The sequence below is a fragment of the Cyanistes caeruleus genome, chromosome 1 (assembly GCF_971803275.1).
Source record: "Cyanistes caeruleus chromosome 1, bCyaCae1.hap1.1, whole genome shotgun sequence".
In the NCBI taxonomy this organism is placed as follows: Eukaryota; Metazoa; Chordata; class Aves; order Passeriformes; family Paridae; genus Cyanistes; species Cyanistes caeruleus.
This window is the reverse complement of record NC_141701.1, coordinates 119,698,781-119,769,635: the sequence shown is the minus strand read 5'-3', so window position 1 is coordinate 119,769,635 and position 70,855 is coordinate 119,698,781. Positions and strand designations below refer to the sequence as shown.

Sequence of the window (70,855 nt, the reverse complement as noted above, 5' to 3'; positions counted from 1 at the left end):
TGCTCTTATTTTAGGGTTCTTAAACAGAAATCCAAAATCATCTTGTATCTGCGTTTTTCTGATATGGACAGATGTGAAAGGGCTTTTTTTTAAAATTACTGATGGAGGAAGTTTTTCTCTGCTTGCTTCTACATTAACATTTTTTGAATAATTGATTCCCTTCTGGGTAACAGAAGCAGAGCATTTTCCTCTACCTGCTGATCACTTCTGAAGCAAGATGGAAGATCTGATGGACCAAAACTCCTTTTAGGTCGGTATGACAAGGCATGATCCCTTAAATTATTTAATTCCTAGTAACAAATAACAGCCCCTCGGGCACAACATTTACTGGAATAAACCATTGTTTCATTTTGCCTTATGAAGGAAGTGCAGAAACCACCTAAGAAGAAAAACCTAAGACATTGATGGAAGATTTTGAAAGATATGCATAATTTAAGGATTACAGTAATTGACATGCCTCCTATTCTTAGATTTTTTTCAAGTCAGGGGTGTGTTTAGTAGATTTGGCTCTTAAATGATAATACGTGTGAATTAGCTATTCATTCCAGTATCTAGATCTTTGCAAATCATAACATATCTATGGAAAGCAATCTTCCTTCATTATCTAATTGCTGAGCTCCAGGGGTTGGGTTTTTGGTTTGGTTTTTTTTTTTTCTTCTGAGATTACACTGGCAGATTTTAAATTGTGGTTTCAGTCTGCCTACCCAACAGCAAAATTACAGTTGAAATTTCAGAATAGAATTTGAAAATATTTTCTTCTTGGCTTGTATTCTAGTTCTGCATTCCTAGATATGAAAATATCCCTCCATAAGAGCATGGAAAGCAAGATCTTGCCCCAAGAAGAAGATAATTTAATCCAAATATAGAGGATAGGAACAAAAAGATCAAGTGAAGAGATGATGGCAGATAGTGCCAGGGGGCACATGGAGTGAAGTCTAAGCTGAAGGAAGACATCTGAAGTGAGTTTTGAAAGCAAAGAAGGAATTATCTTAAGGAAGGAGTGGCTGATCCAAGTGTAAAATATTGCTTGGGAGTATGCAGGACTCAAGGAGAGGAGGAAAGGTCAAGAGAGCAGTAGGCAAGCATTAGGTGAGGGCTGTGCCTCATGCCTGTTAACAGAGGTTTGCTTGTGTAATTTACACCAATAAAAAGCATGTAATGGAAAAAAATCTTTTTTTCTTCACGAATGCATCTGTTCAGCAAGCGATGAACAAGCGGTTTTTTACATATGCACATATGCACACTCATATGTACAGAACCTTTCTGTCAGAGAATGAAGATGGCAAAGACAACATGCAAACCTACTACAGAGTTAAAGATACTTCCTGCACAGACCTGGCCAGAATTATGCCAGAGGGCAGTAGAGAAAAGCAGAGACAGCGAGGAGACTGACCTGAAAGAATTTGTGCATTTCTTCCATGCAGAAATGTAGGCAAAGAATAAGGCTGCCTTGAAAAGACACAGAATTTATTTGAATCCAGTAAATATTTATTAAAAAAAGGGACTCATGGATGTGTGGAAGTGGTCCTTAGAGGGGCAAGAGAGAAAAGGAAGTAAGGTATAAAGCCTGTGATCCAAACCCTCATATATATCAAGTTCAAACTGCCATGAGATGAATATGAGCTCTGATGATTTAATTTATGCTGAAAAAAAATTCTGAAAAGTGCACAGTTCTGGGTTAAAAAAAAAAAAAAACCCTGAAAAAAATATATTTATACCTTGAAAGAAGGCCATTAGCTCTTCCATTTGAAGAATGTATGATGGCTTCAGTCCACTGGTGTTTACAAGGCAAGAGTGCTAACTTTCATACTGAGTCTGGTGCTTTGCTTAGTTTTTTGGTATGCCCTAATTACTCATCCCTGTCCTTACAAAATTCATGTTTTTCAGGTCTCCTCCTCCATCATCTTCTTTACAGGAAAAATAATGTAAATTACTTCATTGGCTTCTGCTGATAATTAGAATAGTGCTATTTATTTGAACAAAAAACCCTCACCACTTACTAATAATACTGGCTAATACTGCAGCCAATGATTTTGTTGGATAATGGATAGCATAGATTTGTATTGCACTTTTATCTACGAGTACTCATTAACAACTGCAGCAGTCAGAACAGCTCAGGAATTAGGAGCATTGTAGAATTAGAAATCAGACCTAATGTTTTGGACTAGACACTGTAGTGACCTAAATTCAAGAAAGCTAATCCCTGTCTCAAGTAGTTTGTACTATAGATTATACCACGACAGAGATTGTGAAATGGGAGATTATGACTCACCTTCATGAAGCCACTTCTCTTCACAAATTACTCTTTTTGAAACACTGTCATCAAATAAGAGCTTTACCTATTTATACAGCTCCCAAAACTATGTTAAACATTTGAGGGCAGAAACAGGCAGGATGCAGAAGAAAGGTATTTTTGAGTCTGACAGAATCAAGATTTTGCACATGAAATGTTAATTTTTCTTTTGTGTGTGTGTGTCTGTTTCTTATGGGGGGTTTTGTGCAGTTCTTAAGGCACAGAACACTGTGCCTTATCTCCTTGCAATGAAGATTGGCAGGCACTGCTTGATACTGTGTTAAAGGCACAGAGCATGTTTATTCAAACATATTAACAGCTTCTTCTAGAATGTTTTATTTGAGAGACATTAACTCCACAGCATTCTTTTTAATGCAAGAAAAAAGCTAAGAAATTACATTCATAGATCTTCTCCTGTAAACCTGTCTACCAAAGCCTTTTTTTACCAGCAGACAATTAAGGCATTACCTTGACATGAATTTATTTACCTATTTATAAATAAAAATGGAGCTAAAGATATATTTCATTTTGAAATTGTATCACATGGTTCAATTAATTTGGCTCAACTGCTCTGTGATTCTATTTGTTCCTATTAATGTAGAAGCATGTCAGAGCTTACAGAAAGTTAATCACTGATGCTAAGACATAGATATTACACAGTGCAGTGCATCATTTCCCTGTTGTGCTGAATGTGAATTATTGTGCTAGGGGAAACTTGAATAATGCCCCAGATCCCTCATACCTTCAAGAACAGGTGTACATCAGTTTGAATTAACTATAATGCATGAAATCATTTGTATGTGTTATCTTTTGTATGATTTTGACACATTCACCCTTTACAAACCCCAAAGACAGAAAAGCCAGATGGACAGGGGTGCTGGATGGGACTTTCCAGACTGTGGAGGCAAGTGTGGATTTTTCCCCAAGACTCTGTGGCCTCTCCTAGTAACTCCCTGTAGAAGTGCCCGTACTCATGGCAAGTTCTTAAGGATGAGATTTTCCAGCTCCCTTCTAACGTCACATGTCTTCACCTTGGTGTCTTTATTTAAGCCTCAATATCCAGATTCTAGAGATGGCTTAGGAAAACTGTGGACAGCAGAGGCTAAAACTCTGTTCCAAAAAGCCATGCAGCTGCTGCTGAACTGTGGGGATGGCTGACTTGCCTACACCCACCCCTGGAAGTGCCTGTGATCCTACTTCCAGAGGTGCCTGGGCAGTACAAGCTGGAGCTCCAGTGCTGCATCAGCTTGCAGGCTCACAGACAGCCCAGATCTCCCAAGCCTGACCTACCTAGTCCATGTACACAGATACATAACAAGACTGAGCTAGAGCTGTAGCTCCCATCCCTCTTTTGCATGCAGCCTAAATAACCTGGAGATTTTGTTCTTGGCCCACAGGGATTCAAATTTCCATATTTTATGATATCAGGCTTCTGGGCTGAGAGGTTTTTTTACCTTTTCTCTGAGTGAAGCTGCCACCAGGCACCACAGAGAAGACAGTTATCATGGATTTTCCATGACAATTTTTTGAACTAAAGTATGAACATGACCAGAACCTACAGCCCAAACACAAAAATCCTCCCTTCCTGTTGAGCACCCTTCCACCAGGTGACAGCACCTCCGTTCCCCACATACTTGTAGTTTCTCTCTGCTCTTGTGGTAGTCATGAAGTTCTCTGAATGAGAAAAGAGATGAAACCTCTTTCTTTTTCTCTTGGGAAAAAGTCCCAAAATTCATGGCTGTTCAGAATGCATGTTTTAACCAAGCAGACTGTTAAACAAAAGATAAACAGCTTCACTGTGCTTTCATGAGAAGAGAAGAGAAGAGAAGAGAAGAGAAGAGAAGAGAAGAGAAGAGAAGAGAAGAGAAGAGAAGAGAAGAGAAGAGAAGAGAAGAGAAGAGAAGAGAAGAGAAGAGAAGAGAAGAGAAGAGAAGAGAAGAGAAGAGAAGAGAAGAGAAGAGAAGAGAAGAGAAGAGAAGAGAAGAGAAGAGAAGAGAAGAGAAGATAAAAAGCAAAAGGGAAAGAAAGCCACAATTCTTACGGTTTCCCTAAAAAGCATTAATTATAAGGATATACTCTATGGAGAAGATATCAGACTCAGAGTGCTGAGTGGGTGGCAGTGCATGACATAGCTCTGAAATAGGCACTTAGATGTGACATCCCTGTGTTCAGCAGGAGTCCTTGGAGAAGGGGAAAATAGGCAACTAACCCCTAGTGGAGCTTACTCCTAAGATTATGGAAAGAAAAGGAAAGAAAGGAAAGAAAGGAAGGAAAGAAAAAAGAGGGTTTCATCCCTGGGGCATGGGGACAAGAGCAGCTCTGGGGTTTAGAGCCTGCTTGAGAAGAAAGGAGACTCCTCAGCATTTTGGGACAGGGGTTTGCGTTTTGGATTTCCTCCCATGTGCAGAGAAGATTCTGTATAAACACTCTGCATTTTCCAGTGGGGACTTTTGCCAGATTCCTGTGCTAAAGGCTGGCAAAATCTAGGACTGCAATTCCCAGCAGTCTCTGAGTTACTTTTTCCCCTCTGGCAGCTGGAGGAAAATGAGAGGTTAAAGCACTCTGCTCATGTAGCTGCCACCACCGACCCTTACCAGCATATCTAGATGCAAAACAGGAATTTCCTCCCCCTGATGCAACTTCCCCCATGCCTGCCCCCCAAACCCACCGTTTTTTCTCTGACTCCATCATTAAAAAGAAGTTATTACTGAAATTAAGAGCATTTGTCCACAGAAGTTCCCTCCATTCCGTCATGGTTTAACCCCAGTCCCATAATAACTACTACGGAGAAAATTAACTCAATCCCAGCCAAACCCACTACATTTCCCTAAAGGGCAGGACCAGCCCAGAACAGGAGCAATTGGAAGGATTTTTTTTTCAAATCTTGTCTGCAGGGAGAAACGAGATCTGACATCCCCAGAGTAGCATCTTTTGATATGTAAGTACTGAATGTACTGAAACAATATGCAGGTGACATGAGGGAATCATGAAGACTTTTGTTGGTTAATCACTTGGAGATCTCTGGCAGTGAAAAGCAGCAACTCAATCATGCCCTATTTATTCTTGACAGCTGTTAGGAGTTGCAAAGCCACAGAAAATGTTAAAGTCATAGAAGAGGTAGTGAAGGCACAGAGACCTAATATGATTTCCTTCGAGGTTGCTTATGAAGCCAGCACTGTCCCATTTGATAGACGGCAGCAGATGTTTAGTGTATCATGTTGGTACACACAGATGTGCTTCTGCTTATCAGGTACACTTAAAATCTAGAAAAGGACCTGGCACTCTCCACAGGGTCTTAGTATGAAATATTTGCAAGTCCTTCATTGCTAATTTGAAGACATGTATTCAAAATGTATGAGAATATAGTTATGATGATATGGCTGAAAAGAACAAAATCATGGCAACTATTTAAAGCTGAATTAAAGCAGAGGCTTAGCAAATATCTTTATTTGCCTAACAGAAAATTTGCTTTTTTTACCTATGGGAAAGTGTCATGTCTTTGCTAAATACTGGATCTCATCAATATATTCTCCAATAATAACAACTTCAATCACTCACTAAAAGACAAGAGGTGACTTGTTTCCCAGTAAAAATACAACATTGGTTAATAGCTTAAGGGCCCACATTGCTAAAAATTAATTCTTTTACAAAATACATGTCAAGGTATCACAGCCCACAGTGGTCAGCACAGAAGCATCCTCTTGGTTTGAACTTGCTTCGAATTCTGCCACATTTCAGAACTCCCCACACTGCTGTGCCACTGATGAACCCTGCCATGGTCCTGGGGTCCCCCAGCTGTCCTCAGCTGGGTGCCTGTGCCAGGAGCTGGGGCTGCCCAGAGCTTTCCTGCTCCAGAGCCAGGGTGGTGAGACAGGTCCTACCTGCTCTGGTCTGCTGCCCTGGGATGTTCCCATGCTGCTGGGCCTCAGGGAGCACCCAGTCCCCATAGTGCCCTGGAAATTACTGCATGTCACCCGTGAAATTGTATTGTTCTGCTTGGTTTTATAAAAAATAATTACAGCTGGCAAAATAAATAAGCTTGCAGTGATTTCCAGTGCATTATCCTGACCTTACTTGTGTGTGTGTCTGTGCCTGTGCCTGTGCCTGTGCCTGTGCCTGTGTCTGTGTCTGTCTGTGTCTGTCTGTGCCTGTCTGTGCCTGTGTCTGTGTTTGCTTGCTGAATTTTCTGAATTACAGTGATTAAAAAAAATTTGCAGTAATTTTTGGCTACTTGTGCCAATTAGTCTGTTTCTAGAAAATCCATTATAATGAAAAAAAGGGTGCATATAGGGAATCTGGTTTTATCCTAACAAAGTGCACAGAATTGAAGGAATTGAAGCAATGGTTGCCTCAGGATGCTCAGGCTCAGCAGTGCTGATGTGGCTGGTGCCAGGAGAGGCTGGGGAGCTGGGGATTTGCTTCTTCTCTCCTTGTCCCAGAACCTGCTATGCCCAGGGATCTCCTAACCACCCCATTAGTAAGTTAAATGTTCTGCTGTGTCAGAAATCTAATAGGAAACAGAGCATCTTTATGCCACTGCATAAGGCACCAATAAAGGTGTGGGAACAGGCAGGAAGGTGGATTAGAAGAATGGACTAGCTTTTCTGGAGGTTTTGACTGAGATGGATCTGTAATGTTCTTGTAACAAGGAATGTTTGTTTTGTTTTGTTACTGTTTCTCATAAGATAGATCACATGATAAAGGACACAATTAATAAAATGACCAGATAAAAAGGTTACCCCAAGCAGCATATAAGGATATTGAGGAGACCTCCATGTGAGGATATTGTGGAAATCTAAAGTACAAACAATTTCAAAAGGGAATTGGATGAAATGAAATAGGGCCAGGGACAGCTGAGAAAGATGATGTTCCAAAGGCAGTCTCTGGTGAAGGAAGACCCTGTACATGTGTTGCCAGAAGCTGGAAGAGCTCAGCACAGGAAGAATCCTACCCTGATCCTCTCTTTTCCATCAGTGCTGGGAACAAGTAGATGTAATGAGTGATCTTTATATGCTGAAGCAATCCAAACACTAAATATCAATTCCACACAAATAACAAGTCCACTTGCTATTAAAAATAGCAATTCCTCTCTACAGGCTCTGGAGTGAAACTTCCTTGCAGAAGCTTCTGTAGGAAGCTTCATGTAAAGGCAAGCACTTTGACACCCTGGTGACAACTATAAGCAGAGCCTCTGAAACCCATCAACCTTGGGAGTAATGCTGAAGATTTTCTGACCCTCCTCTGTGATATATGTTTCCTTTGCCACCAAAGACTATTTCTTTTCCTTTTGTGTGTGAATTTTCCTAGGAATTGTAAGTTGTTTCTTAGACAGATGGAATGCTTGAGTCAGTCCTTTCATTTTCTTTAACAGGAAAATGGGATTTTGCTGGGTTTTTCAGGAAGAGGGAGGAAGAATTTTGATAGCTCCTCCACAAGATCTTCTGTATTGCTGATTTAAGGGTTCAGAATCACACAGTAAAAGACCAGCAAAACTACCCATTCTAAGCCAACAAGTGCATTTCTGGCTCTAGTTGTAAGGACAGTTGTTTAGAATTTTTTTATTTCATTACAGAAATCTGCATAATACCATATAAAAATGCAGTTTATAAACAGAAATGTTTGGGTGAGTGTCTTTACTCCTCATTTGTCCAGGGCATATGGACTAGTGTGATGATAAAGGCAGTACATGTGCATTCAGGATCTCTGGTTAGGCTAAATGTTTGCCTGATTCAGCATAGCATGTTTTAATAATATAATTCAATTTTTCCTCATTTTTAATGTTATTTCAGCCTGTTAACATAATTTGGTGAGCTATTATAGTTGTTACAGCTGCTAGTTTTGCCCTTAATACTGATTTCACTTATGACCTCAGTCAGAACTAGATTTAAAGTTTGAGATGATGTAAGTGAATAAGGGTTATTAGATTTATTCATACTGCAACTTAAATAAGAAACTGCCTGGCTTAGAATAAACGGTAAATGAAAAATTCATGTGATTTATAGACCTGTCCACTTTAAAGATTTATACACAGAGTGGGATGATTAAGTAAGAGACAGACCTGATTACATGAAATATGTAATTTTTGTAATGCAATATTGGAAGCAAGCTGCTAAACAGCAGCAGCATAACAATGATTGCCCCAACAGCTTTTATTACAATATTACTGTACAGCTGGTATGCAGTCATGTAAACACCAGCAGCAGGCTTATGACCATTTCTTTTCCTTGACAATTGGTAGATGTTGTTATGTTCCCATGAAAAGCATCTTCCCCTCTCAGAGACTGCAGTACCATCTCCTGGAAGCAGGACTGGAGTTGCCTCCAGGCTTTTTCTATCCCTCCCATCTAAGAGCAGAATTCTCCTGTGTGTCTCTGCTTTCCTACAAATGTGTGTGCAAGCACTCCCAAGGCTGCATGCCAAGATCACGATTAAACTCTTGATTAAACTCTTCTGTATCTAAAATAGGTAGAGATTCCTGGGGCTTGGCAGAAGCAATTGTGCCTCTCCATCAGAACCTGAGAAGGTCCAGATGCATCATCACAGAAACAACAGGACTGGAAAAAATCCTCTCATTTTTTTTACTACTTAACGGAAAGAAAAAGCTCTTCCTTTGCTCTCCATCAGGCTTGAAAAGCAAAAAACTAAATATATTTCCTTTCAAGGATTTTAAGGGTGAAAGAAGGTGTTGTAATTGTTAACTCTTTCTACCACAATATAATGCAAGCTGTGGAGCTCCATTCAGCAATTCCAGCTGTCTTCCCCTTTAGATGAGAACTTGGTGATGCCCTCAGTCTCACCACTGCTGCAGTAAAAGGCCTTCATGAATAACACCAGTCAGGTCTCAGCATTGCTACAACGTGTTGTGCCTCATAAGGCACTATCCTTGCACACAAGAATAAAAGAGTGATACAATCTGTTGTTATTTTTGTGTGTTTGCAACTCTTCTCCATGTGGAGAATTGAAGACTACATGGGAAAAAAGGATACATAGTGTACAGAGATATTAGGCTATGCCGTTCTATATGAATTAGGACACTTTTTAGGAGAAAGCTTACTAAGTGTGTTTCAAACCAGGGGGTCTTCTATAACATAATTTACAGAGAGTGAATTGACCCAGAAAAATTTTAATCTAAATCCCAATCTGATTTGTATAAAGTAATTTAATTTCCTCCCTAGTAGTTCTATGGATTTTATCAATTATACCAATTAAATTGTCAAGCAGATTTATTGACCAGTCATCTACAGGACACTTTCTCTGATGTACTAGTCTGGTGTCATCAACTGGTCATGAATGTCTAGCCTTAGTATTTTGGTGTCATTATGTGCAGCTCAAAAGAGAAGGTTCTATTAAATGAGTGTTGTGAACCAAATATTGAAATGAGGATGGAAAGCTCCTTCTGTTGAACTGAAGACACAAAATTACAGGTAATGGTAGATGCAATCCATTTAGATGCTTAGCCATCCTACATGGAAGCCACGTTTGATTTCTGACCTCTGAGTTGCACCCCAGTTAGAGATCTCATTGCTAAGAGCTATTGTCTAAATGTAATAATTCTTGCAAAAAATTCATATCAAGTAAATTTTAACTGTAAAAACTGAGGCATAAAATTAAAGCTTGGTTTTGAACTTGACAACTCACGCTTTTCAATATGTTGTATTTTCTCTATGGCCTGATTCCTAGACAAGGGACAAAACTTTGCTCCTATCCATCCTGAAAAATTTTGTTATTAAAATAAATTTTACTTTGTCAGAACAGACTACTAGAATCAGACATCTTACTTCCATTGAGTGAGTCACAGTGAAACTTCTTTGCGACCTGTTCCTAACTTTCTTGTACAAGTTTGCCAAATGAGAATACTACTACAAAAAGAGTCAAGAAGTTACAGATCTTTGTAGGCAAGGAAAAACCAGAATTTGTTGTTGATAACCAAGGGAAGTTGCTGCGGAGCATATTCAAAAGCCTAAAAACAAAAGTAAATGCAAGAAATGACCCTGACACCCTCTGGAGTGCTTTGGTGCCTATTTGTTCTTGGCACACAGACTCTGCTCCCATTAGGGGTTCAGAGAATATACACCATAGTCTGCAGCAGGTTTGGTCTCCTACAATATTCTTCTAGAACTGAGGGGGTTTTAGGAAACTAGACACCCATCATGAGTAAGAGAAGGCAGATTTGCCCTCTGTAAATTAAAATAAGTCCTGTGGTGTTGGTTGCAGGGAGTCACAAATCTGGTGGTAGGTATTAGATTCTATTAAAAGTAAATTTAAGCTTTCGCTTTTCAGTGTTGGCATAGGAAGTCCAAATTTTGGTTCATGTCACCGCTTGAACTCTAGTCTTAAAATATTTGGAGAAGTTTGCAAAAATCAATAGATAGTGTGAGATGGCACACAGAGCTGATATGTGAAAGATGCATGTTTTTTGGAAAGAAAATAACTTGCTGAAGCACTGAAGAGCTACTAGGACTATTCTAGAAACACTTGGCTACATGCCCAATCTCATTCTTTTTTGTTAAGCCTGACTGTGAATGTATACTTTAGCCAACAGCTCTGGATCACTCTAGTAAATGATGTCATGAAAGATATTTCATTATGAATATAAAAGAAAAAAAACATCTATGTCCGTGCCAAGCTCAGCCTTGAGGAGTAACTTTCAGGGCAGCATGCCAGGGAAGGCTCTTCACACACGTTAGGGAGGTATGCTAGATATCCTCGCCATGAAAATGTGAGATTGGCCTCTTAAAGAATAAAGTGCTTGACTGTCAGTCAGATGCATTATTAGATTATGTGTTGTCACTCAGCAAAATATGCTGTGTTGCTGGAAAGGTGTTATGAGCTCTTTGGTTTCTTCTGGTTGACACTTCTGACTCTCACTTCTGTATCAGGACCTGCACAGCCTTGCTGATCCCAGCCTCAGTCAGGAAGCACCTGGCTTTCATATCCTCTAAAAACATCAGACCCTTTGCTCAACCCTATCAGTGATCAGCAGACCCTCCTTGCTCAATCCATCACTGATAATCAGTAAATGTGACAAAGTTCAAGCTGCTGTATCCCTGCTTAGGCTACAGAATCTTAGGGAACTACTTTCTGCTACAGCAATTTAAGAGTTTGGGTTTGATTTCTGGTCTCTAGTGCTTAACCTATCTGTAATTACCCAGGATTGTGATTTAAGGAGACAGTATCTTATTCCTTCTTATTATCTTAAACAATACATTAAAATGTTTAATTTAAAATGTACATAATGGTGTCATCTGAGCAACTCAAGAAGCAGGTGTGGCACAGGAGAAAGAATCATTATTAAATGAACTCATTCATCAGGCAGGTCAGCATTTGACACCACGGGGGGAGGAAAACAAAGTCAGGAGCAAGGTCCTTGTAAGACCCTACTCCAGAAAAAGACTGATGGATCTCATTTGGTCCTGAACAAAGGGATGGGAAGGATATGAGTTATTCCCATCTCCTCTGCCAGCTCCTTTTGGCCACTAACACTGGTGACGCTGCTTTGTGAGCTGTGCAGCCAGCAGCACCTCAGTGGGTTACCCAGCAGGTGGCTGTACTCCCTGCACCAACTCACAAACCTATGAGGGACAGCTTCTTTTTTCATTGCCTTCTGTGAAGAGCTGTGCCATTAGTGAATTTAAAAACATGCCCTAGCAGGTGACCAAATAGAAACTCTGTGTTTGAAATAATTGCAAGTTTTCATTAACATTTCCTTTCTTTAAAGTATTTAAATAAGGTAAAGGACTTTTAGAGTGCTTGAGAAAGTGGTGGTTCTAATTTGATTAGGGGATTTAAGGTCGATTTTATACTTAGGGTAAGTATTAACTCTATTTACTCTATTAATTCCATTTATTCTATTAATTCTGTGAGTTCAATACACACCAAGACAGAAGAGACTGGTTCAGCCAACATGGAATTTGCACATAAATGCAGGTAGAAGTTTCCACACTAGCACAACTCGTCATGAGCAGAGCTCATCACTAGCAGAACCTGTGTTCTTTGTTGGTTCTTAAAATATTATTGTTATTGCTACTGTTATCATCCCTGTTGGCATTTTAGTAACAACAACCATATTAAAGGATTTAAAATAAATCTAATATGCAGGACCCCAGCAGATAAAAGAGATTTCAGCTTTTTATTTAGGCATTCATAACTGGTGCCTTCCAAACACACTCCTCACTTGGCGAATTGGTGCAAGAGATATTTTACAAAAGATTTTCAATCTGGCAATAATGAACTGTTTTGTATTAGTCATCCCAACTGTAAAGGATGCCATGGGAGAACACAAGCAGGTGCCTGAAAGAGACCTATACTGATGCTGAAAATGTGATTAAAAAACAAAACAACAAAAAAACCAAGCAAAAAAACCCCACAAAAATACACAGGGTGGGGGGAAAAAAAAAAAAAAAACAACAGAAAAAAGAGGTGCTACTAAAATAGTGTCCAGGTAAACACAATGTTAGCAATGCCTCTTTGCAATCAGCTTCCAAGAGAAAAGGCATTATGAGAAGCAACCAGCTTCAACATGCATTACCTTGGTCTAACCAAGGTAAAGATGTAGCCTTTACAAAGGCAGAAGCTGTTGTAGTAACATAGATAATTTGACACTTTCTACTTTTTTCACCCTTTCTCTGAAAGTATCTCCAAGCCAAATAGGCTTTATACTGTAGTGCACTGCTGACACAAAGCAGTCCACTAGGACAGAATCACAGAATCATACATATTTAAGATATCAAAAAGGAAAAGACAGCAGAAAGATTTAGGAATATTTAAATGTTTTGAAGATAGAGTTACAAAATATTTAAGCACCAACAGGCACTGAAGTGAGCTTCAAAAATGCTCAGGCAATTATCAATAGTATAAAGGCAGCTTGACTAAGAAAACTCAGAGCTGAAATATTTTCTTTTAGGCATAACAAAATATTTTCTGACAGGTATGTATCCCTAAGTCTTCCTAAATCCAAAGAATAAATATTTTGACCTGCTGTAGGCCTCAGCTAAAGAAAACCTTCCATGCTCCTGTTGAAATCTCCATTCTAACATAAACTCCTACAATTCCTATGCCTTTTAAGACTGAGGCAAACTGCAGAGCTATTTCTCTGAACTCTTTTTGTTCCAGCAAATCCTCATGAGTCAAAACAGGTTTGGCATTTAGCCATGAACTTCACTGCTGGCTGGATGCTATCTTTCCAAATGCTGTGGCTGCAAAATGCAATCCAATTTCCCCTTTCACCTTGCACTATCTTTCCTTTCTATCCTAAGTTACCACAGTCTCGGTGGCAAATTGTTCCTGGCATACAACTGCATCAATTAGGAAAAAGAAACAAAATAAAAAACATCTTGAAAGCACCAAGTGTTCTTCTCTACTGTTTTTCTCTACTTTGGTAGTTAGTGGCCAAAAGTAGAACAGTGCTCCAGGCTCTCAAGAGATAAGGCACTGACTTCCTCCAAAAAGTCAGGACCTCTTATCACACCATATATCCTTGGATTCCACAGATGCCACTACTATGGAAGTGACAGCTTCAGCTGAAAATGAAATGGAAATGTAGTTCTTTCTACTGACAAGTGCTAACCAAGCTTAGTACGTGATGAATTCTGTCCTCTTCCCAAACAAAGCCAACATATTCCACATACATGAAATTATTTTATTTTTTGCATTTCAGTGTATTTTGTTCTGTTTGAGATTGTTTAAAGGATTTCCTTCTTTGATTTTTAAAAATTCCATCATATTTTCCTTAGCTTTCAGCTAATGTCCCTACTGGGGTTTCTGTTGTTGTCTTTTGGCTTTCAGTGTTTGGTTCTTTTTTTAATATGGATCAATCACTTCTTACTTATCACTCTCTCCAGGAAGAAGTCAAGTGTTCCTCAGGTTACAACTGTTGTTTCTACAAGCTTTGTACTCCAAATGTGTTTCTGTATGTGAGTGCTGTCTTGTCCTCTGGCACATGCCGTTGTGACCATGTTGGTAGGAGGAATTCCGGCTGAGCTGCGGCCTCAGCTGGTCCCCAACTACTGTCGGAAGAAGAAATAACGAATTAAGGCACAGACTCACAAAAAGCCCATCTATACAGAGCTGCCACCAACTCTTGAGGTACTGAAATCAATTGACGTAACAAAAAGATGCCACAGAGGAACAAAAAGTGGATTTTCCAGAGCTAAGGCTCCTGGAATGGGACAAACAGCCTTCCTTGTGGAGGATGAAGAGGGAGCTGGATCATATCCAGGCACACCTTAAAAAAGGCAATGTTGGATGCTGGATGTCTGCTACATTTTGAACTATATGTCAAGGAGGGAAAATTATATCTCCCATGGTTTTGAAAGGAATTGACATTTATTTTATGTTCTCCAGATGGTATAGAGATAAAACACTAAGTAGGTGGATGGTATGGGTCAACAGAAAAAACTGGGACCCATCCCTGCCTGTGGGAGACTGCTGTGCATAGGCAGAGTGCCAGCATGGGGGGCAGCTTGGGTAAGTATTTGGAGAAGGAGAGTTGGCAGCTTGAATCTAAAGGATGGGCTGTGAAAAGAAAGTGGGTTTCAGCTTCATAACACTTCCTGTCACACTCTTAACTATCTAAATTTGTGAATGAATGGCTCAATGTCCAGGGGACAAAGCTTTTTACTTTTTACTCTTTCAGTATCTAGAACTTAAGGTCTTTCTGTGTTGAGGCATATCTGACCTCCCACCTCTGAGGATAGATAGATAGATAGATAGATAGATAGATAGATAGATAGATAGATAGATAGATAGAATTACATCTGTATCTGCTTATATCCCTTGCAAGCAGATATAATGAGAGACAAGACATGAAAATGTGTGCATTACAGACCTGCTAAGTAGGACTTCATGAGCCCCTCTCCCATGATCTGCGTCCAGCTCTATAAGCCATGGCCTCAGCAGCACTAATACAGCTATTTCAGAGCCCTTCCAAAGGATTTCTAGTAAGAGCATAGCAAGATACGTGATCCAACCTGGTATTTATACAGTGATTTCACTGGCATTGTATCTGTGCATCTGACATAAAGGAGAACTGGTGAGCGTGTGAAAGTGATAAAAATGTGATGTGTAGAAAATGGGTTCCAGGTCCGTGCTCAGCTTGTACCTTTTGGCTCAGAAAATGCCAGACCTGGCCACTGCAGATTCGTTCACTTTTCTTTCCTTACTGCCCATACAAACACCTGTAATTAATTATTTTTTTGCAGAGCACAGAGCAAAAATTTGACCAAAATTAACAAAATTGTTTTTTTCTTAATTTGTTTTATAGCTAACACTGTTAGGACTGATAACTGAACCACCTATGCATAAATTGTAAGAGAATGTTTAAACCCAGTACCAGTTGTAGAATGTCCTGTGACCCAAAAAGTATGAAAGTGAAACTAGAACAGGGACATCTGTTAGGGAAGTAATAAAACTGTTGCTACTTGGTCACAGTCAGTGTGGCAAATAATGTCATGGCGAGAAATTAGATAGATAATAAAGAAGGAAAATTATTCGTCTAAAGCTAGGGAACAAATTCTTGACATTCGTATGTTTGTGATTGACAGTAGCTGCCTGATCTAAGGGTCCAAACTTAATACTTACATTAGCTGCAATAAGGATTTCTATTCTATCACTTGCCTTCTGCTGTAAATGCTCAGATGATAAAAAGCCTGTCCCTTTTTTCAACACTGGCATGAAGCACAAAGGCATGAGGGGGACCAATGCACCAGTCTAGCACAGCAGAATCAACATCAAGTAGTTGAACAACATACTTACTGAAGCTGATGTTAATGCTTCCCTGAGAGAAGACTATCTAAATAGGTTACCTTGATTAAAAGCATGTTTCACAAGAAGTAGGTTTATAAATTTTAAAAACCCAGAATTCTGTATGAAATGTCACATGCCACCAACTTTGCTGTCGTGTCATTAAAGGAAATAAATTGTTATCAGAATTTAGCATAAGGAAAAAAACCCCAACAGTTATTTACTAGATTCATTGAATGTTAGACTGAGTACTTGAAACTACTGAAGGATTTCTCTGGAATGAATAACTACAGATGCACTTAGGAGGCTGTAAACAGCTGGGATGCAACCACCTGCAGCTCCATACATGAACTCCTTGTTCTCTAGGAATTCATACCAGGAGTCTTGTAAAACCATTGTGGCACTTACCTGGGCTATGTGTCCAACTTTCCTGTATGCAGAGACAAGTGTAGGGGGCCAAATGCCATAGGGATCAGCTTCCATTTCCATTTGAGTAACCTGGGAGAAGCACTGAGAAGTTACTGCATTGCAAACTGAGGTAAATAAGGAGATGGCAGCTTTCATTTCTACATGCCCTGGAAGCCAGGAGGGCCAACCATGTCCTGGCTGGCACATCAGGCACAGCATTGCCAGCTAGGCAAGGGAGGTGTAGGAAATAAAATCCTAAAGTTATGAATTTAAACAAGTTACGTAATCTAGTTGCAATAATTGTCATAAGCAATTACTTACCTGTTGCCAGTGGAATCCAGTTGAAATAATTGTTATGGGTAACTACTTACCTGTGCCAATGTATTTGAATTCCCATTTAGTGTTGTTAAGCAAAGATCTTTTCATGTCCTTGTTTAATGTTCATTCTTCTTCATTATGTCACTGTATCCTTTTTTCCATGGGTACCACTTACCACTTCTGCTGCTCCCAAAAGCCTTTGTGCCCAGGCTCATATACAAATTAAGAGATATTAGGCAACATTGGAAACAAAAGACCCGAAAGACAATGGGCCACTGTAAAACCAAGGACTGAAAATAATATTCCTGGGCTGGCAAAGCCAAGGAAACACCAGGTCATAGACCAGAGCAAGTCACCATGCTCGCAACAGCACTCAATCGACCTGACATCCCTAGACTGAGAGCCAGCAAGCAACTTCCTAGGGCCTCCCATGAGGAAGGAGGCCCCAGCTCTGCCCTAGTGACAAAGCTGCACTTATCCTTCTCCTTTGCAGTGTTCAGTGGGAGCAGCAGTGGTGTGTGTGACCCCTCAGGCCCCCACCCCAGAGCTGTCTTTCAATAAAGGCCTTTTACAAAGGAGGTGATCTTCTGGCCCATTCATAACAGGAGGCAATTGTCCCACTCTGCTTGGTACCTGGGGCAGCCTCACCTCAAGTGCTGGGGGCAGTTTTGGGTGCAACAATCTAAAAACCCATTAAGCTGTCAGAGAGTGTCCAAAGTAGGGCCACCAGGATGGCGAAGGAAAGCCTTATGAGGAGGTCACTTGGTCTGTTCAGCCTGGAGAAGAGGAGACTGAGGGGAGACCTCATTATGGTCTTCAACATTCCTCACAAGGGAAAGCAGAGGAACAGACTTTGATCTCTTCACTCTCGTGAGAAGTGACAGGATTCAAGGAAATTACATGAAGCTGAGTCAGGGGAGGTTTAGGTTGGGTACCAGATAAAAGTTTTTCATCCAGAGGGTGATGGGACACGGGAACAGGGTCCCCAGGGAAATGGTCACAGCACCAAGCCCATCTGAGTTCAAGTAGCTTTTGGACATTGCTCTCAGGTACAGGGTGTGACTCTTGGGGTGCAGGGCCAGGAGCTGGACTCGGTGATCCTGATGGGTCTCTTCCAACTCAGCATTTTCTATGATTCTATGATTTTTTACAGGTTCAGATTGAGCTTTTAGTCAGACAATTGGATACCAATTTTGTCTTTTCCCACAGCAATGAGCTGTCAGAGCGGAAAAAACTGGTAAAAATTGTCACATCTCTTGTGCTGAAGTTGACTAAGAGGTTTGGGGAGGTCTCTTATTCCAAAGTTTCATTCTAAAAGGAGTATTCATGCTATGACATTATCTATGTAATGTCTTTGCACTGATTTCTTAGTAAACATGCACAGAAAGAATACTGATTTTGTAGATCGGGAGGAAGGGCTGACTGTTGATGCAGACAGTGTCTGATGTGCAAAATAGTCACAGCACTGTTTGTGAGAGGGCATACAAGGGCTCTCTGACACCAATGCCTTCTCTGCAGGATAGCGCTATCTGAGCACACTCTTGTTGATCACTATTTCAGGGCAGGATTTTAAAGTTCTGAATAATGGGAGCCAGAGACCTGAACAGAATCCCTAAATCTGTCACCATGGAATCTCTTCTGAGTGAAGGTTATCTCCAGTTTAAGGCATCTGAGCCAACCCGAGGTTTCAGTCCCTCTCTAGTGGCCTGTGTGTGTTGTCGAGGGTCTTTAATTAGGGATGACGATTGAAAACTCAATTGAGACGAAAACCGAACAGCCAAAAGCAGCTGTAACAGTTCAGAACTTCTGTTAAGCATTTTGAACATAACTTTTTCAGGACTAAACGACTGAACAGGCCTGTTTCATGCACATCCTTGCAGTGGCCTACAGTTGCCACAAAGAGGCTCCTGGCTCCCTTGGGGAGTGGGAGGTGCCAAATTCCTTCTCCTCTTGCAAGAAATTCTACAAGCTATACTCACTTGTCATGTATTTTCTTATCATCAGAAGACTTGATCTACAAACATAAAAATTATGTGCAGATTTTGACCATGCTGAAAACCTCCCCCCCCCAAAAATAAAATGCTTAACACCAATGCATAATGTGGAATATATGGACTTTGTGGTGGCTGTCTTGGCTTTTATGCAGTGAATCATGGTTGTAAATATATTTACCTTAACACACATATAATTTATTTTTTAAATTTTATTTTTATTAACTTTACTTCCACTTTAAAAGCCAGAGATCTCACTCTGGCATTTACAAAAAAATAATTAAAAAATAAATAAAAAAATAAAGCCACTTACAGTGGAAGATTGTGTTCTATTCCAGTATACTTAGATTTTTTTTTAAAAAGAAAATTGTTACTTCGTTAGAATTCAAGAAACAGGTTTTGCAATAAAACGTTAGGAATATTGCAATACACTCATAGGGTGGTACCACACTGGACCCCACAAAAAAGGGGAAATGTCATCTGTGATAACAGCAAAATTGAGAAACTGCACCCGTTACACACAGAGTTATCACTGGAGAAGTGACACTTCCAGGGTCTGCCCGAACAGCCTAACGCTGTGCAAAAAACAAGCCTGAAACGCTCAGATAAGTAGAAGGGATGCTAAGTGATAAGAAGCCTTTTCAGAGGACAGAGAGAAGACAAATTGAAAATATAGCATATAAATATGCTAGAGCATGTGCGAGAGTAAGTTCCTGTAGTGCTGAGTAGATGTGCCGAGGAAAGTGCAGTTCAATAGGTGGGAAAGAAAAGGCACTGAAGAGACACTTAAGCAGCAGGTTGATTGTAGTTAAACCCTGCATTCTGTAATTTCATTTGGAGATTCTATTGACCGGGGGTTGCAGAGAATCTCTTAGCTTTTTATTTTTAAATTTCCTTCCGCCTCCTGCCTCTTGTGACTCCTCTTTATTTCCAGCTCGCTTCAGCAACCGCATGCTGTTCCTGCCCCCGGCACACAGGTGGGATCCCGGGTCCGGGGTGTCCCCGTCCCGCCCCGGCGCCGCCTCCCGTCCGCGGGAAGGGCCGGGGCGGCGGCGGCGGCGAGAGGAGCGGGGGCGGCTTTGCAGCTGCGGAGCCGCGGAGCTGGGGCTGCGGTCCGCGTCCCCCCGAGCACACGCACGCCGGGTGCCCTGCGCCGGGCTGCCATGGGGCACCGAGCACCGGAGGCCGCGGGCCCGATCCCCCGGCCCCGCCCGCCCCGCCCGGGTGGAGCCGTCCCCCGCCCCGCCGCGGGAGGAGGATGAGCCGGTGGCGGTCCCGGCGGAGGCGGCTGCCCCATGGCGGAGGTAAGGGAGGCGCGGGCGGTCCCGGAGCCACCTAGGCCGAGCGAGGAGGGCGCGCACCGGGGCGGTCTGGGGTGTTCGTGAGGGGCGAGCGGTGGGGACGCGGAGGAGGAGGCTTTTCTGAGCCGGACACCGTCCCGTAAAGAAAAGAAACAAAAGGCCAGGAGGGACGCACAGCCCCGGCGGTGTGCGGGGCTGGCCCGTGCCCTGCCCGTGTCCCGGGCGGCGGGAGCCAAAGCACCGAGCGGCGGGGCCGGGCCGCCGCGGAGCCTCCCCTCAGCGGAGCGGGGTCAGCCCGCAGAGCTGCCCCGGCCCCGGCACACCCCGGGCCCCAGCGCCGCTGCCACCTGCCAGCTAGGGCTGTAAGGCCAGGATGGACAGTTCTGGCTGGCATTTCCTCCGGCATCGCCTCTGTTTTTTTCTTGTGGGCTTCTTAAGAATATCACGCAGCTGCAGAAATGCAGCTTCTCCGGAGCGTTTCACATGGTGCACTCTTCACCTGGGCACAGGTGTGCGCCGTAGTGCGGTAACTACACTTGTCAGGAACATTTCTTACACGTAGAGGGTCTTACTGTGCTAGGGCAAACCTCCGAGCTCCTTTTATCTGCCCTGCATTATCAGCGCGGCAGTTTCAAAACTCCCGCTGATGAAATAACCCCAGCAGCGATCGCCAGGTTCCCTTTTATTCGCGCCTCGTGCAGTCCGTGCTGCGCTTCTGTCGCTTGTGACTCTGATGTTCAGTACATTTTGAAATACCGAGTTGAGCTATCAACATTTTTCAAGTTGGTTTCGAGCAATTGTGAATAGCTGGTTCTTTTTGTGAATTAGCGAACCAGCATCAACTGTTAATTGTATAATTTGTCGAGCATGGTAGATTTTATTTTTCTATTTAAATTTTCTTTTAATTTTTTTTTCTTTTTGCCAATTTCCCCATTTGTTAACTTAGTTATTTTTGTAAAGTAGTTGCAAAATTAATTTCAACACCCTGACTATAAGGGATGACTCTTTTATGTGGAGAGAAGATGATTCCTTTCTTTGCTAAATGTAAGCCTGGGCCTCTCTCTTTAGCACAATGTTTTTAAGTGAAATAATGATTGGAGCAAGATAAGGCATTGTTCGGTTCTTGAAATAAAGTGTAGAGGGTAATCTATCTGGAAACCCTCATGTTTCTTCCACTGGACATCTTTTGAAGCAGGGAAGGTCCAAAACATGAAACACAGATCAAAAAGTAGATCTCTGTTTTTAAGGTGATCTTTGGTAGCTTTGACTGAGTCTACTTATGCTGACAAAATGTTATTGTAATAGTATAATGGATTCCAGAGTGGTTCAGCTGATTTATAACCTTCAATTTGCCTTTTGTAAAAATAGATTTGAGCTATTTTTAGCATTTATTTTCTCAACACTAGATCAGGACAAGAAGTCTATGTAAACAGATTTGTTTTTTTTTCTCTGGTACTGAGTGGCATTGTGAAAAGTTTGCAGCTGGATTTAGCCATCCCTGGATTGATTTTATTCATTGGACTCCAGTCCCTGCTGAGAACATTGCTGGCAACACAGTGCAAGCTGTTGGTCCTTGTCCATTTGAGATCTGGTACTTAAAACTACTCTTGAAGACAGCTGCAGATGAAAATTAATTCAGTGGCCAAGGCATGCTGTTGGAGCCTGCTAAACTGCAGGGGTTTGCCTGTTTTTCTGCTCTGTGCTAAGATGAGGTTCGAGAACAGCCTGAGCACTTTGGTTTTGACAAGGAATAAAGTGAATAGGTGTGTTCCTACACTCAGCTTGCTGCCCACCAGTCTGGGATCAGCCCTAACCTTTGTATTCGCTATATTCCCAGCAAACTATTTCATTCTGATTGCTTTTGTAATCAAACATAGGCTTGCTGATGAAATGTAAACCCCACAATATTTTATTGCCTTAGTAATAAAAATAGCAAAATTGATTTCCTCTGAAATACACCCTTTAATGGAGAAAATAATCATACTATCTCAGTGTCTTGCTACACATTTTCTTAGATGAATGTGTGTAACAAGAACCAGGTTTATACCACTGCAGAGACTACATTAAAAAAGGTTTTGTGTTCCAAGTTCTGCACTGTCCATACTGCCTGTGCTGTATCCCCTACAGCAGGTCAGAGCAGGTATTGGTAGATGCATCCTAAGGCTTAGAGTATTAGTTTAATACCTCTGCACTGCTCTGATCTGGGTCAGCTACAGAATCAAAGCTTATAGGTTTTGTTCTAAGGGATGTTTAAGATTGAGACTAAGCTCCCTGAGAACCATGAGTTTAGAGGAAAATAAATAAAAAAGAAATAAGCATTTGCTTTGGATAACTGTTTGAAAAACATGCATTAGTTCATGCAAGGAAATGGATTGATTTCTGTAGTAGTGAAAGGTGGCGATTCGGGCCCTACCTCTTTGCAGAACACCTGAGACCAAGAGTTCAGGCTCCAGTGGGAATGTTTGTTAAGGAAATAGATAAAAAGCATGAGAGTGAGACAGGTCTTTTCTTTGGGGTGATTATTTCTCATGCTACTTATTTTTTTCCCCAGATCCAACAGTGTTTGTACTGCACCTAGTCTTTCTTCTCTCAGTTTGCTGGAAAAAGAAATTGCAGTCCTGGTTGGTTTTGTTGGTGTTTTTTTTAAGAAAGGGTTTATAGTGGGAACACCACTTGCTCCTTAATATTCAACACCTGTTTGAATGCTGACATCAAAACAGGGTGCCTGACTTTTTTTGTCCTACTCAAACCTACTCACAGAAATAAGTCACATTGAATGGGCCACTTGTGAGTAGGCCACATTGAATTACTCATACAGTTAAAGTTGGGCATATCTGTTTATTTTTCCCCAATGTGCTTGAAAAGTATTGTTAGATTGCTCAAGGAAATAGCTTATTTTAAGGAAAACTAAAACTGAAATATAGAGGCACTGTGTGGCTGTGTGCATTTTGAAGTTTTAAGTTCAGAAAGAGCCTCCCCCCCCAGAAAAAAAGGGGGGAAGCAAGGGGAAAGACGAGTAGCTGACTCTGAGCATAGGTCTTATATTGGTGGGGAAAAGAGAAGCCATTCTACAGGCACATAACTTGAGTTACATTCCATGCCCCACTCTGCCAGCTGCATTTTCCTTAGGCTTCTCAATGTAACACTGCCTCAGCAACACTTCTGGAAGCTCTTACACTAAGCCCTAAGTCCATATGAAAAATGAATGAGACACATTTTCCAAAGCACCTTAAAACCTGTGTGTGGGGAAATGGAAGGCCTCGGTGCTGCAAGATGTGGCATCATCCTGTGTGTGGTAATAGTATTCCCAAATAGAGAAAGTCTCTAGAAGCTTGTCACACAGCAGTGTCTTAGCTGAAGGTCTTGCAAGGGTTCAGGACTGCTCTACTTGATTCACTGATTTTTTTTTCCCTTTCTTTTTTGTATATGAATATTTTATGTGTGCAAGTATGTGTTTATGTATGTATGTAGACATTTGAAGAAAGGGAATTTAAAAACTCAATGGTTGCTTTATCTTTTATGGAATATACATGGGAAAATACTTAATTAGCAAGAATGGACTGTGTAGCTCTTCAGCTTCTTTTCTGTGTTAGTCTTACATTACATTACAATTAAAATGTTTGTTCCAAATCATGTGAACTCCAGGCACTGATGCTGCCCATGCCAGCAGAAGAGGCAGTGCCTGGATGAGAGCAGGAGTTGCTGTGCTGGGTCTTTGTACTCCACGTGAAGTAAGCTCCAGCTCAGGATGGGACAGATAAAAAGGAAGGTTCTGCCCCCATAGAAGTCAAATAGGTTTGTTATATCTGAATGTATTGCATTCTTTCAACAGATCTTTGAGGCCCTTCCCAAGAGCTGAATTCCTGCACTTGATTAAACAACACCTGCTCTAATTAATAATTAACAGCATAACATTGCTGTTGTTTATGAATTATAGAATTTAAGGAAGAAGGTGCACAGTGAATAATATGTATTGTTTGTACTGTTATCTCTATGTTACTTTTTAGAAAGGGCAGTTTGAGGTTATGTAAAACGTCATTCAAGCACACTTTGAATGCCATCAGAGGCAGAGTTTTATTGTATTAAAGCACTGGAAGGGTGGAATCCATCCTAGATTTTTAACACCATTTGAAGTATTTATATTGAGTGACAGTAATTTGAGTTATGGATTTTTTTTTCTTGGTGAGTATCAAAGTTTGGTAAAGTGAAAGTTAAGGAGGAACCAGATAGGCTTTTCTCTGAAAGTTTTTCTCCAAAGGCTTTTCTCTAGACCATTTGAGAACTTCCCACTGAAGCTGTGTGCGTAACTTACAGAACATATTTCAAATTATTATTTTCTTTTTTTTCTTTTTAATTCATTGAGCAGTATTGCTGTGGAGAGACAGACAGCTGGAAACAGATAAATGGATTGGGTCCCTGCTTGTGAATGCCTCTTACCTTTTAGCCAAGAACTTGGCTTAAGGAGGCAGGGGAAGGACTTCAGGGTGTTTCAGAAAGAGGTAGCATAAAAGAAGAACCTCAAACTTAGTCTTGCAAGGGTTTGAAAAAGCCTAGTCAAGGGAGTGTTCAGGAAGGGTGTTAGAGGAAGTTGGAGTTGTGGTGCAGGGCTGACTTCGCCAGCGTTTTCCTGCTCTCTGAAGAGTGGCCGAGGTATTCCCAGTGCAGGGGGTGCATGAAAAGTGCATGTGAAAGTAGATGAGAGGAATATCAGGCATAAAGAAGGAAGAATTAGAGTGTGGTAAATGTGGAAAATAGAAAGGGAATTACAGGTGAGGATCAGAGGGAAGGTGAAGATACTTAAATCCCTGAGGAGCTTCTGAAGTGTCAGGCTGTGACTTTTAACAGTGCTCCCTATTCAGAGCTGAGAGTTGGCAGGCATTTGGTGTTGCAAAGAGGCTAGTAGATTGGAAAAGCTGGGAGCTGGATAAGTTGGATACCTGAGAAAGTATGTTTGCTTGGGAGAACTCAAAAGGAAGACATCTGTAAGTGAATTGTGGACAGTTTTATATGAAATGGTGGTCCCTGAGTGTCTTTATTCAGTACTGACTACATCATGTACCAGTGAGGGTATGCAACCACTCTATGGCACAGGTAGAGATGGCAAAGGTAGAGCAGAAAGGGAGGGAGGTGTCTGACAGAACTCTGATGTCAAGTAGTTCACTGACCACAAAAGAAAGCATCTTAGGGAACCAGAGGCACAGAAAGAGGTTTTGAGTTTGGTTTGGGTTTTTTTACTGTGCTCAGTCTGAAAGAGTGACTGAAATAATTTAATTACCCTCATCACATTTACTCTCAGGGATATTGCATACTTTACTGATACTGAAGTTGGGCAGAAAACAAGCTTTCAAACACAATTTGAAGTATTAGAAAGCAGGCATTCTTTATTCTCAGCGCACTGAACACACGGGAGGATATCTCCTCTAATCAGGTGTACTGTGAAACTTTACAACAAGGTATTTATTCCATCAAGACCATACATATTCATTAAAGTGTACTTCCTAGCTGATACATAAACATCACTTTTCCTAGAACTAGTTTGCATGCATGTGCCTCTTACTGGAAATCCTTTTCTGGTCCTACAGGGTTGTCTGAAGAGGTCTCTGGTGATGATACTGAGTGCCCCCAATGTGACAGATGACCTTACTTTGAGTTTGCCTTTGGGCATGCGCTGTTGCTTCCTGTTACATGGATTTACCACAAAAGCCACTATATTCCTCATTATCTGTTTATGCACTGTTACAGCTACATCCTGTGTGTCTACTTTTGCATTCTTTTATCTACTTTGCTAGTTAGTCTTTAAGCTCTATTTAGCAGCATCGAGGGGAACTGAAAATTTCAATTCTCTATGTTGTCTGTCATTACAATGAAATCAGTTTCTGGTGAAAAACATCTGCACAGGACCAAAAGGTTGGAGTGTGCACCTGTTTGATGTACATGTTAGAAGTGGTTTTAAAAGCTAGTTTTGAAGAGGATATTGAGCTGCTATTTTCAGCATGAAAACTGATGTTTTAATTGAAATCAATGACAACACTGTTGGTGTCTGTGTCTTGAATATGTACCTGTCTCTGCCTCCATCTGGGGAGTAGGTTGGTGTTAATTTTGTGTTGGAACGGAGTGCACGCAGTATGTGTGTTTTGTAATAGCTGACACAGCTGGCCCATGCTGTCTAAAGCCCTGAAATGCATGTGGTTAGAGAGGTGCTATCAGCTCACTGCAGCACACAGGAGGGAGTGTCTGGTTGCAGCCCAGATGGCATTATTAGGATTTAGAGTTAATACGTCGTGTTTGACAGGTGCCACATTTGGAGTCCCAACTATGAACCATTTGATTTACTCAATTGCACTGCTTAGGTAGCATGGTTTATTGTCATTTTTTAAGCCTAGCCATATATAACATGGAAGTTACTTTGATATTTGGTGTTTCCATCCACCATTCTACCCTCTACACATCCTAAACCTTGGCTGCATTTCAGAAAATAAAGTACTCCTCTGTTCTGGTGTTTTCAGGATATTTTAGGGCTTTTTGTGAATATAGAGAAACAGCAATAAATATTGTTCTTTCTTTTTTTCTTAACAAGTAGATATCAGTTTGTAAGATGATTATCACATTTTTAAAGTACACAGGCAAAGAGCAAGATCACTAAAATTAGAGCTGAATGATATCAGATACACATCATTATATTTAATTATTAATTGTATTTAATCCTACCAAGTAGTTAAGTGAAACTACTGGTTACATTACTAGAAGCTGTTTTGCTTAACTTCTCTTGGTATTGTGCAAACTTAAAGGATCATTCCAACACAAACCATTCTATGATTCTATTCTGGAAATGCTACTTAATTATTCAAAGTTTGGTATAGAGTGTGTGGCACATCTTTTCAGCAAATGACAAGTGGAGGGCTAGTTCTACAGAGAAGTGCAGTTAGTAATGGAGAAGGGACAAAAGATTGTAGAAAACCATCTCAAAGGTTAATGACATCAATAGAGCAACTTAAAACTTCACTGAAATAAAAGAGATCATAGTATAGAGTAATTAGAAGATAGCACATGAACAGGATACATGAGTAATCAGCACCAAAAAATAATGTTCTCTTGCAAATAATTGTGGTCATGTACTTTTGCTCCAGCACTGGGATACTTGTAGTGGTAACTCACGAGTCTGACCTCAGTGAAACAGCTTTCCAGGGGCAGGTACCCCCTGCCTCTCCGTGCTGCCTGTGCACCCAGGCAAGCCACCCTGTCTGCTCTCTTCCAGCAAGACCTTTCTGTTACTCCAGAGCTAGTTCAAGTATTTCTGTGTACTTGTAGCCCAGGGTTGTGTAGTTTTAGTCCTGTGTGCCAACAGCACACAGATCAATAGTCAAAAACAGATTGATTGTGCTTTCTGCTGCTCCTTCAGAGGGATCTTCTTCACCCATCCAATATATCACAGTAGATATTTTTGTATTTTGGTGTCATTACAGGTTCTGCTCCCTGTGCATTCTTTTAGGGACAGCAGATAAGACATGGATGAAAGGAAGCAAGGGGAGGGGATATGTGGAGGGATAGTTTGATGTACAGTAGACCCAGTTCTTGCTGAGATCAATACTCTGATTTACTTAATTGGAAACTGAAGGCTCTATTTTTAACATAGAGTAAGAAACTCTGGAAACCTGCCAGAGCAGGCAGCATGCTTCCAATTAAGTGTAGGCCAGGCCACCCACAAAGCCATACTTTCTCTCTCTCCCACATTGATTCTTGGCCCTCCTTAAGTAGCAGATTTTACATAAACTACTATTTTTCGTATTCTAGAGGCTGAAAAACTGAAGCCTGTAGCTGACCTGTGATAAGCTGTACCTTAGGGAAAGGGCAGGTGCATGGTTAGAGCCCATCCCTCCACATACAAGGCTGGTGGATAATTTGGTAAATCATAGTCAGTCTCAGACTGTGCATTTTAATGCAACTGATACTAATAAGTGGCAGAAGCAAGTCGAAAATTTCAGATACTTGGGATTTTATTTTTTTTATTATTTTATGATGAGAATTTTAGTGTAACTGTCTGGCTTTGTACTTGCACAGAAGTCTTTCCAAATGCAAATTGAAGGCTGCCCTCAGGTAGGGTTGCAGTTTACCATTTGGAAACAGCCTACTGTTGGAGGCATGAACTTCCACACCCTCCAGTGGTAGAAATGGAAAGGCTGCTGCATTAGATGGGTTTGGTGGTATTGTTAAGTCTTCTGCAATCAGCAAAATTAAGTCTTTTTCTCTATACAGAGACAATCACATGCTATCCTGATTTCTTTGGCTCAGTGGTATGACTGTAACTGAATTACTGTTTTTTCTGCTACCCTTCTTGCAAACTAAGGATGGGAAGGGCAGAAACACTGAATGTGGCAGCACAGTGCTGAGTAGATAGTATCTACACCTAATCCTTCTTGTCATTAGGTTAATATCCAGACTCTGTAATAAAGCTTTTGTCATTAGATATACGTCCAGATGGTAGAATTAAGATATCTTTAATGAAATGTCTTATTCAAGAACATAGTGTGGCTGTTTCTTTGGGAGACACCCCTCCTATTTTCCCTGTAGCAGTAGTCCAGCAGTCAGTCCCAAGTGATAAAACAGGCATGGAAGGAAGCATTCTGTTGTTGAGCTGTGCTGTTCAGTCATTCTTCATCACTGAGGAAAACTAACAGGCTGGTGCAAAGTGTAATAAAGAACATAAACCTTTATCAGCATAATCTAGGGGATTTTTATGAAAAGCCAAAACAGAGAAATGAAGGTGAAGAGGTTCTGGTTGATTGCTGTATAGAGGTTTTTACTGAAATGATCCCACAGGTGAAAATTTGTAATCTGAAATATCTTACATGTGCTGTATCTATACCACCACTGTTGTGAAAACCTGTCTACAGGGCCAGGATCCTTCAGCAAGTGCTCTGGTAGTGATGAAAACAGGTTTGTTCAAAGGATGCAAAACTCACTGCAGTAATAATCACACTAAGCAGCCATGAGTATATTTTAATATCATCTGCCAGAGCAAGAAATGGTGTTAGTAAAACTAATCTTCAGAGCCACACAGTGCAGCATTACTAAGCTCAGTCAGAAAAGATGACACATTCCCTTTGGTAAGCTACGGGGAATGGGCATGACTGCAAATGTGAGACCCTGCTTCCCTCTCTTCACCACTGCACAGAGCCCCTGCTGATGTGAATGGAACAGAGGTACTAAAGATCAGAGGGAGGTTCTGAGCTCCATTCTGTGCTGAAGGCCAAGAATCCTTCAGGCAAAATGGTTTGTGATCCTGTAGTACAGTTGGTGGCTCAGCCTGGAAACTATGGGTACCATGACACCATCTATGGCTGAGTAGAGAAAATAGATACATTTTTTTCTTAAAAGATACATAAAAATGAATGCAGACTCCAGATAAATTCCAAAATTTGTAGTCGGAAATATTCTCCATTTCCTTAGCAGTCAACGGTTTTATATATTGATAAGAAAAGACCTTAAAATTCAGTTACCTTTGTCATCTTGAGGAAATTAATACAAGACAGTTTTCAAAAATTTCTGTGAGCTTCAGGAGCATTTAGTTTCCCTTCAGAAAGGAGATATCCCATCAGGTACATCAGAAATTTAGTTGTCCTCAGAATGGTTTGGGGAAGGACCATCTCTATTGTAGACTTTAGCAGACCAGCATCATCTGCAGTCAGATTTCCACTCTAAGGAAGTTGAACTGTGAGGATTTTAAATTATCTGTAGGACACACCATGGGCTCTTTCTAAAGCTACCCCAAACCTTTCTTTTCCCTGACAGGGGAATAGGTTTATACTCCTGGAAATTTTAAAAGGAAAAATCAAGTTGTGACTCATGCACCTTCTGTATACAAACCCAGTTCTTGCAGCTGGTTTTTTGAGGCATCACACGACAGATACCACATTTTTAGCTATTTCCTGCATTTGCCTCTTCTGCAGCCAGTAGAGCAATGAATTTGCTGTGTTATCCAGGGGCTGAATGCTTTGCCACAGCAGCAGCTTTCCAGGCCACTTGGCTCCAGAGGAGCTGCTTATGGTCTTTAATAGCAGTCATCCTTGACTTCTTATTTACTTTTGATAATCATGAATTTTATTAATTAGAATACTAACAGATCACATTAAATAACAAGTGTTAGGTTGGTTCTCTGTAAAATTAAAGCCTAGCCCTGATCACGCAAGCACATAAGTATGAGAGTAACTTCATGCTTGTGATCTGCTCCACTGGACTCATTGAAGTGTTTGCAAGTAGCTACTTAACATGTTCTCAGTGTCTTGTATAGTAAATACCCTCTCCTGTTTACATGGAGAGAATGGTTGATTAAGAGGTTTGTTTTCTTGTTTTTGTTGTTTTGTGTGTATATGTCTGTTTTTAGGCAAGTAAATTAGGTTTTTTGTATTTGGCAGTAAAAAATCGTCTGGTCAAAAAATCATCCAGATGCAGCTGACAGAGAAGATGTAATGTATTGAAATATAATTTCTAATGAGTAGAAACTGTGTTAGGCCTCATTGAAGGAAACTCTTCAATCTTACATCAGAGTGACAGATGAGTGCCCTGTAGACCTATTTGCTTTCACAAATGGCATTTATAAAGCTAACATTCTCTTCTAATCTTGAAAAGAAAGTACAGAAAAATTGAAAGCCAACAAAAAAAATAGTTTAAAATAAAATTAGTTTTCATATTTTAAAATATTTAAGTAGAATGTACAAAGTTGAAAATAATATTAATTTGAGATTAATTTTACTCCAGAGTTCTAATTCTAAACTTTTTATATTTACTTTTTAATGTGTTTTGTATGAAGGAGCAATTTAAAAACTTTTATATACTTTGATGACTATTACAATTGCAGGTTTTATGTAGTTTATGCTTTCATAACAAATCTGTAAATTGTTTCTTGAGATTTTTAGAACCGAACACTCTAATTGTGTTTGCTGCTGTTGAAAACTTGTCTTTTCTGCTCCTGCCATAGCATTTTGCTGGGAATATCTGGAACTAATGCAGTGTGGACACTTGGCTTCCTAGCTGCTATTCCACTGAGTTTCACATTTTAAAAACACAGACTCACCCTGTAAAAGCTGAAATATCAAAGTACTTTTAAATATAAATACTTTATAAAAATAGGAATTAGCACTGATTCCTTCTTATTCTAGCAATGCTCCAGCCCTGTATAAATAAACAATGAAAAAGTCTGATGATATGAATATAGATAAAATAAAACTTGAAAATTGCTTCTGAGGCCACTAAGTTTGAACAATCTCATCACTGGAGATTAAAAATTCCATCATTTGGATAAATGAAAATGGGTAATGTCTACATGGAAGTGATGGGAAACAGAGTTGCTATTACAATACAGGTAAGCAAGGGATTTTGCTAACTGGCCATGTATAATTGCCTATTTTAATAGTCCACCCCTGATTATCTGTCTGGCTTGGATATGTTGTTGTGAAATGACTTCCAAAAGACATTGATAGTCCAGACTTTTCATGAATTCACATCATGGCTCTTTGTCTGGTTTAGAAAAATTTGTTTCCAGTGTCCATTTCTACTGCAGAAGGATTCAATGCCTGGGCACCAAAACAGGAGGTGGTGGCTGCCTCCCTGAGCTGACACTGGTCTTACTCTGCCCCCAAAGTCTACACACTCAGTTCATCCACATGACCTGTTCAGTGCATTATTTTATTTGGAATTCTGTCACTGGAGGGGAAAAAAGTGCATTTTAAAGAATAATTTTGATGGCATGCTGTGTAATAGAACCATTATATTTGTGTCTTCAGGATGTTGACCTGAAAGCATGTCAGGGAGCTTTAGGTGACTGCTGTCCACCTCAAGGAGAGGATCAGTTGGAACTGCAAGAAGAAGAAGAGAAAGACATAAATCAAGTAAGTGATGAAAAAAAGGGAAGAAGAGAAAAATGAAGAGAAAGTGAGGGAGGATATAGAAACGACTAAGATAAATAGTAATGAAAGGTTTTGAAAGGAATAATTTTCCTTTTTTTATTTTAAGTGTTCCTTGCCAGGGCAGGAAAGGAATGCTCACTCCAGACAATGCTTTGTGAATGTTTCCCCTGTACACTATTTTGAAAATTGCCTTCTTCCCTCAATCCCCCACTATTTTTGAGTAGTTGAGATATTCACAAGTTTACAGAAAACACTTGCAACTAATAATCTCTTAATTTAGGTTTATTTTCTCCATTATGAAGGTGTTGTGCTTGTGGGCGAGGATGTTCTTGCCTACAACACTAGAGACATGGATGCTAAATTAAATACTGCTCTCACCCTTTATGTAAAGCTTGATGCTCAGATGCAGAATTCCATTTGGCACACTGGACTCTTCAGTTTTGTTTTCTCTAAGAGTTACAATGAAAGGGGCACTCAATTTTCTTGAGACCTTGTGAGAGTTGAGAATATCTGATCCAGGTGTCTTGCCAGCCTGTTTGCCACTCCCCTGAGAGTTTGGCTTTGAAAAAATACCTGATTTTTCTGCACTGGTGGAGAGGTACAGCTTCAGAGGAAAGCCCAGTTCTGCTGTTGCAGGCATAGTAAGGCTGCTCAGGCCCTGGAGCTGTTCTGCTCTTGCTAACGTGTCATCTTCCATCAGTATGAAGACTTGATGGTGGTCAGCAGCAGTATTGCACTGTGCTCTGTGTCTCTCAGACTTTGATTTTTACCTCCTTTTACATAAAATGACTGTGCTTTACACTGTGTTTCTCTTTCTTTTGTCACAGAGCAACAGCAACCATGTAGATTCCCTTTTCTCCTTAGAGGGCTATTTACAGCTTCTGTCATCACAGGTGGAAAACATGCTAGAGGTAAATGAGAAAATACAGGAATCTGTATTTATAAAACAGAAAATCTGTTGCAGATAAATTGGAATACAATCAGCAGTTACTCTGTTTTATCAAATAACCACAGCTTACCCCACCCACTCTGGCAATATATTATCAAATCAATGTAGTAAAACATACCTGCAACTGCTAAAGATGCTACTATCCACCTTTTACAGCAGCTCTCATTGGCTTTACTTTAAAAATTTTCCCCAGCAACTTGTCTGGTGTAAAAGCTGTGTCTTTACTGTGATCTGGTTGGATGGAGCCACTGGACAACTCAGTTCAACGAATAGTTGTCTTTCTGAAACTTAATACCAGTTTGTATTTATCAGCAGCTCTTGGTGTGTTTCTGTAGAACAACCCTGATTTATTAAACAGGAGCAGCTATTGGGCATTTGTGGTGAAAGATTACATTTGTCATAAATATTGGTTCAAGTGCTTGCAGGGTTACTACTCTCAAGAACAACAGATCATCTTCACTGCAAATCAGATCAGTCAGCAGTAGCAGTAAACCCATTTTGTGGTTTGGGTTTTTGGGGTTTTTGTTAAATCTTGTGGCCCTCTGATACTGTATTTTACTTTCTGTGTGCCCATGTTCACAAAAAATGCTTGTTATCACAATTGAAGTCTCCCTCTTCTCCCACTGCTCATAGCTTCAACCACTGACCATGAAGCTACTCTCTACATTCCTTTTTTGCAATACTTAACGGCATCTTACATACACTTCCCATCACAGGATCCTTTTCTGGGGCCATTAGCATTTTCCATATAACTTCATGCTTATCTGGTTTTGGGAATCTGTAGCTTAGATAGTACCTTCTAGCCCATAAATCAGCCTTCTCTTCTGTTCAGCTCTGGAAATGGATTGCACGCTAACAAGGTGTAGAAGTTCATCAGTTTAGTTTTCTCTGTTCTCAAAATTTGAAAGGAATTTGGCTGTAGGCTTTATGCAGCTATTACAATACACAGTAACATATTGTATATTTTATTTAACATTATTTATGCACTGCCATCTTGTGACAATCTATCTGTTAAATATGGATTGATTGTTTCTGCCAAGTATCAAGTCTTTACAATGAGTGGGATATTTTGATAGCTGACTTACTAAGAATTGTTCAAGGGATTAGTTGAAAATAGCATCTCTATCTCACAGACAGCAGGTGCTCTAATACAGGGTAACTCCATAGCAGAAATAAGGCAAGACCTTCTGTTACCTGAGCTCCCAGTAAGCATAATAGAGAACTGATGTTCTGTTCCTTACGGTACATCATTCCTTCCCTGTGGAAAGTGCTTTTTACATAGTCTGTTCACTGAATAGCAGTCAGGAAGTCCTTCCCTGAAACTCAGTAAAGGACACTCAGCTGTGGAGGAATCCTATGCATTTCCTACTTGATAAATTTACATTCTCAAGTACTTTGTATCCATCTATTTTATGACTGCTCTGCTTGACAGCGAGCACTCAACATAATCTTGGACTGTGGTTTTGTGCTTCTAAGACCCAGCAACTTTAACTCAGGTCCACAAAAGGTGGGCCTTAGTGCTACCTACAGCATTACCAGTCCAGTTTATTGTTTGAACATCAGGGCCAAGGCATCATATATCAGCTTTGGTTTTGTAAAAAAACCAAGTAGTAATTTAAAGTCAAGACATCCACAAAAGGTATGACTTGGTGGGGGAGGTGTTACTTCCAAACTGATCAGTGAAATATTTCAGCTGAGTTTTGGATGCAATTGACTGTTGTTAAATGAACTAAACCAAATGTGGTACATCACAGCCTTGGAAACTTCATAAACTGTGAAATGAGTAGTCAGACTGCAACAGCACAGTCTTAATGTTCCTGTCTTCCACTCCTCTTTTATTCACTGGTTTCATATGGGAGTAGGAATAACAGTTCTTTACTTATTTGTATAAATAAAAAAACTACAACTCAATAGGAAAATTAAAATGCAGTAGTACAAAAACCACTGACAGAGTCAGAATACAACCTGACACCCCGCTGGTCAGGGTGTTGCTAGCAGTCCAGTTAAGTGGTGGCTGCAGTCACTGTTGAAGCAGTGATCCTGTGGAAGGCTGTAGTTTTCCTCTGAAGGTCCAGTGGTGATGTAGAATGGTCTGGTCTTCCTTTGGGAATCCAATGGAAGAAGGCTGACTGTGGTGTTCCAAATCTCAGACTATATCCAGGTAGGAATGCTGGGTGGAGCATCTCCCAGTGGGCTGATGTAATTTTATCAGCCATGCAGTGAGACTCAATGGCCCATTAACAGAAGATTTTCCCTTGGAGTGAGGGTGGGTTGTGGAAGAGATAAAGAACACTGTCCCACTTGTTTTTAACAGATGGGTAAAACCTTTACTTTTGCTTACATCTTGCAGTGCAACCTAAGAGAATCATCAATACCACTACCATGAAAGGGTCATTACCACTCCTCCTAGGAGGACGTTTTTCTTAAACCAGATCAGGCATAACACATGTAGGCCATAGTTTGTACGCTTGGCAATAGTCATATTTTTACCTCTCAATCCTCATCAGTCCCACACTGTCCTTTGCAAGTCCTTCTCCCATTCCTTCAGTCAGTTCTGCACCCTTCCTGCTTCCTTTTGCCATGTGCCAATACAGATTATGCTTTGTACAGATGGGAAACAGCATTACAAATAGCTAGAAGAGCTTAATGTACAAAAATTTGGCTTTAATAGAATCAAGTAGTGGAATATTGACAAACAAATTGATTGTGACTGTGTAGGCAAGGGATGTAGAAGCATTCATTTTATGAAAGATCCCATTTCCCTCTCCCCCTTTCATCTTTTAGGTGAACTTACTGGAAGATACACAAGTTGCTACTTCTAGTAAAGACCAAGACCCATCATCCTCAGACCACAATATAAATTTGACCCAGACACTTCAGAACAGTTTTGGTCCTTCTGATGCCATGCTACTAGGAACAGACTACCCCACTCAATTAAATTCAAAACCAAGACACTTACAAAGGCAAGAGTTCTTTCCTCAATCAAGCTCTGGTATCACAAATCCAGAATCACTGTTTCATGGGTCAAATTTGACAGGGCTGTTTTCAGCTGCTGACATTAGAAATCTAACAGCCCATGATGATAGTTTTGATGAAATTAAGCTCATGTCTTTGGCTTTGGAGGAAGGCTTTAGTCCTATAGAAGTTTCTCAGATGTTTGAAGAGCCTGGCTCAGATTTGGGACCATCTTTGAATTCAAATCACTGCACCACCTCTTATTCAATCTGCTGTGAAGGTTCTGTTGGGTACAGCAGTGGTGTTAAATCTGCTCCTTCACATGGCTTAGGAGCTGTTGGTGGCCACTGCCAAGAAAACATTAAGCACAGCCACGTGGAATATCCGGGTGATACAGAGTGTTCTGCAGAAGCCACACTTCAGCAGTTTCTTCAAAATCACACATACAATCAGGTGCCAAGTCAAACAGTATCCACTCCACAGCATCATCAACAGATGTGGATGAAGAAATCAAACGAAGTGAAAGATAGGTGCCACAATTCTACTGCTACAAACCGGAGCAGAGATGAATGTCGTGCAAAAGCTCTGAGAATACCATTTTCAGTTGATGAAATTGTGAGCATGTCTGTTGACTCTTTCAATGCCATGCTAGCAAAGAACCAGCTAACAGAAACTCAGGTATCACTTCTGCGTGACATCAGACGAAGAGGAAAAAACAAAGTAGCTGCACAAAAATGTCGTAAACGCAAACTGAATGCAATTCTTAACTTGGAAGAAGATGTGTGTAACCTCCAAACACAAAAGGAGACCCTTAAAAAGGAGCACTCCCAGTGTAGCAAATCTATCAACCAGATAAAGCAAAAATTAAACTACTTGTACCATGAAATTTTCAGCAAACTGAGGGATGACCAGGGTAGACCTGTTAACCCGTGCCAATATGTCATTCATTGCAGTAGCAGTGGTAGTGTTTTCATAATGCCCAAGCACTTGGCCAAATCTGAACAGAAACAAGATAACAGGAAAGAGCAGAAACAAAAGTAAAATGACTGGACATCACCTAAATCACCTTTTTTTCACCTGAAAGGATGATAAGAATACTTGAGTGAAGACTAAAGGTCAGTGATTACAGCAGTTCAAACAGCAACAACTACACTTGAGGAGGAACACTCTGTGTTGAAGGTCTGGCAAACCCAACCAGCTGTGATCTATTAGAAGATCCATGAGCTGAGGCCTCTAGATGAGGATATCTGTTTAGTTAGAATTAAAGGAACTAGACCATCAGTGTAGTGTAGCTTTACAGACCTGTGTTAAAACTAGGAATTTAGTTACTGGTAATGGGGGCAGAGGGGAAGAACATTAGTGAGGGATAAAACTCAACTTTAGATTGTTACACATGCAAGAAAAAGTTTTAGTCTTGAATACTCTATTCTTTATACATAAAATGACCTTTATTCTCTAGCACTGAAAGAAAAAATACAGTTCTAGTGCATCTTCAACTTAAATTCACTGTAGGTTTCCATAGGCTCCAGAGATAACTGTATGCTTTGCATTTATTCAGAATAGCTCTGCTTTTCCTAGTTTTCCTGTGAGGAGAGCAGCCCAGGGGGCTACTGCATTTTTCCTCACTACTTTCACCATCATAACGCCAAGCAAAGATCATCTGCCACTTAATTTTACAACTCATACACTCAGTCTGCAAACAGATGCTGAAAAAGTGTCTGATTCAATCCTGTCTTACCTTCGTCCTCTGCAACTGAATCATTCTCAACTTTCTTCCACAAAAATGCCCAGTGCTGGAGTTCCTGTTCAGTTTCCTAGTGACTGTCATACTTACTAGTGTACCTTCTCTTCTCCTTCCATTTTGACACCTTCCTAAAGAAGTACTTGAGGTTTTTCTCTATGGCTTTTTTTAACTAGTATTTTTTAAGTGTCTTTAATGTCCCCAATTTAATTTTTTATAATATACATTTTACCTAGTCTTTAAATTAAATTGAACCAAATTACTATTTATCTATACTTGTAATTATGAGGTTACACTTTGATAGTGCTCCAAATGAAGAGTTTTTTGGTTTGACATTTATCTGTGCTATTTAAAAGAGGTTTTATTCACTCATGTACTTCCAACATCCTATCCTTTACTGTTTTACAGCGTGAAAAAGGTCTGCAAAAGAGATGGCCTAAAAGGCCTGTAATGAATGATAAGGAAGGAGTGTTGAGGTGTATTATGATGAAAATAACTACTACTATTAGTGTCTAGATAACAGCAAATACTTTTTGTTCGCTTTACTTAAAAAGTTCTCATTAGTCATGGTATGATGACAATGGAGCAAATTTGCATTCAGGTATCTTCAAAATCACTTGTACCAAACATGTGAAAACTGCACATACGAGGTTAAATGCCAAGTAATACCCACTGAAGAAACAAACTGCCACTAACATGGAAGTCACATTGGCTGCTTGCACTAGTCTATAAAAATTGGTAAGATTAAGTGGCATTTTCTAAAAAGGGAGTCCTAAGGTAGTGACAAGTGCACTGAACTATCAATAATGAAATCAGCCTATCTGAACAATTTTCTCAGCATTTTCTATTAAAAGGTTTCTTCAAATAAATGTGTGCATGTGTTCTTTACTGGTTTCACCACAGCCTCAAATTGCTAAGTACAAATTCATAGCAGCAAGTCTCATGACTGAGGCCATCCAATTTCTTGTTGGTTAAGCATGAGACGCAGGTGTCCCAGTTGGTATTCACATGGAATTTGTCTACTGGCTAGGCCAAACTTCAATCAAAACATGCAATAGGTGTCAGATACTACATATGATGAACTGTGAACTTTATTTCTCTATGTAGGGGGAAAAAAAGTACATATTCAAATCAGCATGATCATAATAGATTAAATGACATCATAAACATTTTAAAATCCATGCACTTACCCTCTGCAGGATGAGGTCTTTAAACCTACTTCACTGCCCGTGTGCCTAAATTCTGCTAGCTACTAGATGAGGCTTCTAACTGAGAAATCTAGAAAGCCAAGTATTTCTGGTTTAGAGCCTCTCATGGGGACAAGAGAAAAAAAAAAAACTGAATCTTTTGGTGCCCACTCCTTCACTAGCAATGGCAGGTGAGCTCTGTGGATTTCTGTAAGGCCAGCTGTTAATGGAGTATCATACATAGCAAACTGGGAAACAGCTACATGGTTAAATTTTGGCCCATGCCAAAAATAAAGCATACTGTAACCCTTTGAGAACACAATCCCAATGGAAACCTTTTACTCCAACTGATCCATTGAAGACATCAGCCCCAATCCCATTCCATTACCTGTCAATTTGCAGATTGTAAAGGATTATGAACTGCCCTCAGCTAATTCAACTGTCATTACTGCCCAGTAACTGTATGTCTTTAACAAGCTGATGAACCTCAGTTCCTCAGAACCCAACAAGCAACTCTACCCTTAAAAAAACTCTGGAGCTGAAATTCTAGTTGTGGATGGACTGCAACAATATTGATGACACAATGAGTGTTCTGTATGGATGTGTATTTTTTCAAACCATCAGGTACCTGCCCACAGGACAAAACCATAGGTAGAATTCAGACCAATGTCCTGTTTTTTAATTGGAGTAGACACATTTCATCTAAAAGCCGTTGAAGTGTCTTCCCTTTCTGCAGCTAGCACGTGTTTAAAGAAAAATACCAAACACACACAAAAAATCCACACCAAACAAAAATCCCCAAACATTGCCTGGTCTTGGCTATGCTTTATAGTTTGATGTCATCAAATGATGTGTGGTTAGGATAGACAGCCTGAAGCTTCTGATACGCTTTATGTACTGGCCTTAGACCATATCTGCAACCTCTATACCAAAATAGACACTCTATTTTTGAACTTTTCACGTAAACTTTTCATGTAAAGGACTGGTCAAAGAAAGTTGTTACTGAAAGGGTTGTAAAATGTGGATAACACCCAACTGCTGAAGTCTGTCTTGGCTTTATTATTGACAGATCCTAAATTTTCACAAAATCAAAATCCCAAGTGTACAAATCAGGAGCTTTAGTGCATGAAAAGAAACCATGTGGTATCCTACTCTGGAGCCAGATGTGACAAAGCCATTACAGCTGTATCTTACCTTAGTACTACTCTGAAACACAGGTCTGATGTTAGGCTGGAAACACTTTTTAATTATATATTATTTAATTATATTTTAATTATAGGTAGGAAACCACTAAGCTGATGATTATAAACAGCTGTTGACATCAAAAAACAAATACAGAAGAGGAAGAAATCATTAAAATACTGTTCCCATGGCAAAGCTTTTAAGTAGTCTGCAACACTTCAGTGGTAAACTACATTTCTGTATTGTTAATAAGAGCTTATCTGTAAGAAGTTAGGAAAGGTCAGATTAAGTAAAAGGAAAAACTGGGTGGTGTGCCTGTGACTGTGCACACATACTGTATTCCCATTACTGATCGCAGCAAGATGTACTACCTGCTGGCCAAGATTCACACCTGGTCTGGAGAAACATCCACCAGTAACAAATGCAAGCCAAGTACGCCATCAAACTGCAAACCCATTTCATTTTTTCTGATGTGTAAGGCTGGACAGTCCTATAAAGGCATCCTGCAAACAAGCACACCCAGAACAGACAGCATTCTGCTAAAACACTACATGCACTTTGAGAATGACCAATAAAGTACAGCTTTAAATTAACGTTTTAGGTTTTAGGTTTTATTCAATAGTTCTGTCTCTTTACAACGCCAAACTTTACAAGCTAAGGATGTTCCTGCTCAAGAGCTTACAGTCTAGTTTTAGATGGGGAACCAGAAAAAACTTCAATGAGGAAAGGACAAAGCACTTCAGGAGTATCAACTTGTCAGTCTTTGTCTAAAACACACACACACACACATTAGTAGTTCTTTCTCTGAGAGCAAGTACAGCTCTAACGATCTTGAGGGCAGAGGTGGCAGAGACCTATAAATGAGGCAACAGGACACTCAACAGCAGGGTGTAGTGAAAAACACTTTTATTTTATGTAAACCAAATAGAGATGGCAGATGTAACCAGGTGAAGTCTTACTACTGTAGTGTACCTCATGAAGTACTGCAACTTGACACCTGCTGCACAGCTACTAGAACTCTGATGTCCATCAGCCACCCATTTTCATTCAAGAATGCCCCAAAATGAACCAAGCAAGGGGGAGAGTGCTGGAACAGCAATTTTCTAGGACTTTCCCCCAGTCACCTTTTTGCACAGTGGAGCAGCGTGGGAGGTCACACAAGCTAGTCTGTGAGGTGCCCAAACACTGTTGACCTAACATGTTCATAGCACTCTGTCAGGCAAGTCACACAAGTATTTATGCACTGTTAATTTTACTGCTGATAGAAAAACCAGTTCTTGCTCCATTAAGAGTAACTCCTGACAAAATTTCTGTGCAACACAAACCAACAGTAGCTGCAAAGCAAAAACATGACCATTAAAAGGGACAGTACTTCTGGCAAAATGGATCAATACCCAGGCAAACCCTTCCATATGACACTCCTATGCATTCCTAGACACACTGAATGGTATGGTTGAAAAAACATGGCTGAAGAGGAACAGCCATCTCCCTTAGGCAGAAAAGAAGCAACAGCACTACTACAGGGTTCCACTTGCGTCACACACTCTGCTTCAAAAATGAACTGAAATACTAAACCTGCAGGTAATGTACAGCCCCAATATGTTCCCAGCAGCAAATGATCCTCCACCAATGAGGTCCAGCTGCCAAAACAAACTCAGTTGGTAACAGTTTGAAAATTCAGATCCATTTCTGGGGCTTGGGTTTTCTGTCCCAGAAGTGGTATGATTTCATCACCAAGAGATCATGTACATTCATCATCATACTAAAAGAATACAGTCTTTCCTACACATCACAAAGTTCAAGTCCTGTTCATTTCACAGTGTAACGGCAATTGTTCACATTTTCTTGAGTGTTTTTTAGCACCTGCAGCACAATAGAAGTAGAATTCAACTTTCATTGTAAGTAACACAAAGTCTGAGTGGCCAGAACCCTACTACTGACCTTTTTTCACCATCATTTTGTAAATACAAGTAATACTATTTTTGGGTGGTCTTTGGCTCACACACCAGTTATCAACAAGTTCTGTTGTTTTTCTTTCTCCCCTCAGTTTGCTGCACAAAGTGTTCACTGGGGGAAGGCTGGACTTAGTACTGACAACCTGATCCTCAGCTGTTAGTACCTGGAAACACTGTAATGTTACACTTATTTGGAAGACGAAGTCTGTAGTGACAAAATCCTACTTGATAAGTAAGAATCCATTGCCTACAAATTGATGACCAGTGACTGACCACACAATTTGAAGCTGCTAAAAGCTTCCAGTATCAGGCTGACTCAGAACTGTTACTTCCCTCACCACATTCATTGGTGAACACTGTTGACTGTCACGTGCCTTAACTTTTAAGACCACACCAAGAGAAAAGTCGTGGAAGTTCAACAGTAGGACATCAGAAAACTTAAAATACACCAGATTTTCAAACCTCAACTTTAAATATCCAGTAACCTCACTCTTGTGCAGTGCTGTCCCCCTGTACACTCCCTTCCCTCAGTGCCAACAGATCAAAATAAGACAGTACTCATTATGGAAACCATGCTCAATTAAAGTAGATTTTAAACCTTGTTACTAAACTACTGAAATAGTATTTTAAACAGAAAAATAATTACTGCCCTTTGAATTGGTTTTGTTAGTTCTTTAAAATGGTATATGAATGTGGACTTGGCAACTGTAAAGAAAAAACTTTCATGAACTACATCTAAGTTATAGGAAAGAAGGTAAATTCCTTATGATCTGGTCATTCTGTTGGAAAGAAGAAAGTAAAGGAGACTTGTGCATCTTCATTTTCTACTTCCGTTGCAGCCCACCGGTCACCTATGCAAGTATTTCAAAGTTCAGCTTAAACAGAAAAAAATTGTATGTGAATCCTTAAACAGTATTTAAAGGTTAAAGACTCGATGATTCTGCCAAAGCATATAAATTTCAACTTTTGAATAAACCATGCATGAAGATAAATGTTAAAATAGAATAACCTCAGGATACACTCCCCAACTGAAGCTTTCCCAAGCTCACACTTGGTGTTTGTTTTAATAGTTTCATTTGGTTTGGCATTTTTTGTTTTGGTATTTTGATTCTGCCCCCAGATGCAGCTATGGGTAATAGAGTTTTGTACAGCAGGTCTGTCTGTCTTCATGCTAAAAGCTCTTTAAAAGTGAAAAGAATAAAGCTCTTGTCCTATTGCATCTGACAAACTGACTTAGGTCATAGTTTTTTTAACAGGCAAGTATGAGGTAATATAAAACGCAGCCAAAAAAAAGCTATTTTTAAGCACTTGTGTCCAACAGCACAGATATCAGCACTTTAAATTTGCAGCACTGTTTCTCCCAGAAGAGAACAGATGCCCATGGTCAGAGAAACAAGTTCCATGAACACACATGGCAAACTGATTATGTTTTAAATTCACCTCAAAATGGAATGTTTCAAATCATGAAAGGGTCTAAACATAAACATTATTTAATGTTAAATACACACTAAATTTTTATTAAGCATTACACTAGAACTACTTTGGTATAAAAATACTTTATTTTAAAGCTATGAAAGTTATAAATATATGTAGTTAAACTTTCTACTGACAGAATGTTTGCTCTTTTAACATTAGTGATTTGTTTCTCCTAACGAATCTGAATTTTATTCAAAAGGTTTACAAGACATTATTACTGTAATTTAAAAAACCCATCATTACAGGGAGCTGTACTAATTGTGATGTTTTATCAGTATTCATTTAACCTCTAGATTTTTAATGAAGGCAGCAAAAACAACTATTTTCTGATGATACAGAATTTCTTATTTCTTGAAGCGTTTCTGTGGTTGACCACTTCTTCATTAGTTACCTGCAGCATGGCACCTTCCTGCCAAAGAAAAAAAAAGTGTATCTGAAGATGTTTATCACATATGTCTAAACCAAATTACCAATAGGGGAACTTCAGCCATTTTAAAAAAAAAAAGTATAAGCAGTTCACTGGTGTGTCTAACACAAAAGGAACAGGACTTTTTTTTAGCTGAGTCCACGTTCTTCAATGGGTAGCCTTTTAGAGGCAATGAACTTTGAAATTAAGGCATTTTTGGTTGCCTTTTTTTTTTTTGATAGGTTTTGTTGATTTTTATTTAAAAACCAAATCTAGTAAATAAAGTATGCCACCCTTACTCTGAATAACTCATTCATTACTTGATAAATTTCCATCAATTTGAGGTGCAAATATTCAATGCAGTGAGAGTAAGGCTGACTAAATTTGGCACTAAGGTTTGTTAGCTGCAAGAACTATAAAAAATGGTGGAAACCTCAACATTCTAGCCAAATTCCAATTTACATATATACATTGTACGCTTATGAAATACCACCTGCAGTTTCATTTGAAGGTTTCACTTCCCCTCCTAAAGAACTGCTTATGCAGTTGTTAAAAGAATGGACGACACATTCCTTCACAGAGGCAGATGTATTCTGTGGTGCAATTTTTCCTTACACGTAAACAGTCTACAGTTACTTGGGAACCTTCAGGATGAAATGTGTTATATAGAATAGATTACAGCAGACAAGACACATAACAACATAGTTCATTTTCAACAGCACAGAACTACCTTCATTGCATTACCTTGCAACCACCATAATGCATAGACTCCCAAGAAAAAAGAAAATGTTGCAGGATGCAAAAATAAAGTTGTATGATTTAATTAACTTGTGACCTACCATTTAACTACCAACACCAGGGATGGAACCCTTGCAAAGCTTTACTAATGGACACTTGCAGGTCTCATTTGTTCAACTGTAGCAGTGTACAGTGGCAGCAGTCTATGCTTGTCCAGGGTTCATATCATAGCTAGATTCCAGTAGGAAAAAAATATGTTAAGTAGCTGAAATTAACAATTTTTTTTGTAAAAAATTTAATAATACAAGAAAACAGGATTCACAAGTTTCTTTTCAATTTGTAATTGTTAACTCAAATCATTGCTATGTTAAACTACATAACGATAATCACTATACTGAAAGAATACTGTCATACATTATTAGTTTCTTGGTTTTGAAACATTAAGAAAGGAAAAGTAAATAAGATCTTACCTAAAGAAGTTTAACTGAAGCTTAGAACTATTTTGCTCTACACCCTCAGCCTTCGTTGCCATCCTTATAAACAATCTACCGTAGTTAAAGCTTTGCAGAGATACAGCACAGCTTTTTAAGACTGGCTGAACTTTTAGTGACGTTTTCAAGAGTTCTCTTGTACTAGACCTGCGTCCCTGGAAGAGTACCTTGCTGGGGGTTTTTCCTTTCCTTGCCATTGAAGAAGCAGCATCTAAAAAATCTAAAAAGGTGTTTCTCCTTGCAGAGATACCCCTTAAGTTACCTAGATATTTTAAACCTGGTAATTTACAGACAACATACTTTTTCTCACCAGCATTAAATTTTACACGTACAACAATAGCTTTGTATTATGTGGGACCTTATACTACCCACTCCTTGCCTTATTTTACAGTATTAAAAAAAAATCTAAAATTACACAATATTTCCTTTAGAATTATTTTATTAAAATCATAAATGTACAACAGCTTCTTAACTCTACACACGCACTTAAATTTTTAAAAGGAAAACGTTATGTCTTATTACACCATGATCCTGGCTAAAAGCTTTTCAAAACTTTGAGAAAAATCTTAAAAAAGGTTTCACATGTCACCTGAAACTTACAAATTTAACATTATCAAAGGAATGCTTCTACACTTACAAAGACCACTAGAAAGAAACAACAATTAAAAAGCTAAGAAACTGTCTCAAAGGCATTTTTACAATCCTTCCTCCACAGTAAGGTAATGTTATTAAATAATCCAAATCCATTCACAAAATGGCTCTCTGCATCTGCTCTGGTGTCTTCTGCCATACCACTGCATATTTATGCATGACTGAGATAAGTGTTTCCTTAACATTGTTATTTCGATAACCTGAAGCTGTTCTGTTACCTCTGGGCTCTCATCCTCTCCTATTTATACAGTGAAGCCTGTTTCAACAGAAGTAAAGAGTAAAAAAATAGGTTATGAAATTATTCATCTAACCATTTTTTAAAGGAAAGATAATATCCTAAAAAGCTTTTAACTCCTGCAGCTACTCTCAAGAATCACTGCAATTATAACACTTAAAAACATACTTACCCATGGCATGCTTGAGGAAACTCAGTAACGGCTCCTCCCTCCATATCCACCACTTCCTCCACTGCCCCCTGGACCATAGTTTCCTGCAGTTGCAGAACAAGAAACAGAATGGTCCCATCAGTACATTTTTCAATCTAGGAGTTTCTGACTGAAACAACCAAAGTGACCGAATGAAGAGTAACATTTGCTTTACTTCCAGTGACAGCATATACAACAAAGACTTCTACCATTTCACTGTCTTCCTCTAAAGAACCTCCAAGGACTGCCACAGAAGAAACTACATGATGAAATCTTAGAAGATTCAACAGTGCCACAAGTAATTTGATGCACTGTACTGTCTTAAGCCTGTGAGGGCTGAATTTGCTTGCCAGCTAAACCACAGAAGAAAGGGCTTCATGTTTCTGTTTCCATTCCACAAACCTAGCATTTCACATTAAGTAACATTTAGACAACAAAAAGCAGGCATGTCAAAAAAAAAAAGACACAGGAGGAGGATAAAAAGAAATCACAGCAAACATGCTGGAAATTAAGTAACTAGACTCTCCACAAATAATGTGAGCTGATAGCAAACAACATTAAATAGAATCCTTTAACTCGAAACTGGAAAAGTTAGTACATTTTATCTGTTTCAAAATAATAATTTTCCCGGAGACAAGCTTTACAATCTCAAGATGAGACACTGAACCCAACTTGCAGAAAGAACACAGACACTGCAGTCCATCTACTGCAGAAGTTACCAAATTTCTACATATCCATCTTGGAATCATAGACACTGACCTGGGCTGGAAGGGACCTTTCCAGGTCATCTCGTTCCAACCCCTCTGCCATGAGCAGGGTTATCTGTCACTAGACCAGGATACTCTTAAGCCCCATCTAACCCCACCATGAACACTACCAGCAATGGGGCACTCACACCACCTCTGAGCAACCTGTTCCACTGCCTCATCACCCTCACAGTCATTTTTTTCCTAGTACTTAATCTCAGCCTATCTATTTTTTTAGTTATAAAAAGTTACCCCCCCCCCTATGTCTTATCTTCTATTTCCCCTGAAGTCCTAGAAGTCCACCCACTCCAGCTGCAAGGAAAACATACACAACATGAACAATACCTCCACCATATGGTCCCCCCATGTTCCGGCTGCCACCAAAATTTCCACTCTTCATCGGACCATAATTTGAAGGTTGTTGGTTGTAGTTGCCAAAATCATTATAGTTTCCACTTCCGTAATTGCCTGCATTATCAACACGAAAGTGTAGAAATACCTAGGTGAACTAAAATGGATACAACACTCACAGGACACCCCATTATAAAAATTCTAAATTAAGTAAAAAAAATCACACATATATTCCAGCAGTGTGTGCACCAAACAATGTTTTCATTCTATTTCATACTACTTGAGAAACAACAGCTTCCTTACACAACACTTACAAACACCCCTCCCTCCCCCCAACCTCGAATGACTTGCAGTGATTTGCAACTGAAATGCTTGAATGTTTGAAGCCTGAATGTTACCTCCTCCATAGTTGTCATAACCACCTCCATAGCCTCCACCCTGGTTGCCATATCCAGGTCCTCCTCCACCATAGCCTCCTCTTCCTCCACCATAACCAGGACTGCCACCGAAGTTGCCACCTGTGAGAACATAATCCTTTTAAATTAACTTTTCAATATAGAATGCTTTCAATTTATACACGAAGGATATTTCTGTTTAGAAGAACAAAGAGAAAGAACAGTAGTTTTGTAAAGGAATTTCTATGAGCAGTATTTTTTAAAGCACATACCAACTTCCCACCCTAACTGAACTATGACCAAATCCCACCAGACTGCCTAAAGACCTCAACTAAAAGGTTTAATTACATCTTCATTTTCCAGGAAATTTAAGACTCATTCCTGTCCTAAAGGAAAGAAGGGTTGTCCAAGAAATAACCATACAATTCGCCATATGGAAATTTGACATAAGCCAACAAACATGTACACTTCTTAAAGCCAAAAAAAAGGCTCAGGTAATTCAGATAAACTTTATACATACAGATAAAAGTATGGAAGTGTTTCTTAATGAGAGAAAAATCACCACCAAAACAGCAAACTAACCTCCAGGTCCTCCACCATATCCGTTATATCCATCACCAAATCCACGGCCACTTCCATATCCATCTATCGAGAGAAAAAACCCCAAAGGACTTCAATTTACCTGTAGCAAACTAGTCGAATTCTCAAACCCTTATGACTTTTTAAGAACTAAATCTCAAATTACCAATTAAGAACCAATCATTGCTCTACATTTTTCCTTTTCTTGCATTTGTAAGTACCCAGTTTTAAAAGGTCAGGTAAGTACTGCATAGAATCAGAGAAATCTCTGGCCTATTTAGCAAGTAATGAAGTTTAGGTTACTTTTGGCTTTCAACAGAAGCTTAAAAAAAACAAACCCAAACAACTCAAAAAACACAACCAAAACAGAACAAAAATCAGAATACAACTCCACTTGCAAGTTACTTTTCCCAAAAATTCTCTTGAACACTGCTATAGCTGTGTTTAAGTTAAACAGCGCCACAGCATCCAAAGTTATCCAGAACCAGAAAGACGGTTATTAATAAGGTAAAAAATGTAAATGTTACAAACATGCCTGTCTTACCGGCTCCCCCTCTGAAATTGCTGCCAGGTCCTGGACCAAAGTTGCCACCGCCTCCACGAGCATCACCAAAACCGAAGTTCCCTGTAACAGTTTAACGTTTAGAAGTAGTGAGATTGTTGAAAGTGAACAGAAAAATCAACCACAAACCAGTAACCATTACTTGTACATACCTCCTCTCCCACTCCTAGAATTTTGAACCTCCTGCATTTCCTGTCTAGAGAGAGCTTTCCTTACTTCTGCATTATGGCCATTGATGGTGTGATACTTCTGCACTGTAACCGTATTAAATAAAAGGCTATCAGCATTTAACTGGCAACAAGTCAGAGTTTAGACTTCCAATACAAACACATTCTGAATTATATAAAGAACACAAAATACTATATGTTTTTTAAACAAGGTTGACCGCACTTATTTGAAATACATGCTCCCCCACAATTCAGCAACCTATGATGTAGTAAATATACAGGCACGTAACTAATCCCATTATCTGCAAGTTTAGCTTTACACTAATCGATGCTGCAAGAATTCATACTATCCAAGGAAATAGTGAAATTACTTACATACAATTTTATCCACAGGATCATGGTCATCAAATGTAACAAATCCAAACCCTCTCTTTTTACCAGACTGTCTGTCAGTAATGATTTCAATAGTATCAATTTTTCCATATTCCTCAAAGTAGTCACGAAGGTGGTGCTCCTCAGTGTCCTCTTTAATACCACCAACAAATAATTTTTTCACAGTAACATGAGCACCAGGTTTTCCAGACTCCTGTTAAAAGAACTTTTTAAATTAGCACTAAGAAAAACATTTTCACAAAGCACTAGTATTACCAGTATTTCAAGAACAGAATTCAGATAAACTAGGATTCTTCAAGCACTAAGGTACAGCCCTTTTAAGAGGCATGACCTTGCAAGCTCATTTAGGGGGCCTTCTGAGAGGAAAGTAACACAGCATTACTTGGAGATTTTTCCTCCCCCCTTTATGTCAAAGTCCTATAAAAGCTCTGGAAAACCATACAGTTTGAAAAGAACTGCAAGTATTTAATGACTTAAGTTAAAGCACGATTTTTATAATTATTTAAATGAAGATGCATCATCTTCTTCTGCCCAATTCCTCAACAGCAGTGAACCCACATTGCACTTGTATCAAGGTCCTTAAAGCTCAGCAAATTCACAACTATGCATTTTAACCCCATTAAACAGTATACAGACACACTGCTGTAACTACCTTTTTCCATATGCTAACCAACCCTGCATTCTGCAGAGAATGGAAAATTGGGATAGCTACACAGGGGCACCAGTGATCACAATTTCCATTTCCCCATACCTCTGGGACATTCAACTCAAGTTCATCAGTCCAAATGTATTAAAAACTTCAGTCCAAGCTTAATCTGGTAAACCCTCCCAGAGCTTCTGTGTGGTGAACAGAACTTGCCTTATAATCCACACTTGCTCTTTCAAGTACCTCTGTGCCACAGTAACCTGGCTTACAGGTTCACCTCATTCCTGTACACATACTCCTAATTTGTACCCTGAAGTGGAAATCAAGTATGCCTGGGGCTAAAACCAGCACAAGTCCACAGATGATTCTCTACATCACCACTGGAAAAGCTTCCTTGCTACATTCTCTGTTTTTATTTACCTTTAGAAATACCTCAAGAAGATCCTGGAATAGTCAGAAAGACTGACAGGAGTTAATTAATTTGAGGCTTAGTAACTATTCCAGAAAGAGTTACTTCAGAATTTGCATAATTACAGACATTCAACCTGTTTTCTACAACACTGTTTTCAGACCCCATGTGTCCCTTGCAGATATGATTCCACAGCCAGAATAACATTCAATGTAATTCACAATAAGAATAAATATTTATGTAAGAGGCCAAAAGTGTGGGAAATAGTGCCCCAACTATGGGCTTTTAACTAGGTAATTTAAACCTAGGTTATTTCAAACAAGAACAATGCCTTTCTGACCAGAACAGGAATTTTTCAGAGCAGGAGAAGCATCTGCTTTCAAAGCCATACTCACCTCTCTAGCCACAGCTCTCTTAGGCTCAACCACCCTTCCATCAATTGTGTGAGGTCTTGCAGCCATAGCTGCATCAACTTCAGCCATGGAAGAGAATGTTACAAAACCAAAACCCCTTGATCTTTTGCTTGCAGGATCCCTCATTACCTAAAACAAATAAACACATTTAAACCACATATAACTGTCTAATGTTAAGCTTTTTGCTAACAGCATCTGAGTTAAGTGTGTAAGCTTAATTTACATTTTCTTAGCTTTGATTTTGAAATGCAATTAAAGTACCAGTACTCTGCTGATTTAATATATGAATGACACTGCTTGGGATCAAAGAAATTGAAACCTCTGTTGTCCTCCAAACTCAGTTAACTCAGAAATGCTGCTAGATCAGGGAGGTACATTTATATTTATGTTTGGTTGGGGGGGGGGGGGGGGGGGAAGTCATAGACATAATTTTTTAAACTTCATGAAGACCAGACTTTAAATCTGTGTTATGATTTACTACTCCTAAGACAATTCAGTGGAGAATTTCTCCCAGAGCTACTATCCCTGTCAGTATTTAAAAGACACACACTAACACAGTGCTTACAGAAATGGTTTAGCTGTGTATGCAGTTCCTAATGCACTTCAGCCAATGATATTTCGAAGTTCAACTATCTCTATAAAGTTTGCAAGCGAAAAACATATGCATTGCTACAACAGACTGAACTGAGTATAAACCAACCAACAGTAGCATTAAAATCTAACATTCCACCTTCTCTAAGCTATTCAGAAAACAAACTCCCCATTTAAAATTCCTTGACATTCCATGTCATTGCTATGTATCAGTATGCTAAACTTACCACGCAGTCTGTAAGCTTTCCCCATTGCTCATAGTAACTCCTCAAGCTTTCTTCTGTGGTTTCAAAGCTTAAACCGCCAATAAACAGTTTGCGGAACTGCTCCTTTTCCCTCTGCCACAGAAAAAAGATTACATTAATATAATTTAAATCACCTCTTCTGCATTAGCAAATCAGACACTAAGCAAGACTTTCTTGAGATTTTCTAGGTCTCAAAGATGAGACCTAGCTCTTCTAAAGGTTCTATCCCTATTAAAGAAACTAAGCTATTTATGCAATAATGCAGGTCCACTTTTACAGATTTTTTCTAGTCCTTATTCCCATCTCTCCGTCTAGATATCAAGAGCAAGGGACCACACTTGAAGACTTTCAGAATACTCCTCTCAAAGACCCATATGAGATGCTTTTGTAAAGAAAATGAAAATGAGAACTTTGGGATTTGTTCTTTGGGATTTGCTTTTATTGCAGAAAATATTAATTAATTTATACTACCTGATTCCATCCCAGGTAACATTCATTTCTAAAAACCATTCTGGCTTAAACTGTTTTACATGAATACTACCATACTATTCATAAATACATTGTAAATAAAAAAAAAATAAAATTCAGTACATCTAAATACAACAGGTTAACAATTAATATTCTCTCCATAATTACTAAAACAAATGAAAGCAAATCATCTGTAGAATTAATCCGGCATCCCACACCGCTGGAATTAGCAACAAATCTATACACCCTCAACAGCAGTATTAAAATAATTCCCTTTAAAGTAAAATGTGAATAATACATATTCGTATCCACTAACATAAACCATAGTTTCAGTAAGAATTTATTTCCTTGCACAGAAATTATCACTGCACTTGTTCAGCAGGAATCTCTTTTGCAATGACAAGCACATTACAAAAAAGCCCGAACAAACCAAACAAAAAACAGGACCATTAATAAGGAAATGCATTTACTGTTTTGTATTTAGTGGTAAACTAAAGTAGAAAGGACGACTTTAACTTTTACTCAAAATACTTGAGAAACTTTTTATACTAAGCAGCCCTTTCAATTGCTGGGTTCTACATACAAATATCACTAGTTCATACATGTGAAAATTTCATGCCAAACAACTAAAAAATGCACTAAAAAGTAGTACACTTCCACAAATTACTATTTTGGAATAGTATTACTGTTTTGAAAAGAACTCAAACCAAATCACTTCAGCTTTATACCGTCAACTAACTTTTAAAAATCAAGAAAATCTGCTTGGGTGCTTGGTTGTGTGTTTTCTTTAGTGTGGCGTTTATTTTTTATGCAAATTAAACATTGCAGCTGTAGGTGTAATTGACAAGCACAGCATGATTAACTGTGCAATGGGCATTAACATAAATTTAAAGAGGAAACTAGAATAACAATGAGGCTAAGAAAACAACAAAATACTTCAGCGCACATATGCTTTTAGAAGTATTAAGATAATGTGCATGTAGACCAACATGTTTTCTGAGATCGTCCAAGGTAGGCCTGCATCAAAATGCATATAACAGAAGACAACTGCTGTAGGCAGAAACAAACCAGCTTTTTTTTTTTTTTTTTCAAAATACGCCTCCATGTTACCACCTTGACATACTGCAGTCTGACACAGAAGTCAATTTTCTCCCCTCTCTCCTCCACATACTCTATTTGAGACTGATCAGTCCAAATTTCTCTTGAAAATACTTGGAATCTGCTGTTGAATCTATTTTTTTTTTCTGCTAGGAACACAAAGAAAGCTAGTACTGTCTCCTCCTTGCAAAGACAGGCAAAATGAGACAAGTTTAAAAGCAGCAGACACATGTTTTAAAGCTATTTCCTTTCACCTTATTCCACAAGAGTAACAAACGAAAGAACACTGCATATTATACAAGTATTTAAATAAATCATACATTCATCATATGTCATACTCTAATTTATTAATTTTGACTAGGATGGCAAAGAAAAAAATTTAAACAACTGGATATATATTTTATTTTATACATTTTATATACTGGAAAGGAAAAAAATAATAAAACAAAAATCCTTCCTTTAGCTCTGCTGCTTTAGAATTAGGGACCACTTGCTTAAAGTTTCATATGTCTATAAAAGACACTTTTTCTATATAATCAATTGCTATGCACTTAATAATGGACATTATTATAAAAATATTAGAATAAAAAAAATTTAGTGGGTAGGTAGGATTTTTCCAATGTTACGTTTCCCCCTGAAAACAGCTAAAAACAGAACTCAAGGAAAGAATGGAATCTACCAGCTGTAACAATGATAAAAATATATTACACATAACAGACATTGAAGAGAATAGTGATGCATTTACAGATGCATTTAGGATCATGCCCTACCCAGAACAGCTAGTTACCACACGTCAGAACACAGCAATAACGAAATTCATTACAAGTTCTTTAATGAAAACTATTGTGCAAAAACAGTACACACATGCTGCTCCACTACCACGCAAACAATCTCTAGATGCGGAGGAGCTATTTGTCTTAAACGAGCCAGTTTCAAGAAACTGGCCAGCCTAACACTAACCTCCCACCAGGAGTCTCTCACGAGACCAGAGAGTTCTGCCCATCTAAAATATGTGCTGAAAGTGTAAAATGTACAACAGTAACTATCACCATGCCAGTACCTCTTAGAATCCTGAGGTATAAAATACTCTTTTGGTAAAGACACAGACCCCTCATACCTATGAAAGGCCAATATAAAGGCTGGAAGTAACACTTCTTTCAAGATTTCCACAATAAGCAGTACTATTGTGGCAAAAACCAAGGGCCAGAGGAAACTTTTACACTCTCTGTAGGATCTTCATGCGCGTGAATTTCAAGCTTTCCTTCACATGCTTGAAGAAACTTAGATGGACAAGTAAACGCATAACCCCTACTGAAAAACTGATCACCAGACCAAGGAAAGGTGTTTTACAGCAATAACCTGCGCACACAAAATCCACGCTGAATGCAGAATTAAGAATTCGGGTAACAAATATGTTTACCGGAGACAAGCGAGGGGGATCCCTTAATTCCAAGGCTCTGCAACCCCTCAGCGGCTGCTCGCCCGCCCCCTGTGACGGCCGGGACGCAGCGGCTGCGCCGGCTCCGCCATGTGGCGGCAACGGGAACACCGGAGTCCCGAGCCGGGCGGGGAAAATGGCGCCCGCGAGCAGCCGCCGCCTCCAGGGTGAGCGCTGCAAATTGCTTCTAGCGTGGACCTCCACACACGGTATTATGCCCTTTCCCCCGCTCCTTCTCGCCCCCGTGGATACCAGACGTCTACAGGTGGCCCCCACCCTGCCTGCTCTGCCGGAGCGATCCCCACTGCCCCTCGCAGCCACGAGTCTGGGCCAGGCCGCCATTTTACCCCTCCCCTTCGCCACCGCCATTACCCGTAGCGCCGCCTCGGCCGCTCCGCGTCTCGCGGGGCCAAGACGGCCCCCGGCCCTCGGAGCTCCAACTCCCCCTCCTCCGACGACACCTCAGCAGCAGCGCAGCTAATAGGCATGGCCACGGGCTCAAGAACGCGCTGTCCGCCATGCGCGGTTACCGCAGCTTCCGCCACCTCGCCCGGCTGCGCGCCAGCCCCAGCCGCCGCTTCCAGAACCTTCCTCTGCGCAAAGGCATCCAGCATCCGCCCCGCGTTGCGACCCGGCAGCAGCGCCCGGACTTGCGCGGACGACTCAAGCTTGCTTGTAATTCCCAGCCCCGAAAAAATTCACTTCGTCTGCACAAGCAATCGCGTCTCCCTCCTTAAAAGCAAACTCTAAATCCTCCCATTCCACGTACCATGTTCTTCATGGTTTACGTATTCCTGCTCGAGAGTACCGTACAACCGGTCGGTAATGGCTGCCTGCGCTGTTACGTAATTTGAAATTCAGCTTCGCGTAGTGTTAGCGCCCTCCTACTCCAGCCCGGACTCGCTTCCGAGGTTTAATTTAAAAAAAAAAAAAAAAAAAAAAAAAGGAAAAATAGAGAAAAAAACAAACAGGATCTGGAGCTTAAATATCTCCAAAGGGGCTGCAGTTCTGAATAACGCCCCTACGTGTATTTATCATGTAATGAAAAGTCATCGACTCCGTTAGTAATGGCCGTCTCCGAAATGAGCCGAAGGAGATGTCCTCGTACAGCTTATCCGCTTCGACACCCGCCGGAAAAAGCCGAACCAGGAATGGAAGCCCATTCGGCTCGCTTCGGTAATTTCCGGAATCTGCCGCAGCACGCGAAAATTGCGCTCGGCTCCAGCTCGGCAATTTCCGGACAGAAAGACGCAGCAAGTCATCGACTACTTCAGCCAGCTCGGCAGTTTCCGACAACCGACAGGCTCGCGAGACGTGCCCGAGCGCAGCCGAAGCGGCCTCGAACGCTGCTGGCACCGTGTCAGTTTGTTTTTTCCGGAAATTGACAAAAGGCCCCGAAGGCTCAAACCTCGGCGTTCGTATCAGTCGGGGGGGGGCCGCTCATCGCCCCCCGAAACCTCGCCCTGGCCCCCTTCCCCCTCCGCCCGGGCAGAAGGAAGTGAGAACTACACAGATTTTGACACAAGCACGACACATTGCGGGGCCCCGGCGGAGGGAGGCGGACTTCGCCGCAGCCCGCTCCCCTCTATCCCGCACCGTCGGCATCGGGCGCGCCGCCCGCTCCGCCGCTCTGTTCTCCTCCCCTCCTTCATCCCCTCCCTCCCTCCCTTTTTTCTCTCTCCGGCGGCCCTGCACGCACCGCGACAAAGGGTGAGTGCTGCCGCCCCGCGAGCCAGAGAAATGGCGCTGGAGCGGCTCCTTTTTTCCCGCCCCCTCCGCTCCCTCTCCCAGCTTCACCGCGGATCCACCCGCGGATCTCCCGCCCGCAGTGAAGCCTCCCCAGCGGACTCCCTCGACCCCTTTTCCCACTTATGAATGAGTTTTCGAGCCCCAGAGCTCTGCTGGTTTCCGAGCCCGCTTCCCTCCCCCCGCCCCTCGTTCACGTCCGGGCCTCCCCGCCGCAACGCGGGAAATGGCCGCAGCTCCAATGGGGGTCCCTCCAAGCGAGCTTCAAACCTACCCCAGAGCTCCTCGCCCGCCCTCCCGGCGCCCGCCCGGCCCCACCGACCGAGGGCCTCGCTCCGCGGCGGCGGGCATCATCGGCCCGGCGCGCATTTGCAGCGGCGGCCATGATGGCGGCCGCGGCTCCCGGGGTCCGCCAACCCCGTCCGCTCCCCCAGGCTTACCCAGTCGCTTTCCCTGTCGCCGCGAGGCATCTTCCTTCTTTTGGACGCCTGGCGCGGTCCTGCGCTCGCCCCGCGTTGGAGAGACGTCTTGGCCCCCCTCCTGTGCCGGCGGCGACGACGGTCGGAGGTTGTAGCGGCTCGCGCGTAGGCGGCGGCGGCGTCGTGCGCTCTGCCCCGTCACAGCCGCCGGCGCGCAGTGCTCGCCCAGCCCAGCCCCGCCAGCCACCGCCGCGCCGCTCCCCGCCCTCCGCCTCCCGCCCTCCCTCTCTCTCTCTCTCTCTCTCTCTCCCTCTCCCTCTCTCTCCTTCCCTGCCCCCACCCCCCGCCTCAGCCCCCCGCGGATGTCGCTGTTGCTGCCGCCGCCGCCGCTCAGTGCGCGCAGGGCGGGAGCCAGGAGGAGACGGGAGACCCAAGCGGCTGGGCACCATTGAAGTCTGTATCCTTCTCTCTCTCTCTCTCCCTCTTTTCTCTCGCTGCAGCCGCCTCCTTTCACCCCACTCGCCCTCGAGTCCCCTTCCCTGACTCCCCTTTCCTCTGCGGCTCGCTGCGGGCCGCCGCGGGGAGATGCGGTGCGCAGCCCGCCCGCCTCCCCCCACCCCCGCTTCCTTGGCGGTGGGGGGTGGCGGGCGTAGCGGGGCTGTCGGGGGGTCGGGGCTGTCGGGGGATTGGGGTCTCGGCACCCGCACGGGAAGGGAGGGAGGCCCCCGGACCCGCGGTGGCTGTCGCCCCGGGGCAGGAGAGCAGCGCCGGGGGCGGGGGCAGCGACACCCGCGCGGCAGACAAAGCCGGCCCGCTGGCGGTTCCTGCGTGGGCCCGGCCCGGGGGAAACGTGAAGGGACGGAGGGAAGACGGCGTGGAAGGGGCCCTGTCAACGGCGGCGGAAGCGTCCCGGGGCCTGCGTCCCCGTTACCTCGCCCGGGGCGGCCCCGCCGGCCTCATGTGCGTCCGCCGCAGGCCCGAGGCGCAGCCACCTCTAGCAGGCCTCCTCAGGGCTGCCTCTTTTCTCGTGGGGGGATTGTTACTGGGTTTTGGGTTTGTTTTTTGGGTTTTTTTTACCCCTTTCTGCTACCTCTCAAGCGGGGACACACAAGGCAAGACCTCCGGCACTGGCGCCCTGGCCCCGGCCCTTCTCCCATGTCGCCTACCCCACCGCCCATGGGACTACCAAAATCCACCTCCCGCGTCAGGGGAGGATTGGGCAGGATTGCTGAGTCCGGGAGGCTTTCTGGTCTTAAAGGACTTTTCTGCCTTACCCAGGCATATGGGGAATTCTAGCAGTTCTATAGCTTTCTGCGGGGCGGGGACAATACATGCCTATGGAGCTGGTCGGTATGAGAAATGATACGGAAAAGGGGATGGATTGCGTTCAACGTAATTTGCATAAGTTGAATATGTAGTATGTACATCTTAGCTGAGTTAATATCGTTGTAGGACCTTAACTCTTGCAACCTTGAGAATGAGAAGGCAACGTTATAGTTGCATTAAGATAAATATTTCCTGTTTATAAGAATTTGCTGTAATGTAAGAATTATGGGCGATTCATTACACCACGAATATGTATCTGTTCCCCATCAGATTTGCAGTTAATATACATTAGGTATATCTTCAACTGCTAGAATCTGAACTCTTGTTCTATTTGGTTTAAGGAAATAAGCATCCCTGATGGTCCTCCCCCTTTTCCCTAGAAACATGACTATGCTTTTGAAGGCCTTGGGAAAAATCTTTTTTCAACCCTATATATCACCTTGTCAGTATAATTTATCCTGGCTAGCCTAATGGTGCATTACTGGGTTATGCCGGACAAAGTAGTAACCTACTTTTTGTTCTGGATTTAATCCATGTAAGAAATGTTGTATGCAGTGAATACATGGGGGTTGGAACAAGGACCATGCTTGTCTTGGGATGCCTTTCTTTGAGTAATGCAAACTTCCTTTTAATTGTCATGCATTTTTCTAGTAAAAGCTCTGCAAGTCTGCAATAAAAATGGCCTCCAATAAAACTACATTGGTAAGTTCATGCACACCTAAAGTATATAAGGATTTAATCAACATATTTTTCTTCAAACTTATAACTTGGCATCTCCATTTAAAAGATACATCCACATCTCCCCTCCCCAGCATTATTCTGACCAAAAATTCAGATCCAGAAAGTAAGGCTACTAGAAAGGACATTGTCTTTGGTTTTAATAAATCTGCCATTTCTAAAGAGAAACTTGTTGGGAAAAAAAATGTGAAAGGACTCTGCACTATATCATCTATCCTACAATAGAAAACACTAAGGATTTTTTTAGCCTCCTTTCAGCATACCATGTAATTCATCATACATGTAAAAAATAAAGTCCAAATCATGTATTCATTTAATTTCTCCCAGTGTATTTGGAGAAAACTATTCGCCTGACAAAAGGCAGTCTTTAGAGATGAAAAGTAACATTATTGAGAAATGATGTGGCATAATTAAGATGCCTTTTGAAATGATTTTTAACAAATAACAGTTTCTTTGAATTTCATAGGAGCAGAGATTATCAGATGTCAACCCCTCCTGGACCATTTTAATGATGCATTCATGGATCTCAAGTCCTCTAAAGCTTTGCTTGACATTAAAATATGGACTCCTAAGGGCAGTTGGTTGCTGGTTACAATTCAACTAATCATGATAAATAGTTTCATGAAAGACAGACCTGTAGAAGTATAATGTGAGATATATCTGAGGTTGGGATGGGGAAGTAAGCCAAAAATATATGTGCACAATTCCAAACTTCAGTAGTAGAACAGCTGGTTTATAATACACTCAAAAGGCCTGTTCTTAAATTTACAGAAGTGCTCAAGCTCAAAATATATTCAAAATTTGTATTAGCTCCTGCCTTAGAAGTGCAATGGAGTGCTTCCTCTGTGCTGTTTTAAAGTATTTCACCAAGATGAATGTCTAAACTTTCCATTAGTAATTGATTGTCCACTTACCCCTAATTTGAAGAAGAGGAGTTAGCCAGCCTGGGGAGGGGTGCTTTGTGGAGAGAAAAAAAATTTACAAATGCAGTATTTTTAATCTTTTGATGTTGTTTAGAATTCTGCTGCACAGGTCAGGAAAATCAGTTATGGTTCCCATGGGAACCATAACTCATCCTGCTTCATTATATATTTGCATGCAAAACCTAAATGTATTAAGGGATAGGGTAGCTCTAGAGCTGTAATTCCAATTTTCTTACACATGTGTGTTAAAATTCTACATCACAGTGTCACATCAGTGTTTTAACGTTGCCCCTCAAAGAAAGAATGATTATCCATAGATCTGCATCTGTCATATGACTTCTGAATGCAGAAAGAGAAATTAGCTATACATGAGCCTTCTATGGTCAGATGCCCAAGTTACAGCTTACAACATGCAACCCTAGAGAAGAGAGCTTCAGGGGATCAAGTGGACATTCAGTATGCTTTAAGTTCAGTCAAGTGTCACAATTCACTTGTGGGCTGAGATTTGCATGGCCTTGTATTATCTCAGAATGTACAGGTTTTTAACATGTTCAGTATTTCTGCAGGCTCTGCAATGAACTGTTATTTTAATAGGCTCAAGAGTTTGAAGAGTAGTGCTGATGCACAAGACCTAATAAATCTCTAATATTTAAAAGAGAAGCATCATATTATTTATTTTGCTATTTCATACTGCACTTCAAGAAAAAAAATACAGACCCCCCCCCCCCATGACATTCATTTTCCTCTGTGGAAGATACTTAAGTCTTAGAAAGTAAAAAACCAAATTGTTGCTTTGATACAGAAATCCAAAACATTGATCTTTAAGTGACAAGAATTAGTGAAGCCGAAAAGAGTGCCAGAAAACAGTCTTCCATTGAATCAAAGAATTTTAGTCCAACGGAGAATACAGATGGAGATGTTCCCCACTTGTAGCCTGCTTGCCTCATCACCAGTAATTATAATGTTATTACTATGGTATAGTGAGTCTGTCTTTTTCTGTGTTGTCGTTTTTCCCTCTGCTACTTTTATTGTTTGTTTATTTTCCTCATATCTACCCCTTTCTATTTCACACTTTCATTTTTTGAAAGAAGCTGCCCTCATAGAAGCCTTGGACATCTTCATGTTGTATTTCCCTTCAATATCAGTCTTACATTCTTTTTCCTTTGGAGGCAAAAAAAGCCAATATGCTTAAGTTACCACTTTTCAGACATGAATGCTGTGGTCAAAATATACCTGGGATATGCAGGCACTTAAAATCTAATTGGAAATATGTGCTCTGTTCTCTCTTCCATGCTCTCGAATCAAAACAATTGCCATGTGAGATATATACAGAAACTTGCTGTTTAAATGAGAAATTAGGAACTTTTTCTCCTCTTTGTTGTTTGAACCTTCAATTTATGGGTTGCTAACCATAAAGAGTAAAGTATTTTGGGGAGGGGGGAAAATTAATTATGAAAAATAAGGGATACAAAGACAGGGCTTTGGCAAGAGAATCATCTTCCAGTCTTCACTAAAAGAAGACAGTTTTTGTTCTGTCTAACATACTTTTTTTTTAACCTTTCACTCATCAAGACAAAATTCTACTAAATCTAAAAGTTTGAAAATTTCAAAATTACAGTATTGTCAAACTAACCCACATTAGAGAGGACTAGAGAATGGCTATCAAGCAAATAGAGATGCTTTGTGATATTTGCTTGTCTGTGTTGTGTTGTAGAGGAAGTACTTTAGTGAGGAGTTAGTTCTGTCCACTTTGATTTAGGGTGCTGCATAATTCTATGTTTTAGGAGCTTAATACTTAGTTTATGGCTGCCATTTGACAATTTCCTTATGAGGTGCAGTCCAAAATGGCAAGCAAACTGCTTTTGGTCTGCTAGTCCTCCAGGAATGTGATACAACATGATAGGTTTGTTCCAACTTTAAGATTACAAACAAGGAAATTCTGAAATGTGTCCTTCTACTGCTATAATTGTGCCTTATTAAACTGGGAATGCCTTGAGGATGATGTGGATGTAATATTTGTTTTAAGAACTTAAAAGAATATTACCTGAACTATCAAATGTAAGTTTTAAAACACTTAAAAAGTTTTGTAAGTTAGCAAAATTCCATTTATGTGTTAAGTGCTGTACTTAAGTGTAGTAGTCTTAAATTTATGCACCTCTGTGACATCTCTTTGTAAGTTACATGGGTGCATGGCTAAGATTGAGAAGGGACTGCAGTAATGGAATGCTCCTAGTATGTGTCCTGTTCAATAGTTGCGGGTTATTGAGTGTTTTGCTTATTGTAGCAGTACATCATGAATTTGCTGCCATCAGTTTCTCCTTCTTTTTTTTTTGGAAAAGGTAGAAACCACCTTTTTTCAGTACCATCCCTTTTCTATTTTATGCATTTTCACAGTTCCCTTATTACTTCTCTTTACTTCTGCCTTGCCCTCTGCCTTTTCACAGGCATAGAGTTAACTTTTAGAAGCTCTCTGATGTTTTGAGCACGTAGCACTGAGAATTAAATTTTTAAGGGGAGTATAGTCACCGAGTATGTGGACAAAAAAATTGTCACCTTTTTAAAAACTGGTGTTGGGTATCTCATTAAGCAACTGAAAAAAACCCAAAAGATTAACATGTCTTGCTCAGGTTACCTGACCACATGCACTAACATGAAAGGAGTCTGAGCTTCTGGCTTTAGTGTTAATAAGCCAGTGAAGTAACTCTGTAAAGAAAAAAAAGAATAATGTCATTCTGAATTTCTTTTTTAGCACAAAATGGGAAAGAAACAGAATGGCAAAGGTAAAAAAGTTGAAGAGGCAGAGCCTGAAGAGTTTGTTGTGGAGAAAGTCCTGGACAGACGTGTTGTAAATGGAAAGGTGGAATACTACTTGAAGTGGAAAGGATTTACAGAGTAAGGCGTTCCCTTTTTTTCTTTTTCTGATAGAATGATAAACACCATTGATTTGAAAAAACAGTGCAAACAGGAGATTGGATGATGGGCATCCACTTCAAAGAACCTTGAGGGAAGGGCATCCATAAATGAATAGTCAAGTGGGACAGTCAAGTATGAAAATAAAATAGAAGATAATTTACTTCATTGTTGGTGCTATATAAAATACTTGAGGACTTCTACCAAGTTCTTAGTGATTGTTCTTTTACCGCTCTTGAGCTTGTGTCCAGAGCTGTCAAGGTAAGATAGACTGACAGTTATTGTATATATAGCAGAATGAATGGTACTTCAGAGTAACAAATCATGCAGGAATGTAAACTGCAGGCAGCTCTGAAGCACAGAGTTTGCTTATTACTAATTTTCCTGAACTTTTCTCAAATTGACTGAATTTGTCTGTGGAATGGTTGCCTTCATTAAGCATTTGAAAGGAACTTTTGAGTATCTTTCCTGGGACTTACATATGTACATGAAAACTTTACAGTAGACTTAAGAAGCTGATTGTTTAAGGAACATAGTTGTATCTCCTTCCAGTGACACTTTGGCAGCTTGCTTTACCAGCTGAAAGAAGATCATGCACCTTGAATTTGTGCATAAATGGTTATGTATGCAGTGATATTGTTGCATACCTCCCAAAGTGAGTGCATTGCAACATTGTGCACTCTGGCACCTGAAATGTCTGTAATGATGTGTGCATAAACACAAAGCACAATGTATTTAGTATCTGAGGGTCTGATTTGAACTTGTAATAATACAGTATTGTAATGGAAAATAATTTGTAGGTATCCTGCTGGTGTGGTAGTGCTGTGCCAGTATTTGCTCATGAGATGCATAGTGGTTTTGGGAAATACTTGTGGACTTCTTAAAATTTTAGTTAGCAAAGTGCACACTCACTGAAACATATGCAGTGCCCAGCTCAGCCACCTTTGTTCCCTCCTTCAGTCAGTAAACTGAAGGAAGCAGATAGTTCTACATATAGTTGTGTTCAGTGCTTGGAGACAGCTTTTGAGTGTTTCTCATATATGAAAGCTTATGTATATATATGTATATATTAAGCTGGTTTTAATGTTCTCTGTAAATACTAGTGCTCGTGTCATATTGTTTTCATGACAGTCTTTAGAGGAACCAGAGAAGTGAGTCAGTTTAAATGGGCAGGTAAGTTTTGGTAGGGTGCAGATTGCTTGTTTCAGCTCTCATACCCCACTGAGAGCACAGGTGTTAATGGAGCTGCTTTTTGTGTTACCTTCAGGTTAAGAGCATTGTTTTTCAATACTAGTGGAGCATCCTTTCAATCATCAAATGCAGTACATGAAGGCTACTAAAAGTGGCAAGATAAACGTCCTGAGGGTTTAACAAAGCTACCTTAGAGAGACAAAAATTAAGTTGCTTATTTAAGGGGAGCCACGGGGCTAGTTTTACATTTTTCTTCTTTACCTAGTTTTACGTAAATGTGTGTATGTTTCAGTGCTGACAACACATGGGAACCTGAAGAGAACTTAGATTGTCCAGAGCTAATTGAAGCTTTTCTGAACTCTCAGAAAGCTGGCAAAGAAAAAACAGATGGTGCAAAAAGAAAATCTTTGTCAGATAGCGAATCTGATGATAGTAAATCAAAGAAAAAGCGTGATTCTGTAAGTATGTGTTCATGTGTTAAGCTTTTGTTTCCCTGCATCTCTCCCCTACCTTTCCATCCCCCAAAAATCATATTGTGATGTTGAGAATGAATACTGAACACTGATTTAAAACTGAAAAAAATTCATAGCATTTGGATCTGTGGTTTGAAAAGGGTATGCTTTCATTGTGGTTAATGAGACTGTCCAAATGGTTAGTAAAATATGACTGACTGACGTGATGATTAAAAGTTCGTACATTGTCCCATAACACACACTGAATAATTCAAAGTAAGACTGGTTAAGAGTTACTAATTAACGGTATTAAGTGATAGGTTTAGATTAGAGCAAAAGGTGCATGAATGGAACGAAGATGAAGTTCTGGTTTGCTGCCATATTTAGCATGATTTTGAATATGTGAGTGGCAAGATGGCAAAATGTGAAAACCAGTCAGTTACTTAAACTAGGACCAGACATGATGGTGGAGAAGGAGTAGAAGGGCTGAGTGAAAAAAGCTTACCTGAGAGGTCTGGATTTCTCCTTCACTTTAAATGAGTAAACTTGACACATTTAGTGCTAATAAGTACAGAATAATGCACACGTAATAGTGTGTTCAATAGTTCACGTTTTCTTCCGTAAACTTTTGAACTAGCAGTTTGAAAACACTAACACTGCCAATCATTTTCGTGGACTGAAGACAGCAGGCAGCTGGGCATGTGGTTACTGTCAAAAAGGTTGGTAGGCATCAGAAAGAATAGTTCATGAATAAAAGAAAGAATATTTTGCTTTCTGTGTAGAGTCAGTTGTTCGACTTCATCTGGTACAGCAGTGGCCACTATCTCGAAAAGGATACTGTGAACCTATAAAAGAGCTAATACAGGAAATAGTTGTAGTACTTTTTGTCACTATTGCGATGTCAGTGAGCCAAGAAGAGTTGAGGTGTTCCCCAAGGGTGCAGCTTCATTGTTGGTTTAGCCAACCCAAGTCTGTTTTGCTGAAAAGGATGTGTTTTTTCCACTTCCAGGTGTGCATTTTTACTTTGCTGCTTTTGTTATTTTTACTAACCAGGCTTGTTTGTTTATATAGTGAAATTATTTTAGACCATTTGTTTCATCTATTATGTTTTCAGAAATAAATGCTGGGAATATGGATATAAAAGCCTTTATTATTACCCTCCCTCTAAATGACTTGGCCTGGAGATAAAAAAATCCACATCATCTTTAAACAATAATACGTAATTATAGATGTGATGGATTTTTAAGGCTATATTTTTTTGTTCTGATACACACAGAGACACATACATGTATGTACAAAAGTTTCTGTATCTAGAATCAAAACAGAAGTTTGTCTTAAACTAGATAACCATCTTCTAACTTACTAGGTTGATAAACCAAGAGGGTTTGCAAGGGGTCTTGATCCCGAGAGGATAATTGGGGCTACGGATAGCAGTGGAGAGCTTATGTTCCTCATGAAATGGTAAGTCTTACATCCACAGTTCTTGTCCATAAAGGGAGGGCAGGCAGCTGCACTTAGGCTAAAGAGACAACTTCATTCCAGGAATAAGACGTAGAAGCTGGTGGTCTCCTTATTAACCTTGTATTCTTAAAAAAACAAGCCTGCTATCTTCAATTAGGACTTAATCCCTCTTCATTCAAAACCAAAATATATTTCATTTCTGTTGGTTCAGTTTTACTTTGAAAGGTAGTTTTTGATAAAATAGGGAGAAATTGGCATTTGTATGGAAAAACTGGATGTTGGTAATGTTCTTGCAGAGGGAATGGCAGGCAGAAATGCAGCTTTACGTGTTTCAGTAAGCAAAAGCCAGCTTCTGGATAGCCTGCTGTTTAACCAAGCATAGTGCCAGCTGTTCTGCATGCATCAAAGTGGAATTTGGAAGCAACTAGGGGAGAAAGCAGAGGTGGAGATAAAGAATAAACAATATAGAGAGGCTTGACATAATGGGCTAGTAAGAGGGGAGAGTGATGTGGGGAGTTTGTGTTGTTGGGAGGGTAGATGGGGACCAGCTTCATTAGCTACAGTGTTAGAGAAGGATTTCTTGCTTTGTGAACAAATGGGATAAAATTAGTGCTTCTTCCCAGTGTTGAGAAATCAAGAGATTGAATTGACTTTTGCTGAGAGTCAGATTCCTTAAGGTGGTGGGATAAGGGCAGATTTTCAGACTGGAGTCAAAAGGAGTGATCTCCTGAGACATGATTTGTTGTGGGATATGCCTAGACTCCTGAAGATTAGTGCTGTGGGAGATTGTCTCCCTTCTGCCTTCTCAAATTCTCTAAATTTTATGTGAAACTTAGAAAAGTTTCAAAACAAAGATCATGAGTGTTTGAATTTCTGTAGTGAGAATTGGCAAAATCAAACACAGAGGACTTGTTTTTTTGCTGTTGTTCAGTTGCAGTTGATTAGTTTTTCATATTTGGTCTTAGGTAACAAACAGATAGGAGTTTGTAGGCACAAAGCTGACTTTTACAGGGAGCATACACTTTAAAATGGATTCTGAAGCATGTCAGACTGGCAGGCTTGCTTTGTTACCCCAAGACAGCATCAAGAATAACAGTATGAAATACAGGAAGTTATTTGCATATAGAGTAAATGTAATTTGCATGTACGTACCAGCTCTTAAGATTGGTCCTGTTAAGTCTTTGAGGCCTTGATTAGTCTTTAAGACACAAAATGAACCAAGTTTTCTAGCTGACGTTCTTTTTGGAACTTAGGATTTATCAAGAGCTGCTAAATGTTTTCAAATATTGATTATTTATTTTCTTAAATCCTGCTCTCTTCTACATCAGGAAAGATTCTGATGAGGCAGATCTGGTGCTGGCCAAAGAAGCTAATGTGAAGTGTCCTCAGATCGTAATCGCTTTTTATGAAGAACGGCTAACTTGGCATTCATGCCCAGAAGATGAAGCACAATAATTGTTTGCATTGCTTTTTTTATATATAAGAATATTAAAACCTGAAATTTGATTTATTAGCAATGTGAGAAGCATACATTCTAACAAGTTTCAAATTTGATATTTTTTTGAAGTAGTATGTTTTGCATCAACAGCAAGTAAATAAAAGCTTTCTGCAACTTGTTTCATTTATCACAAGAGAGCATTTGATACTACTACTTCCTCCATATTAGGTAAAAGGTTTTATAAAACATTGATGAACTTCCATAGTTATTACAGAATCATAATGAATGTCTAAACAAACTCACAGATGTTTTGTAGTCTTCTATACTATTGATGTGCATGTATCTTCTTTACCCAAACCTAGCCCTTTAAACCTGTAGGGTCATTCTTTTTAGTATTTGGGATCACTTGGTCTTAAGAAGACCAGGTGAAAACTAACTTTGTAGTAATTTGAATGTTATCAGACTGTATATTGTTTACTTTATTGTAAATACTGGTGAACAGTGGTCAATAAAATAGTTTTATATTCTTCCTTTATACTGATAGGCTGTGACTCTTTTGAAGCGGGGTATTTCTCAACTTTTGATATGTTAAACTCAATTTGTAATATATTTAACTGTAAGTTGTTTTCTTGGGGAGTAGGTTGATTACTAATATTACCCCACTGCTACTCTTATCACAATACTGGGCAAGTACCAGGCTTTGATTATTAGTTGGGGTTTTTTGTGAATACTGCCTGAGACACGGGTTTTTTTCAGTCAGGAAGGGCCTGTAAAATTAATGTGCTTTGAGTACTCCTGTAAGTCACAGATGGCAACCACAAGACTTAGGTACAGCAGTTGGTCACAAGGCCAAGTAGCCTCTGCAGGCATACTAGGAAATATTTGACATGTCTTAGCAAAATTAGCCCTTGCTTTAATGTCAGGTCTTAATAGAAGCCTATACTGTACTCTAGAACTGGTTCAGATGAAATTATTCTTCAGGCCATCACCTGAAGAATACTTTCATAGCTCAGCTTTTAAAGTGGAATATTACTTAAGTCATATACTTGGAACAAAAGGCTTTCCTTCTGTTCCAGATGGAATTTTAAAATTAGTCCTATAATCAGCTGCTTGGAGAATACCTTCAGAAGGGCAGAAATAAAGGGTGGTAAACTCAGGAAGAGTAAAGTTGCCATGCATTTTTTCACTTGCTTTGGATGCTTACACACCATCTTCTCTTTGTGTTTTGACTACCATACTATAGTTTGCCTTAAGCTGTTCTTACATGTCAATGGCCAAGGCTATTTCAGAATTATCCTTAATTTAGAGTTTTGACTAAAAAATACAATACTATAGTACACTGTTGGTGTCAGTAGACTCATAAAATGGTTTGGGTTGAAAAGGACCTTGAAGATCATCCAGTTCCAACCTGCCTGCCATAGGAAGGGACACCTTTCCCTAGACCAGATTGCTCAAAGCCCCATCCAACCAGGCCTTGAACACTTCCAGGGATGGGTTGTCATCCGCTTCTCTGGGCAACCTCTTCCAGTGCCTCACCACCCTAAGAGTAAAAATGTATTCCTATAATATCTAAACTAACCCTGTTCTCAGTTTGAAGTCATTTCCCCTTGTCCTGTCACTACATGCCTTTGTAATTCCTCTCCAGCCTTGTTGTAAACCTCCTTTAGGTCCTGCAAGGTTCTCTAAGGTCTCACTGGAGCCTTCTCTTCTCCAGGCTTAACAATCCCAACTTTCTCAGCCTGTCTTCACAGGAGAGGTGCTACAGCCTTCTGATCATCTTTGTGGCTCTTCTCAAAGGTGAGACGGTTGGAATTGTCTGGGTATGTTTTTTTAGAAGATTAAAAAAACATGGATATTCCTGGAAACCCTCATTTAGTGTGCATCGCCTGAAGAGTAAAGGAAGGAATCCAGTCTGTGCTTGATGTTCTTTTGATACTGTTTCACAAATCATTACTATAATTATTTGTCCTTTCAGTAGTTTGAAAAGCCATTTATATCATGAAACAAAGCCTGTCAGTGTAGAGCACCTACTTACAGTTAATCAGCAGTGGCTAAACTTGCTATGTGAACTTTTTCCTAAAGATTTTTTTATTACTGGTTTTGGGCAGAATTCAGTCTCTATTTGTGGCTCTAGGAAAAATCTGATATCCCTGTTAACATGGGGTCACTTGCACCAGATAAGGATAATTTTAGCGCTTAACTAATCTCTCTTGCCTGTTCCTTAGACAAATCACCCTGACTTTGTCACATGCTTAATTAAGCCTTCTACAGAGTTCATGGCTTAATTTTTGGGAGGCCTGTAATAGAAATATTTATACACCTAGTATATAGGATTCTGAGATCCTTGCTTTGTTATCCAGTAGCTTGATAAACAGATGGGCTTAAGAGGAATTCCAAAGCAGCTTGTGTTCTTCTGCCAGTTTCTTCAGTATGGAGTGCTTTGTAAAGAGTCTTAAAACCGTTACTGTACAAGTTGCATTTTACTGCCTGAAACTTTGCAGTTTCTGTAACTCGTTTCAAGTGTGGATATCAAGTCTGTGTGAAGTTGCTGATTACAAGCAATACAGGTTAAACAGTTGTTTTTAATTATTGGTTATTGTTTGTGATAGACAAAGATTTTTTTTGTTGAAAGGTTGGTTCTCCTCAATTTGTAACCCTTAAAGTACAGATTTGTAACTAGATACAGCTTTTTACATTATATTTGGTTCTTCCTCTGACTTAATGAAAATACACTGTATTCACTTTTAAACGACTTTGCAGCTTGTTAGACAGTTCTTTAGATAGCTGATTTTTTTATGTTATAATGGTAAATATGCTGACTGGTATTTGTTTCCTTTTTTTTCTCCTCACTTTGTGTCAAACTGAGTTTTGCTAGTAATGAGATGCAACACTTTAAAGTTACAAGTTATGTAAAGTAATGCTGAATGTGCTGCATACATAGGCAAAAAGTTAACAAATGTTATTAATTTAAAATTAACTGATTAAATAAATGAGATATCTTCTGTAGTTAGTTGAGTTGTGCAAGGTTTCTCGTCATTGTCTCCTTTCTTATACCGAACCAAATGGGTTTCAGACTGTCATTTTGCTCTGTGTTAATGCTGCTGTCCCGAAAAAACCCCACACAAACCACAAAAATCCCTATTGTGCTTGCTCCAGTGCTTCTCACTCTGGCTGAAGAAAGTACTCAGGTTAAACGTAACTGGGTAGTGCTAGATTATGTAAAATTGAAATCATGAACAGTTATGCCATCATACTCTTTTAGACTGGTTCCTACTTCTTTGCTAGGAAAGAATTAAACTCATGCTTTGTTAATTAGTATTGTATTAATTGCAAATTAATCAGAGTAATTGCTTTTAAATTGAATAAAACAAATATAATACCTGCAAAAAACAATTAGCATTGCAAGTGATTTTTATCAGTTAAGCACAATTGGATTCTGCATGCTTTGTGGTAATCCTCCTATATTTATAGTGCAATTCTCCTTAAAACTGACAGTTTCTTAGCAATAGATTATAGTACATTTAGGACTTAACATGTTATCATAACTTGAAATGTAACTAGAACTACATTTTTCCTTTAACTGCAAATTATCTTACTTGTTTACCTGAATTGGGCTCTTGCAGCATAAAAGATTGTAGTC

At 40.2% G+C, this 70,855-nt stretch overlaps 3 protein-coding genes across 31 annotated transcripts; 2 read left to right on the top strand and 1 right to left on the bottom strand.

Moving 5' to 3' along the window:
• The first annotated feature begins 19,495 nt into the window (after window positions 1-19,495).
• Window positions 19,496-38,468, top strand: NFE2L3 (NFE2 like bZIP transcription factor 3). 3 transcript variants are annotated; one of them, XM_086853468.1, is made up of 4 exons: window positions 19,496-19,727; window positions 31,832-31,936; window positions 32,782-32,865; window positions 35,688-38,468. In XM_086853468.1, exons 3-4 carry the CDS (start codon window positions 32,857-32,859, stop codon window positions 36,897-36,899), a joined length of 1,221 nt encoding a protein of 406 aa, XP_086709594.1. In that variant the 5' UTR covers window positions 19,496-19,727; window positions 31,832-31,936; window positions 32,782-32,856; the 3' UTR covers window positions 36,900-38,468. The 3 variants fall into 3 exon arrangements, with proteins under 3 accessions (XP_086709594.1, XP_086709585.1, XP_086709591.1); XM_086853459.1 differs by lacking the exon at window positions 19,496-19,727 and adding an exon at window positions 19,954-20,054; XM_086853465.1 differs by lacking the exons at window positions 19,496-19,727; window positions 32,782-32,865 and adding an exon at window positions 19,975-20,054.
• A 4,995-nt stretch (window positions 38,469-43,463) lies between these two features.
• HNRNPA2B1 (heterogeneous nuclear ribonucleoprotein A2/B1) lies at window positions 43,464-56,930 on the bottom strand. Of its 20 annotated transcripts, none has more exons than XR_015277117.1 (12): window positions 56,798-56,930; window positions 51,590-51,700; window positions 50,754-50,900; window positions 49,286-49,496; window positions 48,896-48,997; window positions 48,717-48,806; window positions 48,185-48,247; window positions 47,606-47,725; window positions 47,202-47,324; window positions 46,093-46,175; window positions 44,645-44,774; window positions 43,464-43,808 (listed from the first exon to the last, which is right to left on the bottom strand). XR_015277117.1 is itself a non-coding variant. In XM_086853411.1 (11 exons), exons 1-10 carry the CDS (start codon window positions 56,825-56,827, stop codon window positions 46,114-46,116), a joined length of 1,059 nt encoding a protein of 352 aa, XP_086709537.1. In that variant the 5' UTR covers window positions 56,828-56,930; the 3' UTR covers window positions 43,464-43,808; window positions 46,093-46,113. The 20 variants fall into 20 exon arrangements, 14 of the variants coding, with proteins under 14 accessions (XP_086709537.1, XP_086709554.1, XP_086709567.1 ...); XR_015277118.1 differs by having other exon boundaries at window positions 48,726-48,806; XR_015277122.1 differs by lacking the exon at window positions 56,798-56,930 and adding an exon at window positions 55,381-55,519.
• CBX3 (chromobox 3) lies at window positions 55,906-70,225 on the top strand. Of its 8 annotated transcripts, XM_086853478.1 has the most exons (7): window positions 57,091-57,229; window positions 58,754-58,804; window positions 60,566-60,715; window positions 62,513-62,655; window positions 64,157-64,322; window positions 65,683-65,777; window positions 67,106-70,225. In XM_086853478.1, the coding sequence occupies exons 3-7, from the start codon at window positions 60,674-60,676 to the stop codon at window positions 67,230-67,232; spliced, it is 573 nt and encodes a 190-aa protein (XP_086709604.1). In that variant the 5' UTR covers window positions 57,091-57,229; window positions 58,754-58,804; window positions 60,566-60,673; the 3' UTR covers window positions 67,233-70,225. The 8 variants fall into 8 exon arrangements, with proteins under 8 accessions (XP_086709618.1, XP_023776269.1, XP_086709629.1 ...); XM_086853492.1 differs by lacking the exons at window positions 57,091-57,229; window positions 58,754-58,804 and adding an exon at window positions 55,906-56,321; XM_086853503.1 differs by lacking the exons at window positions 57,091-57,229; window positions 60,566-60,715 and adding an exon at window positions 55,979-56,321.
• Window positions 70,226-70,855: the final 630 nt, after the last annotated feature.

Excerpts from the sequence above, each read along its gene's own strand:
- NFE2L3 (XM_086853459.1), top strand. Across the intron at positions 31,937-32,781 it reads AAGAGAAAGACATAAATCAA|AGCAACAGCAACCATGTAGA; the intron begins GTAAGTGATGAA and ends CTTTTGTCACAG. Across the intron at positions 32,866-35,687 it reads AGGTGGAAAACATGCTAGAG|GTGAACTTACTGGAAGATAC; the intron begins GTAAATGAGAAA and ends TTCATCTTTTAG.
- HNRNPA2B1 (XM_023920495.2), bottom strand. The coding sequence starts at position 54,980 with ATGGCGGTGGCGAAGGGGAGGGGTAAAATGGCGGCCTGGCCCAGACTC. Across the intron at positions 48,807-48,895 it reads TTCTAGGAGTGGGAGAGGAG|GGAACTTCGGTTTTGGTGAT; the intron begins GTATGTACAAGT and ends AAACTGTTACAG. Across the intron at positions 46,176-47,201 it reads GGGGGGACCATATGGTGGAG|GAAACTATGGTCCAGGGGGC; the intron begins GTATTGTTCATG and ends CTGCAACTGCAG.
- CBX3 (XM_086853492.1), top strand. The coding sequence starts at position 60,674 with ATGGAGATGTTCCCCACTTGTAGCCTGCTTGCCTCATCACCA. Across the intron at positions 62,656-64,156 it reads AAGTGGAAAGGATTTACAGA|TGCTGACAACACATGGGAAC; the intron begins GTAAGGCGTTCC and ends TGTATGTTTCAG. Across the intron at positions 64,323-65,682 it reads CAAAGAAAAAGCGTGATTCT|GTTGATAAACCAAGAGGGTT; the intron begins GTAAGTATGTGT and ends CTAACTTACTAG.